Source organism: Triticum urartu, chromosome 1A (assembly GCF_056163025.1).
Source record: "Triticum urartu cultivar PI428250 chromosome 1A, HENAU_Tu73, whole genome shotgun sequence".
Lineage (NCBI taxonomy): Eukaryota > Viridiplantae > Streptophyta > Magnoliopsida > Poales > Poaceae > Triticum > Triticum urartu.
The window spans coordinates 394,077,894-394,149,982 of NC_141873.1; positions in this window are offsets into that span (position 1 = coordinate 394,077,894).

A 72,089-nucleotide genomic window follows, 5' to 3' on the forward strand; every position below is an offset into this window, starting at 1 on the left:
GAAGATAGACCCGGGGGCCATAGGTTTCACTAGTGGCTTCTCTCAAGAGCATAAGTATTACAGTGGATAAACAAATCACTGTCGAGCAATTGATAGAATTGAGCATAGTTATGAGAATATCTAGGTATGATCATGTATATAGGCATCACGTCCGCGACAAGTAGACCGAAACGACGTCTATTTTGAGTTTTGTGTTGTGAAGTTTTCAAGTTTGGGTAAAGATTTGATGGATTATGGAACAAAGAGTGGCAAGAGCCTAAGCTTGGGGATGCCCATGGCACCCCAAGGTAAAATTCAAGGACACCAAAAAGCCTAAACTTGGGGATGCGCCGGAAGGCATCCCCTCTTTCGTCTTCGTCTATCGGTAACTTTACTTGGAGCTATATTTTTATTCACCACATGGATATATCACTATATTTGGAATAGAATGGTGATTGTGGAGAAGACAAAAAAGGAGAAGATAGTCTCACATCAACTAGGCGTATCAACGGGCTATGAAGATGCCCATCAATAGATATCAATGTGAGTGCGTAGGGATTGTCATGCAACGGATGCACTAGAGCTATAAGTATATGAAAGCTCAACAAAAGAAACTAAGTGGGTGTGCATCCAACTTGCTTGCTCATGAAGACCTAGGGCATTTTGAGGAAGCCCATCACTGGAATATACAAGCAAGTTCTATAATGAAAAATTCCCACTAGTATATGAAAGTGATATCATAGGAGACTCTCTATCATGAAGATCATGGTTCTACTTTGAAGCACAAGTGTGGAAAAAAGATAGTAGCATTGTCCCTTCTCTCTTTTTCTCTCATTTTTTATTTGGGCCTTCTTCCTTTTTTTCTCTCTTTTTTTGCCTCTTTTTCTTTTTTCTTTTTTTCTGTCCGGAGTCTCATCCCGACTTGTGGGGGAATCATAGTCTCCATCATCCTTTCCTCACTGGGACAATGCTCTAATAATGATGATCACACACTTTAATTTACTTACAACTCAAGAATTACAACTCAATACTTAGAACAAAATATGACTCTATGTGAATGCCTCCGGTGGTGTACCGGGATGTGCAATGATGCATGAGTGACATGTATGAAGAATTATGAACGATGGCTTTGCCACAAATACGATGTCAACTACATGATCATGCAAGCAATATGACAATGATGAAGCGTGTCATAATAACGGAACAGTGGAAAGTTGCATGGCAATATATATCGGAATGACTATGGAAATGTCATAATAGGTAGGTATGATGTCTGTTTTGAGGAAGGTATATGGTGGGTTTATGGTACCGGCGAAAGTTGCGCGATACTAGAGAGGCTAGCAATGGTGGAAGGGTGAGAGTGCGTATAATCCATGGACTCAACATTAGTCATAAATAACTCGCATACTTATTGCAAAAATCTATTAGTTATCTAAACAAAGTATTACGCGCCTGCTCCTAGGGGGATAGATTGGTAGGAAAAGACCATCGCTCGTCCCCGACCGCCACTCATAAGGAAGACAATAAATAAATAAATCATACTCCGACTTCATCACATAACGGTTCACCATACGTGCATGCTACGGGAATCACAAACTTCAACACAAGTATTTCTCAAATTCACAACTACTCAACTAGGATGACTCTAATATCACCATCTCCATATCTCAAAACAATTATCAAGTATCAAACTTCTCATAGTATTCAATGCACTTCTATGAAAGTTTTTATATTATTCCTAAAAGCAAATTTCCATGTTGTTCTAAAGGACTCTCAAAATAATATAAGTGAAGCATGAGAGAAAAATAGTTTCTATAAAACAAATCCACCACCGTGCTCTAAAAGATATAAGTGAAGCATTAGAGCAAAAACTATATAGCTCAAAAGGTATAAGTGAAGCACATAGAGTATTCTAATAAATTTCAAATCATGCCAGTCTCTCTCAAAAGGTGTGTACAGCAAGGATGATTGTGGTAAACTAAAAATAAAAAACTCAAATCATACAAGAGATCCAAGCAAAACACATATCATGTGGTGAATAAAAATATAGCTCCAAGTAAAGTTACCGATAGACAAAGACGAAAGAGGGGATGCCTTCCGGGGCATCCCCAAGCTTAGGATTTTTGGTGTCCTTGAATTTTACCGTGGGGTGCCATGGGCATACCCAATATTAGGCTCTTGCCACTCCTTGTTCCATAATCCATCAAGACTTTACCCAAAACTTGAAAACTTCACAACACAAAACTCAAAATAGAAAATCTCGTGAGCTCCGTTAGCGAAACAAAACAAAACACCACTTCAAGGTACTGTAATGAACTCATTATTTATTTATATTGGTGTTAAACCTACTGTATTACAACAAAACACCACTTCAAGGTACTGTAATGAACTCATTATTTATTTATATTGGTGTTAAACCTACTGTATTACAACTTCTCTATGGTTTATAAACTCTTTTACTAGCCATAGATTCATCAAAATAAGCAAACAACACACGAAAAACAGAATATGTCAAAAATAGAACAGTCGGTAGTAATCTGTAGCTAACGCAAACTTCTGGAACCCCAAAAATTCTAAAATAAATTGCTGGACGTGAGGAATTTATATATTAATCATATGAAAAAAATAATTAACTAAATATCACTCTCCAAATAAAAATGGCAGCAATTCTCGTGAGCGCTAAAGTTTCTGTTTTTTACAGCAAGATCAAAAAGACTTTCCCCAAGTCTTCCCAACGGTTCTACTTGGCACAAACACTAATTAAACACAAAAAACACAACAAAAGCATATGCTATATAAATTATTTATTACTAAACAGGAGCAAAAATCAAGGAATAAAAATAAAATTGGGTTGCCTCCCAACAAGCGCTATCGTTTAACGCCCTAGCTAGGCATAAAAGCGAAGATAGATCTAGGTATTGCCATCTTTGGTTTTAGAGAGAAATAGAGCAAACTTGCTATCTATGGAATTAATCTTTCTATTTTGACAAAGTACATGTCCATTAATGGTAGAAGAAAGATTAAGAATGTTGCGGAAATTGGCATCTAGGCTAGCTTTTATCTCTTTAATAGATTCGTTTTGGTAAGAAAGCAAGAGAGATGTGATTTCAGCTTTATCATTAATGGGGTGCCCAAATATAGTTTTCATCCTCTCATAGGTATCTATAGGTATCATAAGTGGCTCTCATAATAGATTCATATGGTAATTTTATTTTCTTTCTAGGGAAGTGTTCCATGTCTTTCCTTAACGGAAATTGGAATCTAATATTCCCTTCCTTCATATCAATAATTGCACCAATCGTTCTAAGGAAAGGTCTACCAAGAATAATAGGACAAGAAGGATTGCAATCTATGTCAAGAACAATGAAATCTACGGGCACATAGTTCCTATTTGCAACAATAAGAACATCATTAATTCTTCCCATAGGTTTCTTAATAGTGGAATCCGCAAGGTTCAAGTTTAAAGAACAATCATCAAATTCACGGGATCCTAGCAAATCACATAAAGTTTTCGAAATCGTGGAAACACTAGCACCCAAATCACACAAAGCATAGCATTCATGATCTTTAATTTTAATTTTAATAGTAGGTTCCCACTCATCATAAAGTTTTCTAGGGATAGAAACTTCCAACTCAAGTTTTTCTTTATAAGATTGCATCAAAGCATCAACAATATGTTTAGTAAAAGCTTTATTTTGACTATAAGCATGAGGAGAATTTAGCACGAATTGCAACAAGGAAATACAATCTATCAAAGAGCAATTATCATAATTAATTTTCTTGAAATCTAAAATAGTGGGTTCATTGATATCTAAAGTTTTGACCTCTTCAATCCCACTTTTACAATTTTTTTGCATCGAGATCTAAAAACTCCGAATTTTTGGAACGCCTTCTAGGTAAAAGTGGCTCATCTTCAGTCCCATCATTATCAAGATTCATATTGCACAACAAAGATTTAATAGGAGATACATCAATAACTTTTAGATATTCATCTTTATTTTCATAAAAACTAGAAGAACACGCTTTCACAAAGCAATCTGTCTTAGCACGCATCCTAGTGGTTCTTTCTTTGCACTCATCAATGGAAATTCTCATGGCTTTGAGAGACTCATTGATATCATGCTTAGGTGGAATAGATCTAAGTTTCAAAGGATCAACATCAAGAGAAATTCTATCAACATTCCTAGCCAATTCATCAACCTTAAGCAATTTTTCTTCAAGCAAAGCATTGAAATTCTTTTGTGAATTCATAAACTCCTTAACACTAGTCTCAAATTCAGAGGGCATCTTATTAAAATTTACATAAGAATTGTTGTAGGAATTACCATAATTATTAGAGGAATTACCAGGAAACAACCTAGAATTAAAATTACCTCTATACGGGTTGTTACCAAAAGTATTCCTACTAACAAAATTCACATCCATAGATTCATTATTATTCTCAATCAAAGTAGACAAAGGCATATCATTAAGATCAGTAGGAGCACTCTTATTAGCAAACAATTTCATAAGTTCATCCATCTTTCCACTCAAAACATTAATATCTTCAATTGCATGCACTTTTTTTACTAGTAGATCTTTCTGTGTGCCATTGAGAATAATTAACCATAATATTATCTAGGAGTTTGGTAGCTTCTCTTATAGTGAGTTCCATAAAAGTGCCTCCCGCGGACGAATCTAAAAGATTTCTAGAAGCAAAATTCAATCCGGCATAAAAATTCTGTACAATCATCCATAAATTCAAACCATGTGTAGGGCAATTACGTATCATTAATTTCATCCTCTCCCAAGATTGTGCAACATGTTCATGATCAAGTTGCTTAAAATTCATAATATCATTTCTAAGAGAGATGATTTTAGCGGGAGGAAAAATACTTAGAGATAAAAACATCTTTGCACTTATTCCATGAATCAATACTATTTTTAGGCAAAGACAAAAACCAAGCTTTAGCACGATCTCTAAGGAAAAACGGAAATAGCTTAAGTTTAACAATATCATTATCCACATCTTTCTTCTTTTGCATATCACACAAATCAACAAAGTTGTTTAGATGGGTAGCGGCATCTTCGCTAGGAAGGCCGGCGAATTGATCTTTCATGACAAGATTCAACAAAGCAGCATTAATTTCACAAGATTCAGCATCGGTAAGAGGAGCAATCAGAGTGCTAAGAAAATCATTGTTGTTGGTATTGGCAAAGTCACACAATTTAGTATTGTATTGAGCCATCGTGATAAGCAAGCAATCCAACACACGAGCAAACAAGAAACAAGCGAAAAAGAGGCGAACGGAAAGAGAGGGCAAGAGGAAAAGAGGGCGAATAAAACGGAAAGGGTGAAGTGGGGGAGAGGAAAACAAGAGGCAAATGACAAATAATGTAATGCGAGGGATAAGAGTTGTTGGGGAACGTAGCAGAAAATCAAAATTTTCCTACGTGTCACCAAGATCTATCTATGGAGAAACCAACAACGAGGGGAGGGAGAGTGCATCTACATACCCTTGTAGATCGCTAAGCGGAAGCGTTCAAGAGAACGTGGTTGATGGAGTCGTACTCGTCGTGATCCAAATCACCGATGATCCTAGTGCCGAACGGACGGCACCTCCGCGTTCAACACACGTACAGCCCGACGATGTCTCCCATGCCTTGATCCGGCAAGGAGAGAGGGAGAGGTTGAGGAAGACTCCATCCAGCAGCAGCACAACGGCGTGGTGGTGGTGGAGGAGTGTGGCAATCCTGCAGGGCTTCGCCAAGCACCACGGGATATGAGGAGAAAGAGAGGGAGGGCTGCACCAACGAGAGAGATCAAATCGCGTGTATTGGGCATCCCCTATGCCTCATATATATAGGGGAAGGGGAGGAGGGTGCGCCCCCTCTAGGGTTCCCACCCCTAGAGGGACGGCAGCCCCAAACCCATCTATGGGTGGCAGCCACAAGGGGGGAGGAGAGGGAGGTGCAGGGAGTATGGGCCTTAGGGCCCATCTGCCTTTAGGGTTTGCCCCCTCTCCCCTTCTAGGCGCATGGGCCTTAGTGGGAGGCGCCCCAGCCCACCTAGGGGCTGGTGCCTTCTCACACTTGGCCCATGTATGCCTCTGGGGCCCATGCCCCCCCCGGTGGACCCCCGGACCCCTCCGGTGGTCCCGGTACATTACCGATAAACCCCGAAACCTTTCCGGTGACCAAAACAAGACTTCCCATATATAAATCTTTACCTCCGGACCATTCCGGAACTCCTCGTGACGTCCGGGATCTCATCCGGGACTCCGAACAACATTCGGTAACCACATACAAACTTCCTTTATAACCCTAGCGTCATCGAACCTTAAGTGTGTAGACCCTACGGGTTCGGGAGACATGCAGACATGACCGAGACGTTCTCCGGTCAATAACCAACAGCGGGATCTGGATACCCATGCTGGCTCCCACATGTTCCACGATGATCTCATCGGATGAACCACGATGTCAAGGACTTAATCAATCCCGCATACAATTCCCTTTGTCTATCGGTACGACACTTGCCCGAGATTCGATCGTCGGTATCCCGATACCTTGTTCAATCTCGTTCTCGGCAAGTCTCTTTACTCGTTCCGTAACACATCATCCCGTGATCAACTCCTTGATCACATTTTGCACATTATGATGATGTCCTACCGAGTGGGCCCAGAGATACCTCTCCGTCACACGGAGTGACAAATTCCAGTCTCGATTCGTGCCAACCCAACAGACACTTTCGGAGATACCTGTAGTGTACCTTTATAGCCACCCAGTTACGTTGTGACGTTTGGCACACCCAAAGCACTCCTACGGTATCCGGGAGTTGCACAATCTCATGGTCTAAGGAAATGATACTTGACATTAGAAAAGCTTTAGCATGCGAACTACACGATCTTGTGCTATGCTTAGGATTGGGTCTTGTCCATCACATCATTCTCCTAATGATGTGATCCGGTTATCAACGACATCCAATGTCCATGGTCAGGAAACCGTAACCATCTATTGATCAACGAGCTAGTCAACTAGAGGCTTACTAGGGACATGGTGTTGTCTATGTATCCACACATGTATCTGAGTTTCCTATCAATACAATTCTAGCATGGATAATAAATGATTATCATGAACAAGGAAATATAATAATAACTAATTTATTATTGCCTCTAGGGCATATTTCCAACAGTCTCCCACTTGCACTAGAGTCAATAATCCAGTTCACATCGCTATGTGACTAACACTCAAGGTCACATCCCCATGTGACTAACCCCCAAAGAGTTTACTAGAGTCAATAATCTAGTTCACATAACTATGTGATTAACACTCAATGAGTTCTGGGTTTGATCATGTTATGCTTGTGAGAGATGTTATAGTCAACGGGTCTGAATCTTTCAGATCCGTATGTACTTCACAAATCTCTATGTCATCTCCTAGATGCAGCTACCACGTTCTATTTGGAGCTATTCCAAATAACTGTTCTACTTGGAGCTATTCTAAATTGTTGCTCCATTATACGCATCCTGTATCTCTACTCAGAGCTATCCGGATAGGTGTTAAGCTTGCATCGACGTAACCCTTTACGACGAACTCTTTTACCACCTCCATAATCGAGAAAATTCCTTAGTCCACTAGTTACTAAGGATAACTTTGACCGCTGTCCTGTGATCCATTCTTGGATCACTCTTGTACCCCTTGACTGACTCATGGCAAGGCACACTTCAGGTGCGGTACACAGCATAGCATACTGTAGAGCCTATGTCTTAAGCATAGGGGACGACCTTCGTCCTTTCTCTCTATTCTGCCGTGGTCGAGCTTTAAGTCTTAACTTCATACCTTACAACTCAGGCAAGAACTCCTTCTTTGACTGATTCATCTTGAACACCTTCAAGATCATGTCAAGGAATGTGCTCATTTGAAAGTACCATTTAAGCGTTTTGATCTATCCTCATAGATCTTGATGCTCAATGCTCAAGTAGCTTAATCCAGGCTTTCCATTGAAAAACACTTTCCAAATAACCCTATATGCTTTCCAGAAATTCTACGTCATTTCTGATCAACAATATGTCAACAACATATACTCATCAGAAATTCTATAGTGCTCCCACTCACTTCTTTGGAAATACAAGTTTCTCATAAACTTTGTATAAACCCAAAATCTTTGATCATCTCATCAAAGCATACATTCCAACTCCGAGATGCTTACTCCAGTCCTTAGAAGGATTGCTGGAGCTTTGCATATTTATTAGCATCTTTCAGGATTGACAAAACCTTCCGGTTGTATCACATACAACCTTTCCCCAAGAAAATCATCGAGGAAACAATGTTTGACATCCTATCTGCAAGATTTCATAAATAATGCAGTAATCGCTAATATAATTCCAACAGACTCTTAGCATCGCTACGAGTGAGAAAGTCTCATCGTAGTCAACTCCTTGAACTTGTCAGAAAACATCTTAACGACAAGTCGAGCTTTCTTAATGGTGACATTTACCATCATTGTCCGTCTTCCTTTTAAATCCATCTGTACCCAACAGCCTTACGACCATCAAGTAGTTCTTCCAAAGTCTACACTTTGTTTTCATACATGGATCCTCTCTCGGATTTTATGGCCTCGAGCCATTTATCGGAATCCGGGCCCACCATCGCTTCTCCATAGCTCGTAGGTTCATTGTTGTCTAGCAACATGACTTCCAAGACAGGATTACGCACCACTCTGAAGTAGTACACATCCTTGTCATCCCACGAGGTTTGTTAGTGACTTGATCTGAAGTTTCATGATCACTATCATAAGCTTCCACTTCAATTGGTGTAGGTGCCATAGGAACAACTTCCTGTGCCCTGCCACACACTAGTCGAAGAGACGGTTCAATAACCTCATCAAGTCTCCACCATCCTCCCACTCAATTCTTTTGAGAGAAACTTTTCCTCGTGAAAGGACCCGATTCTAGAAACAATCCCTTATTGCTTTCGGATCTGAGACAGGAGGTATACCCAACTGTTTTGGGTGTCCTATGAAGATGCATTTATCCGCTTTGGGTTCGAGCTTATCAGCCTGAAACTTTTCACATAAGCGTCGCAGCCCCAAACTTTTAAGAAATGACAGCTTAGGTTTCTCTAAACCATAGTTCATATGGTGTCATCTCATCGGAATTACGTGGTGCCCTATTTAAAGTGAATGTGGTTGTCTCTAATGCCTAACCCATAAACTATCGTGGTAATTCGATAAGAGACATCATGGTATGCATCATATCCAATAGGGTGCAGTTATGATGTTCGGACACACCATCACACTATGGTGTTCCAGGCTGTATTAGTTGTGAAACAATTTCCACAATGTCTTAATTCTGTGCCAAACTCGTAATTCAGATATTCATCTCTATGATCATATCATAGATCTTTTATCCTCTTGTCACGACGATCTTTCAACTTCACCCTGAAATTACTTGAACCTTTCAATAATTCAGACTCGTGGTTCATCAAGTAAATATACTCAACATCTACTCAAATCATCTGTGAAGTAAGAACATAACGATATCCACTACATGCCTCAGCACTCATTGGACTGCACACATCAAAATGTATTACTTCCAACAAGTTGCTTTCTAGTTCCATTTTACTGAAACCGAGGCTTTCAGTCATCTTGCCCATGTGGTATGATTTGCATGTCTCAAGTGATTCAAAATCAAGTGAGTACAAAATGGTCCATTTGCATGGAGTTTCTTCATGCATATATACCAATAGACATGGTTCGCATGTCTCAAACTTTTCAAAAACGAGTGAGCCCAAAGATCCATCAACATGGAGCTTCTTCATGCGTTTTATACCGATATGACTTAAGTGGCAGTGCCACAAGTAGGTGGTACTATCATTACTATCTTTTGGCATGAACATGTGTATCACTACGATCGAGATTCAATAAACCATTCATTTCAGGTGTAAGACCATTTGAAGGTATTATTCAAATAAACAGAGTAACCATTATTCTCTTTAAATGAATAACCGTATTGCGATAGACATAATCCAATCATGTCTATGCTCAACGCAAACACCAAATAACAATTATTTAGGTTTTAATACCAATCTCGATGGTAGAGGGAGCGTGCAATGCTTGATCATATCAACCCTGGAAACACTTCCAACACATATCTTCAGCTCACCTTTAGCTAGTCTCCGTTTATTCCGTAGCCTTTTGTTTCGAGTTACTAACACTTAGCAACCGAACCGGTATCTAATACCCTGGTGCTACTAGGAGTACTAGTAAAGTACACATCAACACAATGTATATCCAATATACTTCTATCGACCTTGCCAGCCTTCTCATCTACCAAGTATCTAGGGTAATTCTGCTCCAGTGGCTGTTCCCCTTATTACAGAAGCACTCAGTCTCGGGTTTGGGTTCAACCTTGGGTTTCTTCACTAGAGCAGCAGCTGAATTGCCGTTTCATGAAGTATCCCTTTGTTCCCTTGCCCTTCTTGAAACTAGTGGTTTCACCAACCATCAACAATTGATGCTCCTTCTTGATTTCTACTTTCGCGGTGTCAAACATCGCGAATATCTCAAGGATCATCATATATGTCCCTGATATATCATAGTTCATCACGAAGCTCTAGCAGCTTGGTGGTAATGACTTCGGAGAACCATCACTATTTCATCTGGAAGATCAACTCCCACTCGATTCAAGCGATTGTTGTACTCAGACAATCTGAGCACAAGCACAACAATTGAGCTTTTCTCCTTAGTTTGCAGGCTAAGAAAATCGTCGGAGGTCTTATACCTCTTGATGTGGGCACGAGCCTGAAATCCCAATTTCAGCCCTCGAAACATCTCATATGTTTCGCGATGTTTCAAAACGTCTTCGGTGCCTCAATTCTAAACCGTTTAACTGAACTATCACGTAGTTATCAAAAAGTGTATGTCAGATGTTCGCAACATCCACAGACAACGTTCGAGGTTCAGCACACTGAGTGGTGCATTAAGGACATAAGCCTTCTATGAAGCAATGAGGACAATCCTCAGTTTACGGACCTAGTCCGCATAATTGCTACTATCAACTTTCAACTAATTTTTCTCTAGGAACATATCTAAACAGTAGAACTGAAGCGCGAGCTACGACATAATTTGCGAAGACCTTTTGACTATGTTCAGGATAATTAAGTTCATCTTATGAACTCCCACTCAGATAGACATCCCTCTAGTCATCTAGGTGATTACATGATCCGAGTCAACTAGGCCGTGTCCGATCATCACGTGAGACGGACTAGTCATCATCGGTGAACATCTTCATGTTGATCGTATCTACCATACGACTCATGCTCGACCTTTCGGTCTTCTGTGTTCCGAGGCCATGTCTGTACACATGCTAGGCTCGTCAAGTCAACCTAAGTGTTTCGCGTGTGTAAATCTGTCTTACACCCGTTGTATGTGAACGTTAGAATCTATCACACCCGATCATCATGTGGTGCTTCGAAACAACAAACTGTCGCAACGGTGCACACTTAGGGGGAACACTTTCTTGAAATTTTTAATGAGGGATCATCTTATTTACTACCGTCGTTCTAAGTAAACAAGATGTATAAACATGATAAACATCACATGCAATCAAATAATAGTGACATGATATGGCCAATATCATATAGCTCCTTTGATCTCCATCTTGGGGCTCCATGATCATCTTGTCACCGGCATGACACCATGATCTCCATCATCATGATCTCCATCATCGTGTCTCCATGAAGTTGTCACGTCATCTATTACTTCTACTACTACAGCTAACGGTTAGCAATAAAGTAAAGTAATTACATGACGTTTATGTTGACACGCAGGTCATAAATAAATTAAGACAACTCCTATGGCTCCTGCCGGTTGTCATACTCATCGACATGCAAGTCGTGATTCCTATTACAAGAACATGATCAATCTCATACATCACATATATCATTCATCACATCCTTTTGGCCATATCACATCACATAGCATACCCTGCAAAAACAAGTTAGACGTCCTCTAATTGTTGTTTGCATGTTTTACGTGGCTGCTATGGGTTTCTAGCAAGAACGTTTCTTACCTACGCAAAAACCACAACGTGATATGCCAATTGCTATTTAACCTTCATAAGGACCCTTTTCATCGAATCCGATCCGACTAAAGTGGGAGAGACAGACACCCGCCAGCCACCTAATGCAACTAGTGCATGTCAGTCGGTGGAACCGGTCTCACGTAAGCATACATGTAAGGTTGGTCCGGGCCGCTTCATCCCACGATGCCGCTGAATCAAGATAAGACTAGTAACAACAAGCATATTGAACAAAATCAACGCCCACAACTACTTTGTGTTCTACTCGTGCATAGAAACTACGCATAGACCTAGCTCATGATGCCACTGTTGGGGAACGTAGCAGAAAATCAAAATTTTCCTACGTGTCACCAAGATCTATCTATGGAGAAACTGGCAACGAGAGGAGGGAGAGTGCATCTACATACCCTTGTAGATCGCTAAGCGGAAGCGTTCAAGAGAACGGGGTTGATGGAGTCGTACTCGTCGTGATCCAAATCACCGATGATCCTAGTGCCGAACGGACGGCACCTCCGCGTTCAACACACGTACAGCCCGACGATGTCTCCCATGCCTTGATCCGGCAAGGAGAGAGGGAGAGGTTGAGGAAGACTCCATCCAGCAGCAGCACAACAGCGTGGTGGTGGTGGAGGAGTGTGGCACTCCTGCAGGGCTTCGCCAAGCACCACGGGATATGAGGAGAAAGAGAGGGAGGGCTGCACCAACGAGAGAGATCAAATCGCGTGTATTGGGCAGCCCCTATGCCTCATATATATAGGGGAAGGGGAGGAGGGTGTGCCCCCTCTAGGGTTCCCACCCCTAGAGGGGCGGCAGCCCCAAACCCATCTATGGGTGGCGGCCACAAGGGGGCACGAGAGGGAGGCGCAGGGAGTATGGGCCTTAGGGCCCATCTGCCTTTAGGGTTTGCCCTCTCTCCCCTTCTAGGCGCATGGGCCTTAGTGGGAGGTGCCCCAGCCCACCTAGGGGCTGGTGCCTTCTCACACTTGGCCCATGTATGCCTCTGGGGCCCATGGCCCCCCCGGTGGACCCCCGGACCCCTCCGGTGGTCCCGGTACATTACCGATAAACCCCGAAACCTTTCCGGTGACCAAAACAGGACTTCCCATATATAAATCTTTACCTCCGGACCATTCGGAACTCCTCGTGACGTCCGGGATCTCATCCAGGACTCCGAACAACATTAGGTAACCACATACAAACTTCCTTTATAACCCTAGCGTCATCGAACCTTAAGTGTGTAGACCCTACGGGTTCGGGAGACATGCAGAAATGACCGAGACGTTCTCCGGTCAATAACCAACAGCGGGATCTGGATACCCATGCTGGCTCCCACATGTTCCACGATGATCTCATCGGATGAACCACGATGTCAAGGACTTAATCAATCCCGCATACAATTCCCTTTGTCTATCGGTACGACACTTGCCCGAGATTCGATCGTCGGTATCCCGATACCTTGTTCAATCTCGTTACCGGCAAGTCTCTTTACTCGTTCCGTAACACATCATCTCGTGATCAACTCCTTGATCACATTGTGCACATTATGATGATGTCCTACCGAGTGGGCCCAGAGATACCTCTCCGTCACACGGAGTGACAAATCCCAGCCTCGATTCGTGCCAACCCAACAGACACTTTTGGAGATACCTGTAGTGTACCTTTATAGCCACCCAGTTACGTTGTGACGTTTGGCACACCCAAAGCACTCCTACGGTATCCGGGAGTTGCACAATCTCATGGTCTAAGGAAATGATACTTGACATTAGAAAAGCTTTAGCATGCGAACTACACGATCTTGTGCTATGCTTAGGATTGGGTCTTGTCCATCACATCATTCTCCTAATGATGTGATCCCGTTATCAACGACATCCAACGTCCATGGTCAAGAAACCGTAACCATCTATTGATCAACGAGCTAGTCAACTAGAGGCTTACTAGGGACATGGTGTTGTCTATGTATCCACACATGTATCTGAGTTTCCTATCAATACAATTCTAGCATGGATAATAAACGATTATCATGAACAAGGAAATATAATAGTGACTAATTTATTATTGCCTCTAGGGCATATTTCCAACAAGAGTTTGTGATGGGTACTTGGTATGTCTTGACTTGTGCGTAGACTCCCCAGCAACGGCGCTAGAAATGGCTCGTTGTCGCGAGTCAAATCTTGACTTGACTTGGCGCGAATCTCCCTCGCAACGGCGCCAGAAATCCTTCTTGCTACCTCTTGAGCACTGCGTTGGTTTTCCCTTGAAGAGGAAAGGGTGTGTAGTAAAGTAGCGTAAGTATTTCCCTCGGTTTTTGAGAACCAAGGTATCAATCCAATAGGAGATCACGCTCGAGTCCCACGCACCTACACAAACAAATAAGAACCTCGCAACCAACCCGATAAAGGGGTTGTCAATCCCTTCACGGTCACTTACGAGAGTGAGATCTGATAGATATGATAGGATAATATTTTTGGTATTTTTATGATAAAGAGAAATAAAGATGCAAAGTAAAATAAACGGCAATAGAAATAGCTAAGTGTTGGAAGATTAATATGATGGAAGATAGACCCGGGGGCCATAGGTTTCACTAGTGGCTTCTCTCAAGAGCATAAGTATTACGGTGGGTAAACGAATTACTGTCGAGCAATTGATAGAATTGAGCATTGTTATGAGAATATCTAGGTATGATCATGTATATAGGCATCATGTCCGTGACAAGTAGACCAAAACGATTCTGCATCTACTACTATTACTCCACACATCGACCGCTATCCAGCATGCATCTAGAGTATTAAGTTCATAAGAACGGAGTAATGCTTTAAGTAAGATGACATGATGTAGAGAGATAAACTCATGCAATATGATATAAACCCCATCTTTTTATCCTCGATGGCAACAATACAATACGTGTCGTTTCCCTTTTTGTCACTGGGATCAAGCACCGCAAGATTGAACCCAAAGCTATGCACTTCTCCCATTGCAAGAAAGATCAATCTAGTAGGCCAAACCAAACTGATAATTCGAAGAGACTTGCAAAGATAAACCAATCATACATAAAAGAATTCAGAGGAGATTCAAATATTGTTCATAGATAAACTTGATCATAAACCCACAATTCATCGGATCTCGACAAACACACCGCGAAAGAAGATTATATCGAGTAGATCTCCAAGAAGATCGATGAGAACTTTGTATTGAGATCCAAAGAGAGAGAAGAAGCCATCTAGCTAATAACTATGGATCCGAAGGTCTGAAGTAAACTACTCACACATCACGGGAGAGGCCATGGAGTTGATGTAGAGGCCCTTCGTGATCAATGCCCCCTCCGGCGGAGCTCCAGAAAAGGCCCCAAGATGGGATCTCTCGGGTACAGAAGGTTGCGGCGGTGGAATTAGGTTTTCGTGGTGCTCTTGGATGTTTGGGGGGTACGTGGATATATGTAGGAGGAAGAAGTAGGTCGGTGGAGCAACGAGGGGCCCACGAGGGTGGAGGGCGCGCCCAGGGGGATAGGCGCCCCCCTGCCTCGTGGCCTCCGTGATTGTTTCTTAACTCCCATTCCAAGTCTCCTGGATCACGTTTGTTGAGAAAATCATGTTCCCAAAGGTTTCACTCCGTTTGGACTTCGTTTGACATTCCTTTTCTGCGAAACACTGAAATAGGCAAAAAAACAGCAATTTGGGCTGAGCCTCCGGTTAATAGGTTAGTCCCAAAAATGATATAAAAGTGTAAAATAAAGCCCATTAACATCCAAAACAGATAATATAATAGCATGGAGCAATCAAAAATTATAGATACGTTGGAGACGTATCATGACTCCCTTCCCCGAGGTCGAGTCTGAGCGGGCCCCCGGGTCCCCGTCTCCCTCATACGAGGTTCAGCCCGGCACCCCGTCCGCCACCCCTGTGACGGGCTGGACATCAACCTCACCCGTCGCCTCTTCTGCCGCTGGATCTACCGCCGCTGCCGCGGCCTCCGCCGCTGGATCGGCCGCCGCTGCTGCGGCCTCCGCCGCCGCACCGGGTGCCCCTGCTGCCCCTGCCGCCGTGGCACCCGCCGACCCTGCTGCCCCGTCACTTGGCGTGACTACCCGTGCCCGAGTAGGAGTGCTTCGGCCCAGCACGTGCTACTCCGCCGACGAGTATCTATGCGCTGCTTCGACGTCGACGCCCTCACCCGTCCCCACCTCCGCTCGTGCTACCCTTCGGGATCCCCACTGGCTAGCTGCGATGCAGGATGAGTTCGACGCCTTACAGCGCAACCGCACGTGGCAGCTTGTTCCGCGACCCCCTCGTGCCAACATCATCTCTGGCAAGTGAGTGTTTCGACACAAGACTCGCCCGGATGGTTCTCTCGAGCGCTACAAGGCTCGGTGGGTGGTTCGTGGTTTTTGACAGCGCGCGGGCGTGGACTTCATCGACACCTTCGCCCTGGTTGTCAAACCGGGCACGATTCGCGCCATTCTTTAGCTGGCGGTCTCGCGCGCCTGGCCTGTGCACCAGTTGGATGTCTCCAACGCCTTCTTGCACGGCCATCTCGATGAGCAGGTGTTCTGTGAGCAGCCCACTGGTTTCGTCGACGCCGAGCACCCTGACTTCATGTGCTTGCTCTCCCGTTCTCTTTACGGGTTGAAGCAGGCGCCTCGGGCTTGGTACCAGCATATCGCAGCCTTCCTGCAGTCTCTCGGATTTCGGTCCACTCGCTCCGATGCTTCACTCTTCGTGTATCATCAGGGAGTTGACACTGCATATCTGCTGCTCTATGTTGACGACATCATCCTCGCGGCGTCCGCCCCCGACCTTCTTCAGCGGCTGACTGCTCGTCTTCGTGATGAGTTCACCCTCAAGGACTTGGGGCCCCTGCACTACTTCCTCGGCATCGAGGTGGTCCGACGGACTGACGGCTTCTTTCTGCATCAGCAGAAGTATGCCCACGAGCTCTTGGAGCGTGCCGATATGCTTAACTGCAAGCCGGCGCCCACCCCCGTCGACACGAAGGCGAAGGTCTCTGCTCTCGAGGGGTCTCTTGCGTCCGATGGAGCGTTTTATCGCTCTATTGTCGGTGCTTTACAGTACTTGACGCTGACTCGCCCCGACCTGCAGTATGCTGTCCAGCAGGTGTGCCTCCATATGCACGCCCCGTGTGACTCTCACTAGACTCTGGTGAAGCGTATTCTCCGTTACATACGCGGGACCATGTCTTTGGGACTCACCCTGACGGCCTCCGCCTCCATCGACCTCGTGGCCTACTCGGATGCCGACTGGGCTGGCTGCTCCGACACGCAACACTCTACGTCAGGCTACTGCGTCTACCTTGGGCCCTCGTTGATCTCTTGGTCTTCGAAGCGGCAGCCCACGGTCTCCCGCTCCAGTGCCGAGGCAGAGTATCGTGCCGTGGCTAATGCCGTGGCCGAGTGCTCTTGGATACGTCAACTGCTCCAGGAGTTGCTTTGTGATGTTCACAAGGCCACTCTTGTCTACTGCGATAACGTCAACGCGGTCTACCTCTCCGCCAACCCGGTGCACCATCGACGGACGAAGCATATTGAGCTCGATATTCACTTCATGCGCGTGCAGGTTGCCCTTGGTCGTGTTCGGGTTCTTCACGTGCCGACGACGCAACAGTTTGCTGATGTGATGACTAAGGGATTGCCTACTCCAGTCTTCGATGAGTTTCGGTGCAGTCTGTGTCTCCGGCGATGCTTCGACTGCCGGGGGGGGGGGGGTGTTGAGTATGTATTTTGTACTGCACGTATATTGGAGTTGTGCCCCACCTCCTAGTCTTGTATAGTTGAGGTAGAGGCCTTCCCTTATATTATGTATGCGTGCACCAGCACCCCAATCAATCATCGTATTTCATTTGTCTACATAGATGGAATAAAGTCCACCTTAACATGCAACCATGCATGGAAAAAATCACTACCACATGCAATCATGTAGTATGAGACAATATTTTATTATATTATTCTATCTATATTCAATAAACATTTCATACTATACATAAACAAATATAATAAGTCATACATATTTTAAATTTTGGTTCACATGGTATTAATCTAATTATTTATATTCCACATAATCAAATCTCAGTAAAATATATTGTAACCAATTCCCGCAACTATATGCGGGGTATCATCTAGTTAATCAAATGTCCACTGAGAAGGGAGTGAGTGGAAAAAGTGCGTTTATGATTGAGTCCAAAACACTGAGTTGGTGAGCGTGTGTGAACTCCGTACCACTTCCACATTTGTTACTGATTTGTGGGATTTGGACATTTGTTGGTGTCCGTGGACATTTGTTGACTCGTGTTATTAATTAGGTGACAATTTTTTGGGGGTCATACAGTCTGGACATTTAGAACCGATTTGATGTATCCTGTTGGAATTGCTCTAGCGCATTGTTTTTATTTCTCTGAACGCATGCATCTTTCTGATTCCTTGATCTCAAAGGAAAAAGGGTAGAGGAAGTGCTACGGTGGGAATGCTCTGTAGAAGTACTACTATAATAGTACAACAACTATCTACTACGTAGCTCCTAGCCCCTGCCTTTCGTAGGTTGGTGTAATACACTGACGGCAGTACGGCAGTGCAGAGGTACGCTTCCATTGCAGTGGCATCGTCACAAGACCAGCCAGTGTAGCTAGGTGCGGCTGTGAACCTTCTTCCGCAACTTGCTGCTTGCAGTTGGCCCCATTCATGCCACTGCAAACATGCAAGCAACAAACGTCAGTCATTTATAATTTCTCTAGGCAATAGGAGTGGTAGCTAAGGTAGCATACAAGCAATGAGTAGGTTTCAAGTTGTAGTATACAACAGTATCACTAGGCTCCGTTGCTTTTATGTAGAGGAAAAAAGACTACGTATACAGCCAATACGACAATAATATGGTGTGCCTTAACAGGGGTTGTACACATGTTTCTCATTATGCGTGCATGTGTATGACACGCTGCCGTGATGCATCACATGACATTGGGACAGCCATTTACGACACACACTGTTAGATGAAAAACTTGTCGGACATACGGTCAATCTAATCGAATTTAAGACATTATTATACTAGACTTAATTTGCATGCTATGTATGAATGATTGGTCCTATTTTCTATTCTAACTTTGATGAATATGGACCGGTTTGCATGTCTGGTTAGTTCGAATGCGGATTGAAATGTATGCGGGCAGCGCTGCATGACGGCTTTCCGCATCCGTGTCCGCGGACTGAACCCCTCTGTCCACGAAAAAATGCGGGAGAGAATTTACGGGTTGCCGTTGGAGATGCCCTAGTAAAAGAAAACATGACACGTTAGCTGACTTAGAATCCCACACTATGTGCCTTAGGGCATCTTCAACGCCGACCCGCAAATTTCCTCCTGCATTCGTCCGCGAACAGGGGGACTAGTCCGTGGACATGGATGCGGGAGGCGGCCATCCAATGAAGCCAACATATATTTCAAGCCGGGTTTCGACTTAGCGGACGAAATTCGTGTAAACCGGCTGATATTCATCAAAATTCGGAAAGAAAATAGCACACATCATCCATACATAGCATGCAAATAAGTCAGTGTCTCAAATTCGACGCCCAACAAGTTTTTCAACGGATCATGTCATCCCACACATACTGCCCCTTCAGCTTCATCCAACAGTATGTGTATGTAAATGGCCGTCCCTTTGTCCCGTGGTACATCATGACAACGTGTGTGGGCTACACAATGTGTAGAGCAATATTGGATGAATGAATGATTCAATCAACAAGTTGAGGAAGAAGAAGTAGAACTTACGATCTCCTCCTCTGCTGCGTGCAATGACCACCTTGCCTCCAGCTGAGCAACTACGTGACAAAAACATGGCGACAATGGTCTGGATGGCAATACCATCGATACGATAATGACCTTACATTGCGATCATGGATGATGTGCATGTCGTAGGGCGCAGTGTGCTTTCGTGCGTGAAATGATTCCCGCACTTGCTGCCATAATGCCCTCCCTTTGCTCCTGCCTATGAAATCCGCAGATACGGCCAACCACGCATCACACAACAACTCATCCTTCATGATCGAATACTCTTCCATCCTTCTTACTATGAAAAAATGACATTGCGTCCGGAAATAAGCTCAATGGCATTTGACGGAACACTAGGCGGGCGTGGTGGCCGCGACAGAGGTCGTCGACAGGGTGGCGGAGTGTACCTGGATACAAAGGGCTTCAGGATGGACAACGCCGTCGTAAAAGGCAAGCGGGCGTGTCGGTGCTTCTTGCAAATGTCCAGCAATGCATGTGTGGCAGCCAGAGAGGTAACGACGTCGGTGGAGGTGAAGGTTGCGAATGCAAAGCAAGGAGTAGAACCGGAGAAGTGGCGGAGTGAAAGAAAATGAGACCGGGAGGGCGAATTTAGTGGGCCTAAGGTGTTGAAGTCCAATATGGCTACTGTCCGAACTCCCGCGCCCCCTCTACTTTGTCTTCACTTTGGGATTGGCATTGGAGATGCCCTTATACTCCTAGTTTGAGGGAGTAGTGTATTTACTTTCTCTGTTCCATAACACTTGTCGTGGTTTTAGTTCAAAACCACGTCAAGTATTATATTTATGAGATGAAGGTTTAGTTCAAAACCACGTTAAGTATTATACTTATGAGATGGAGGGAGTACTAATTACTACTCCATCCTTCTTAAAATGTAAGTCATATTTGACTTTTCACTTCTTTGTCTCTTTGATGCATGACATGTCGTGGTTGTATTTATGTTGCAAAACATTTTCATGGCATATGTCTTTATACTAATTATATATGAAAAATGTACTTATTACAAATGAAGGCCATACAAAAAATAATAATCAAGCGTGCCTTCCATTCTTAAAAAAGAGTTAGTAGTGAATAAGCACTTGTTGCTAGCAAAATATTACTAGTAATGTTTAATATACCCACATAGTAGAGAGAAAAACACCAGAAGTAAAGTTTAACCCTCTTTAAGGAGCATGCTTTCATTTTACGGGCCTTTAACCTACTCTGCATGTTTTAATCTTGTGTTTGAGAGTGTCGTTTTGGCACACGGGAGCACGCGCTTCTGGTTTTTAAAATATGTTTTAGACGTATTTTAAATGTTAAAAAATTCCAAACAAAAGTTTGACGTGTACATCTCAATATTGTACATGCTCACAAAGTTATTTCGCGAAAAACCGACAAGTTATGTATCGCTTGTGAAAAGACAAAATCTGGTGTTAAAAGTGTTTTCACAAGACATCTTTTTGTCTTTTTTACACAAGTTACAAAAAATGTCGGGTTTTTCCGAAACTTTACGTGCACACATATAATTTCAAGATGTATCTGCCAAATTATTGTTTGAAATTTTTTCACACTTCAAAATATTTTTTCCGGTGGCAGGAGCGTGCGCTCACATGTGCCAAAGCAAATTTCTGCCTGTGTCCTTTGTTTTTTCATCGTCAACTACACACATCTTTGCTCGTTCCCGATGCTTGTGTCGCATCATCTTTGTGAGCTTTTTGCTAGGTCCACGGAAACCAGTCACATAACTCGAAACAACTCATTCCTTCGCTGCCAACAAAGCCGTTGGGCCCAGCCGTTTGTTGGTAGTATGCATATATACCACGATTGCGCGTGGTCATCTCATCAAATGCCCCCTTAAACGGGAACCCTTCCGCTCAACCCGACTAATCGTTTCCTGCACATCTACCGCTTTCGTGACCGTTCGATCTTTGATCGTGCGGCGCACATCAGTCTCCACATCACACAAATGTTTGCAATATCTATAAATACACTATGCTCTCTAATTTTGAAGCTCTCACACTCAATTGAGGTCTCTAATTTGAAATCAGGTCATCCGATTTTGTTCGGGTCAACAATATTCTTTTTCTCATGAAACTTTCTCGTTCACTTCGTCTAATCCACTATACTTCATAATTTTGAAGCCCCCTCATTTGACCGAGGTATTAAATATTGAATCTGGTTCATGATTTTGAATGGCACAATGACTTTCAATCATTCGACAGGAAAAAACATCAACGCCCACAATACTAAATTAGTGAAATATGGAAACTCATTTTGTGATGAATCTAGTGATAAAAATTTGATATTATGGACATTGATATATTTCTCTACAGTTTTGGTCAAACTTAAAAGAGGTTTGACATTAAAAAAACCCAATACACATTACATTTTGAAACAGATGGAGTAGAAAATTATGAAAAAAAAACAACACAAACGACACAACAAAGCGCGTCCAACTCTTCTAGTATTGACTATGTTGGAAACAACCAAGCACAATATAGAGCGTGTTGCGGACCAACCAACGAAGTGCCATGTGTGTCCCATGAACCGGTCACATACACAAATGACCCGATCAAAAACTCATCAGCGTCCCGCCTCCACAAGACAACATGTGTCCCTTGTGGGTGCCACCCATCTCCCCCTTCCCAATCTTAGGCCAACTCCAACGCACCGACTGATACGTCTTCAACACATCTATATTTTTTCATTGTTTTATCCTATTATATTATCAATCTTAGATACTTATGTGCAGTTTATATCATTTTTTTGAGAAATAACCTATAATTCAGTGCCCAGTGCTAATTTTTGTTTTCTGCACGTTCGTTTGTTTTACAGAAAATCAATACCAAACAAAGTCCAAACACGATGAAAGTTTATGATGATTTTTTGGACCAGAAGGAACCCTAAAAGTTTCGGGATGAGACCAGAAGATGTACGATAGGGCCATAAGCTCACGTGGCGAGCCCGTGGGGGGCACCACCTGAGCTTGTGGGCCCCATGTAACTTTGTTTGACCTAATTTCACTTTTATAAATTCACATAAATCCCAAAACCAACAGAGGGCCACTCGGGACAATTTTTTAGTCGCCGCAAGCTTATGTCTTCCGCGATCCTTTTTCGGTACATTGCTGGAGGGGGAATCGATCACAGAAGGCCCCTACATCAACCTTGATGCACATCCAATGATGTGTGAGTAGTTTACAATAGACATACAGGTCCACAGTGATTAGCTAGATGGCTTCTTCTCTTTTTTTGATCTTCAATACAATGTTCTCCTCGGAGTTCTATCCGATGTAATCTTCTTTTGCGGTGTATTTATTGAGATTCGATGAATTGTGGGTTTATGATTGGAATATTCATTGAAAGTAATTGAGTTTTTTCGGAATTTTATTATGCATGATTATTGTAGTTTTGTATTTCTCTCTGATCTATCGTTTGGTTTGGCCAACTAGATTGATTTATCTCTAGAGGGAGAGGTGCTTTGTAGTGGGTTAAATCTTGCAGTGTCCTCACCTCGTGACATAAAGGATAGCGAGGCATGTATTGTATTGTTGCCACTAAGGATAAAATGATGGGGTTTAATCATATTGCTTGGCTTTATTCTTTCTACATTGTGTTATCTTGCTTAAAGCATTACTCTATTCATCTTAAACTTAAGACCATAGATGCAAGCAGGAGTCGGTCAATTGGTGGAGTAATAGTAATAGATGCAAGCAGGAGCCGGTCTACTTGTTACAGACATAATGCTATATACATGATCGTTGCCATGAATATCGTCATAACTATGCAATTTTCTATCAATTGCCCAACAGTAATTTGTCTACCCACCGTATGCTATTTTTATGAGAGAGAAGACTCTAGTTAAAACTATGGCCTCCAGGTCTATTTAATCATATTACAAAACAAACAATATCTTGCTGCAATTTTACTTCTTTTATTTTACTTTGCAATTTACCTATCTACCATTACCAGATTTAATCCTTGCAATTCATGAGTACAAGGGGATTGACAACTCTCTTGTCCGCGTTGGGTGCAAGTATTTGCTCTTGTGTGTGCATGTACTGTTTACTAGGTGTTTGTATGGTTCTCCTATTGGTTCGATAATCTTGGTTCTTACTAAGGAAAATAGTATCCGCTACTATATTCCTTCACCCTTTGTCTTAGGGGAAAATCCCAACGCAGCTCACAAGTAACAGAAATAATTTCTGGCGTTGTTGCCATGAGACATCAAACACCTACAGGTTCCTACATTCACATTATCATTTACTTGTTCTACTTTTTATTTGTCTTCTCTTTTTCACCTCCCTTCACTTCTCTAAAAAAAGATAAAAAAAACTCAAAAATATTTTAGTTCGCTTATTTGCTTTCATGATTGTTTTGCTTGAATTTGCTATCATGTGTGAGTTTGAGAAAGTTAATGATGTTCCCGCCACTAGTGTGGAACCCTATGATCATCAAGCTATACTCTTAAATTTGATGAATGAAAAACTAGAAGAAGCTTTGATGAATTTGCTAATAAAGAACACTTGAGAATCTTGCCAACGATGATCCTATTAGTAAAGAAGAAATCCCTATTATGCATACAAAAATCTCCGTATAGGTAGTGGTAATATTATTGGAAAATGTGTTGTTAAATATTTCTTTACTTTGCGTGCTCGTTACCTATGACAGGAGGATCAATTCTTGCTAGATCTACTAGTCTTCCGGATGTCATATCTTCGCTTATAGTTGAATTGGATAGACAATTTGTGCACATGCATCCTTCTATAAGATGCTTATTTATAGAATTTTCCAATATTCATGATCCTTCTGTTAAGCGTTTAGCCACGACATTTTTAGTTATGAATTTTGCCACATTATGAAAGAGGCAAGAGAAATATTTGCTTACTATATAATAAATAGTGAGTGTCCTCCTATGGAACGAAAATAATGGCACCCGACTGATCTAGGGCACATCTAAGTGTCGTCGTCGTCCTTTTTCTCATCCTCGTTGGGGAGGTCGATGTACTCTGGCGCCTGTGGCACATCTCCAATGTATCTACTTTTTCAAACACTTTTGCTCTTATTTTAGCCTCTAATTTGCATGATTTGAGTGAAACTAACACGAAGTGACACTATTTTCATTGGACGAGAATTTTTAGAGACTTTTTTGGAAAATATAAAAAATACTGGAGCCAAAAAGTACCCAAGAGGGGCCAGGCGGTGGCCAGATGGATAGGTGTCACGACCACCCCCATGCCGTGCAAGGTGTCCATGTGGGGCCCCTAAGCATCCTCTTGACCTAATTCCGATGTTATAAATTCACATCCTCCTAAAAAATGGCGAGAATGTTTCATCATGTTTTACAATAGGAAGCCACCACCATCTCTTGTTCTTCGTCGAGAAGCATAATCTGAAGTCCATTCGAGGCTTTGAAAAGAGGGAATTGTCGCCTCGTCATCACTAACCCTTCCGCGTCAACAATTTCATGATGCTCACAACTATGTGTGAGTAATCCCCTTGTAGGCATACTGGAGATAGATGAGATTGGATGATATTTCTTATGTAATCATGGTAATTTGTTAGGGCTTGATCCTTAGTATCCACTATGTTCTGAGATTGATATTGCTATGAATTTGCTATTCTTAATGCTTGCCACTAGGGTCTGAGTCCCATGATTTCAGATCTTAACCTATTATGTATTCATGAATATATCTGAGTTCTTGATCATATCTACAATTTGTATGCACCTATTATTGTTGTGAACCATAGACCCCAGGGTGACGATAATTGGGATCGGTGATGACTATAATTTGAGGAGTTCATGTATTTAATATGTGTTAATGCCTTGTTTTGGTTCTCTATTAAAAGGAGCGCCTTAATTACTATTAGTTTCCAATAGGACCCCATTGCCACAGGAGGGTAGGGCAAAATATGTTATGCAAGTTCTTATTGCAAGCACGTATGACTATATACGTAATACATGCATACATATGATTGATGAATTGGAGATAGTTTGTATCGCTGCAGGTTGTGACCGTAACATACTGAATCTCATCTGAACATCCCATTGCTACTCCATGCCTATGATTTTCTACTATTGCCTTTGCTCCAGTTAATATTGCTCTACCATTACAAACTTGTTACTACTGCCGCTACTGTTATTGTTACTCTGTTATCAAATTACTGTGCTACTAATAAATTGCTACACAAAAGTGATTTCTCAAGTGTGACTGAATTAACAACTCAACTACTAAGAGCATCTCCAGTCGCGCCCTCAACAGGCCCTCCCCAGGCGTTTTTGCCGCGCCGGCGCCCAAAAATCGGCGCAGTCGCGCCCCCAGGAGCCCCTTTTTCGCCGGTTTGGGCCGAAACTGGCGCCGGCGTACCCAGGCCGAACCCGGCGCGCTGGGGGGCGCCCGAGGGCGCCGGGGCGAGGCGTTTTGGTGCGAAAGAGCCGCGGGCCAGCCGTGTCAGTGAGACGACACCTCGTCTTCCCCTAGAGCGCTTCGGTTTCCCGCGGGGAATCAATGGCAAGGCTGCCGCCGGCCAGCCTTGCCATTGATACCTCACGGGCGGCGTGACGACGCCTCCCCCCAATGCGTACACATGGCGCAGGCTATAAAACCCATTGCTCCCCCCCGCCGCTGGCCACACCAGCCCGAGCCCAAACCAGCCGCCACCGAGTCTCTGCTCTCTCCCATCCGCGCCGCCGAGCTCTGCTATCTCTCCCGTCCCCCCCTTCCCTCCCCTCTCCAACGACGGTTGAACACTTCCCCGAAGACGTCGTGGCAGCCAGCGGCTTCGGCTGCTGCTCGCTCCAGGAGTGGGAGGCATGGCTCCTGTTCGAGGCCAACATCGCGGCGCTGCCGGACATGCGCGCCGGGCCGACGGGGTGGAGGCTCAGCAACGACGGCGTCCTGCTATCTCTTGACCATGTGTTGGTTTTCCCTTGAAGAGGAAAGGGTGATGCAGCAAAGTAGCGTAAGTATTTCCCTCAGTTTTTGAGAACTAAGGTATCAATCCAGTAGGAGACTACACGCAAGTGGCCTAGTACCTGCACAAACAATTAAGAACCTTGCAACCAACGCGATAAAGGGGTTGTCAATCCCTTCACGGCCACTTGCAAAAGTGAGATCTGATAAAGATAATAAGATAAATATTTTTGATATTTTTGTTATATAAATTGGAAAGTAAAGATTGCAAAATAAAAAGTAAACTACAATTATAGATCGGAAACTTATATGATGTAAAGTAGACCCGGGGGACATAGGTTTCACTAGTGGCTTCTCTCAAGATAGCATATATTATGGTGGGTGAACAAATTACTGCCGAGCAATTGATAGAAAAGCACATAGTTATGAGAATATCTAGGCATGATCATGAATATAGGCATCACGTCCGTGTCAAGTAGACCGAAACGATTCAGCATCAACTACTATTACTCCACACATCGACCGCTATCCAGCATGCATCTAGAGTATTAAGTTCATAAGAACAGAGTAACACATTAGGCAAGATGACATGATGTAGAGGGATAAACTCAAGCAATATGATATAAACCCCATCTTTTTATCCTCGATGGCAATGATACGTCTCCAACGTATCTATAATTTTTGATTGCTCCATGCTATATTATCTACTGTTTTGGACTATATTGGGCTTTATTTTCCACTTTTATATTATTTTTGGGACTAACCTATTAACCGGAGTCCCAGTCCAGAATTGTTGTTTTTTTGCCTATTTCAGTATTTCGAACAAACGGAATATCAAACGGAGTCCAAACGGAATAAAACCTTCAGGAACGTGATTTTCTCACCGAACGTGATCCAGGAGACTTGGACCCTACTCCAAGGAGTCAAAGAGGCGGTCACGAGGGTGGGGGGCGCCCCCCCTAGGGCGCGCCCCCTGCCTCATGGGCCCCTCGATGCTCCACCGACGTACTCCTTCCTCCTATATATACCTACGTATCCCCAAACGACCAGAAACAGAGCCAAAAACCTAATTCCACCGCCGCAACTTTCTGTATCCACGAGATCCCATCTTGGGGCCTGTTCCGGAGATCCGCCGGAGAGGGCCGTCATCACGGAGGGATTCTACATCACCATAGCCTCTCCGATGAAGTGTGAGTAGTTTACCTCAGACCTTCAGGTCCATAGTTAGTAGCTAGATGACTTCTTCTCTCTTTTTGGATCTCAATACAAAGTTCTCCCCCTCTCTTGTGGAGATCTATTCGATGTAATCTTATTTTTGCGGTGTGTTTGTTGAGACCGATGAATTGTGGGTTTATGATCAAGTCTATCTATGAATAATATTTGAATCTTCTCTGAATTCTTTTATGTATGATTGGTTATCTTTACAAGTCTCTTCGAATTATCCGTTTGGTTTGGCCAACTAGATTGGTAGTTCTTGCCATGGGAGAAGTGCTTAGCTTTGGGTTCGATCTTGCGATGTCCTTTCCCAGTGACAGAAGGGGCAGCAAGGCACGTATTGCATCGTTGTCATCGAGGATAACAAGATGGGGTTTATTTCATATTGCATGAATTTATCTCTCTACATCATGTCATCTTGCTTAAGGCGTTACTTTGTTTTTAACTTAATACTCTAGATGCATGCTGGATAGCGGTCGATGAGCGGAGTAATAGTAGTAGATGCAGAATCGTTTTGGTCTACTTGTCACGGACGTGATGCCTATATACATGATCATGCCTAGATATTCTCATAACTATGCTCAATTCTGTCAATTGCTCAACAGTAATTTGTTCACCCACCGTAGAATACTTATGCTCTTGAGAGAAGCCACTAGTGAAACCTATGGCCCCCGGGTCTATTCTCATCATATCAATCTCCATCACTTTAATCTTGTTTTGCTTTTTTACTTTGCCTTTACTTTTTACTTTGCATCCTTATACCAAAAATACCAAAAATATTATATCTATCAGATCTCACTCTCGTAAGTGACCGTGAAGGGATTGACAACCCCTAATCGCGTTGGTTGCGAGTAGCTATCGTTTTGTGCAGGTACGAGGGACTTGAGCGTGGCCTCCTACTGGATTGATACCTTGGTTCTCAAAAACTGAGGGAAATACTTACGCTACTCTGCTGCATCATCCCTTCCTCTTCGGGGAAAACCAACGCAAGCTCAAGACGTAGCAAGAAGGATTTCTGGGGCCGTTGCCGGGGAGGTTCGCGTAAGTCAAGATTTGACTCCCGACAACGAGCCATTTCTGGCGCCATTGCCGGGGAGTCTACGCAAAAAGTCAACATACCAAGTACCCATCACAATCCCTATCTCTCGCATTACATTATTTGCCATTTGCCTCTCGCTTTCCTCTCCCCCACTTTACCCTTGCCGTTTTATTCGCCCTCTCTCTCTATCCTCCCTCTCTATTTGCCTCTTTTCCCTCGCCATGTCAGAACCAAAAAGAGTTGGGGGTTCTCTCCCAAGTTCTAGTGCTTTAGACAATCCTGCTATCTTATCTAAACTCATAAATCGGAATGCTATAGAACAACTTGCCGGAGTTATCAATGCGAACCTTAGTAATTTTGATGAAGATGATTCTGGAATTTTTCGTTACTTACTTGATGAATCTTTGAAAGATGCTTGGGATAGGCCGTTAAGGATTCGGGCTAGCTATGTACCCCAATATCAAATTGAGGTTTACTTAAAAAGCTTTTATGTTGGGCTACCCGCTTCGTTCAAACAAGTTTTAGATTCTATTTTCGAAGGGGGTTTCCTTGAAGGGGACCCCATAGATACCTATGAGAGGATGAAAACTATATTTGGGCACCCCATTAATGATAAAGCTGAAATCACATCTCTCTTGCTTTCTTACCAAAACGAATCTATTAAAGAGATAAAAGCTAGCCTAGATGCCAATTTCCGCAACATTCTTAATCTTTCTTCTACCATTAATGGACATGTACTTTGTCAAAATAGAAAGATTAATTCCATAGATAGCAAGTTTGCTCTATTTCTCTCTAAAACCAAAGATGGCAATACCTAGATCTATCCTCGCTTTTATGCCTAGCTAGGGGCGTTAAACGATAGCGCTTGTTGGGAGGCAACCCAATTTTATTTTTATTCCTTACTTTTTGCTCCTGCTTAGTAATAAATAAATTATTTGGCCTCTGTTTTGGTTATGTTTTTTGTGTTTAATTAGTGTTTGTGCCAAGTAGAACCGTTGGGAAGACTTGGGGAAAGTCTTGTTGAACTTGCTGTAAAAAACAGAAACTTTAGCGCTCACGAGAACTGCTGTAATTTTTATTTGAAGCATGCTATTTAGTTAATTCTTTTTGCAGATGATTAATAGATAAATTCCTCACGTACAGAAATTTATTTTAGAATTTTTGGGGTTCCAGATCTTGCGCTAGCTACAGATTACTACAGACTGTTCTGTTTTTGATAGATTCTGTTTTTCGTGTGTTGTTTGCTTATTTTGATGAATCTATGGTTAGTAAAATAGTTTATAATCCATAGAGAAGTTGGAATACAGTAGGTTTAACACCAATATAAATAAATAATGAGTTCATTACAGTACCTTGAAGTGGTCTTTTGTTTTCTTTCGCTAACGGAGCTCACGAGTTTTCTAGTTTAAGTTTTGTGTTGTGAAGTTTTCAAGTTTTGGGTGAATTCTTTTGATGGACTATGAAACAAGGAGTGGCAATAGCCTAAGATTGGGGATGCCCATGGCACCCCCTAGATAATCCAAGGACACCAAGAAGTCAAAGCTTGGGGATGCCCCGGAAGGCATCCCCTCTTTCGTCCACTTCCATCGGTAATTTACTTGGAGCTATATTTTTATTCACCAACATGATATGTGTTTTGCTTGGAGCGTCTTGTATTATTTGTGTCTTTGTGTCTTAGTATGCCACAATCATCCTTGCTGTACACACCTTTTGAGAGATCCATACATGAATTAAAATTTGATAGAATACTCTATGTGCTTCACTTATATCTTTTGAGCTAAGTAGTTTTGCTCTATGTGCTTCACTTATATCTTTTGAGCATTATAATTTTGCTCTATGTGCTTCACTTAGATCTTTTAGAGCACGATGGTGGATTTGTTTTAAAGAAACTATTGATCTCTCATGCTTCACTTAAATTATTTCGGGAGTCCCTTAATAGCATGGTAATTTGCTTAATAATAATATGCTTGGTATTCAAGATTTGTGGAACTTTCTTTTGAGTGTGTTGAATACTAAGAAAAGATTGAAGCATGATAATTGTTTTGAGATATGTAGGTGATAATATTAAAGTCATACTAGTTGAGTAGTTATGAATTTAAAGAATACTTGTGTTAAAGTTTGTGATTCCCTTAGCATGCATGTATGGTGAACCGTGATGTGATGAAGTCGGAGCATGATTTATTTATTAATTGTCTTCCTTATGAGTGGCGGTCGGGGACGAGCGATGGTCTTTTCCTACCAATCTATCCCCTAGGAGCATGCGCGTAATACTTTGCTTTGATAACTTCTAGATTTTTGCAATAAGTATATGAGTTCTTTATGACTAATGTTGAGTCCATGGATCATACGCACTCTCACCCTTCCACCTTTGCTAGCCTCTCCAATACCGCGCACCTTTCGCCGGTATCATACACCTACCATATACCTTCCTCAAAACAGCCACCATACCTACCTATTATGGCATTTCCATAGCCATTCCGAGATATATTGCCATGCAACTTTCCACCATCTAGTTCATCATGACACATTCATCATTGTCATATTGCCTAGCATCATCATGTAGTTGACATAGTATTTGTGGCAAAACCACCGTTCATAATTTTTTCATACTTGTCACTCTTGATTCATTCCATATCCCGGTACACCACCGGAGGCATCCATATAGAGTCATACTTTGTTTTAGAATCGAGTTGTAATCATTGAGTTGTAAATAAATAAAAGTGTGATGATCATCATTTAATAGAGCATTGTCCTAAAAAAAGAAAAAGAGAAAGGCCAAAGAAAAAAAGAAGGCCCCCAAAAAAGAGAAAATAAATAAAAAGGGGCAATGCTACTATCCTTTTACCACACTTGTGCTTCAAAGTAGCACCATGATCTTCATAGTAGAGAGTCTCTCATGCTATCACTTTCATATACTAGTGGGAATTTTACATTATAGAACTTGGCTTGTATATTCCAATGATGGGCTTCCTCAAATTGCCCTAGGTCTTCATGAGCAAGCAAGTTGGATGCACACCCACTTAGTTTCTTTTTGAGCTTTCATATACTTATAGCTCTAGTGCATCTGTTGCATGGCAATCCCTACTCACTCACATTGATATCTATTGATGGGCATCTCCATAGCCCGTTGATACTCCTTGTTGATGTGAGACTATCTTCCCCTCCTTTTTGTCTTCTCCACAACCACCATTCTATTCCACCTATAGTGCTATATCCATGGCTCACGCTCGTGTATTGCGTGAAGATTGAAAAAGTTTTGAAAAAGTTAGAGTATGAAACAATTGCTTGGCTTGTCATCGGGGTTGTGCATGATTTAAATACTTTGTGTGGTGAAGATAGAGCATAGCCAGACTATATGATTTTGTAGGGATAACTTTCTTTGGCCATGTTATTTTGAGAAGACATAATTGCTTTGTTAGTATGCTTGAAGTATTATTATTTTTATGTCAATATAAACTTTTATCTTGAATCTTACGAATCTGAATATTCATATCACAATTAAGAAGATTTGCATTGAAATTATGCCAAGTAGCACTCTGCAACAAAAAAATCTCTTTTTATCATTTACCTACTCGAGGACGAGTAGGAATTAAGCTTGGGGATGCTGTAACACCCCGGATATGATTTTCCCAATATGTACTCCAACTCTTGCCATTTCCGGCGTTAAGTTAATTTATTTTCTCGGGTTCGGGTCTTTGTCTCCGTGTGTTGTTGTCGTTGTCATGCATATCATATCATATCATCATGTGCATTGCATTTGCATATGTGTTCATCTCATGCATTCGAGCATTTTCCCCGTTGTCCGTTTTGCATTTCGGCGCTTCGTTCTCCTCCGGTGGTCATTTCTACCTTTATTTCGTGTGTGGGGATTAAACATTTCCGGATTGGACCGAGACTTGCCAAGTGGCCTTGGTTTACTACCGCTAGACAGCTTGTCAAGTTTCGTACCATTTGGACTTCGTTTGATGCTCCAACGGTTAACCGAGGGACCGAAAAGGCCTCGTGTGTGTTGCAGCCCAACACCCCTCCATGTTGGCCCAAAACCCACCAAAACCCTCTCCATCATCTAGAGCGTTCGATCACGATCGCGTGGCCGAAAACCGCACCTCATTTGGACTCTCCTAGCTCCCTCTACCTATAAATATGTGATCCCCTCCGAAAATTCCGCAGTCCAAACCCTAGCCCCCGCTCCTCTCCACCGCCGGACAAAGCCGCCGCCGCTCGCGTCCAACCCGGTTGCGCCATGTGTCCCCGCCGGATCCTCTCTCTCCTCCAGCCCGCGAAGCCCGCACCGGGCCCCCGCGAGCCCGTCCCACCGCCGCCACCGCACGGGCGCCACCGCCCGCGGTCGCCCGACCGCACCGACGCCGCGCCCGCCGCCTGCTGTCTCGCCGGCGACCGCCGCCCGCTGTCTCGCCGGCGACCGCCGCCCGCACCGCCGCCGCGCCCGCCGCCCGCTGTCTCGCCGACGACCGCCGCCCGCACCGCGCCGGCGACCGCCGCTCCGCCATGCGCCCTGCCTTCCTCCTCCGACGCCGGCCGGCCTCGTCCCCGACTCCGGCCTCTTCCTCTCCGGCGACGCCCCGCGAAGCTCCGGCAGGCTACATTGCTTCTGCGGTGAATCTCGTAGTCCGTGCCCCAGATCTGGATCTGAGATCCGTTTCGGGTTGACTTTCTCCCGAAACCCTAGTTCATGTTGCCCTGTTCATCATGCTATAACTTTGCATCCGTAGCTCCGTTTTGGGCATATAGCATATCAAAATGTTCGTCTCAGAGAGTACATCACTTCATCTCATTGCATCATTTTCATTTGAGTTCATCTTGATGCCCGAAATGCTGATAGAAGAGTGCTACTTGAGATAATTGTCAGATCTGCTGCTCCATTTAGACTTTTGTCATTTTTGCCATGATTATTGTGTGCATGATATGCCCATGAGCTCTACATGTGTTTTGTTATATGTTTTGCCATCTATCCAGGGGTGCAACCCATGTATTTTTGTGATGTGTGTGGTGACTAGCACGAGCTTGCAAAGTGATGCATTCGTTAATGCTGATTTCAGGGACTTAGCATTTCCACTAAGTCCTTGATCTGTTTATTTCATATTGCCATATGTTCATGTTGTTTCCTAGTGATCCGTGCCTCTTTTGAGGATGATCAGTAAGGATGTTTTGTTAATCTTGTAGTGCTCTATCCATCCATGTCTTTGTTTGTAATTCTGGAGCACCCTAGCTTGAGTCAATCGAGCTCTACTTTTGTCATTTCGTGAATCTGGGCAGATTGTCTACTTGTTAGCGATTTTGCCGAGGATGTTGTAGATGATCCGTGCATGCTATGGTATTGAAATTGCCATGTCTAGCTTGTATTTTGTGTATTCTTGATGGGTGTATGCTTAGTTTTCCATGACTTGCTCTGTAATGAGTGCATCGAGCTCGTAAACATTCCTACTTGATATCTGTTTCAGCATGCTCCAGTTTTCAGTAAGTCTGAGAACTAATTATGTTTTTGCCATGTTCACATGCTTGCAAATGTATTTTCTGATCCCTTTTGGCTCAAGGTCACTAGGTGACTTTTGTTAAGATCTTTGAGTAGCTCCATGCCATGCTTTTGTTAAGCTCTTTGAGGTCTTGTAGCATATAGTTTTCATGCTCCGAAGAGCGCTATCTGATCTGAAATTCCAGACAAGTGTTAAGTTCACTAAGTCTGAAATCTGTTTGTCAAATGCATTTTTGCCATGCTTGTTTGAACCTGTTAATGGATGAATTGGCCGTAGCTCAGTGCTAGACTTTTGTTAAGCATCATGAATGCATCCCTGCCATGTATTTTTATGCCATGTTTGGGTGATGTAGCATGTTTATCTTGTTGCATTTAGATGGCTACTTTCTGTAAATCGCAAAACGTGGTCATATTTGAATTGCTTGCCATTTCCAAACCGTAACTCCGATTCCGGCATTCTTTATATCGTTTTCAAGAGATTTCATCTCATCTTTCCAATGGCACACTTGGATTTCCAAGTTGAGGCCAGGTTCATGCATCCCTTGTCAAATCTTGCATATGCATCACATATTGCATCCCGCATAGCATATCATCTTTGCATCATGTTGTTTGAGCTTTGCACATGGTTGATTGTGTTCCGTTTGCTTGTTTGTCTTGTTTGGGTAGAGCCGGGAGACGAGTTCGCTAATGAGGATCCCGTTGAGTTTGCTTTCGAGGATCCAGTCAACTTTGACAACTTTGCAGGCAAGATGATCATATCCTCGAAATCACTACTATCTTTGCTTTGCTAGATGCTCGCTCTTTTGCTATGCCTATGCTACGATGCCTACCACTTGCTTATCATGCCTCCCAAATTGCCATGTTCAACCTCTAACCTACCATGTCCTAGCAAACCGTTGATTGGCTATGTTACCGCTTTGCTCAGCCCCTCTTATAGCGTTGCTAGTTGCAGGTGAAGATTGGAGACCGTTCCTTGTTGGAACATTATTTTACTTGTTGGGATACCATTATATTTCCTTGTTATCTTAATGCATCTATATACTTGGTAAAGGGTGGAAGGCTCGGCCTCTCGCCTAGTGTTTTGTTCCACTCTTGCCGCCCTAGTTTCCGTCATATCGGTGTTATGTTCCCGGATTTTGCGTTCCTTACGCGATTGGGTTATAATGGGAACCCCTTGATAGTTCGCCTTGAATAAAGCTTTTCCAGCAATGCCCAACCTTGGTTTTACCATTTGCCACCTAGCCTTTTTTTCCCTTGGGTTTCCGGAGCCCGAGGGTCATCTTATTTAAACCCCCCCGGGCCAGTGCTCCTCTCAGTGTTGGTCCGACCGAGTAGACTGCGGGGCCACCTCGGGGCAACTTGAGGGTTGGTTTTACTCGTAGGATGTCTCATCTGAGTGTGCCCTGAGAACGGGATATGTGCAGATCCTATCGGGATTTGTCGGCACATTCGGGCGGTGTTGCTGGATTGTTTTAACCTGTCGAAGTGTCTTGTAGAACCGAGATACCGAGTCTGATCGGAACATCTCGGGAGGAGGTCTATTCCTTCGTTGACCGTGAGAGCTTGTCATGGGCTAAGTTGGGACTCCCCTGTAGGGATTTAAACTTTCGAAAGCCGTTCCCGCGTTATGGGCAGATGGGAATTTGTTAATGTCCGGTTGTAGATAACTTGAACCTTAACTTAATTAAAATGAATCAATAGTGTGAGTTACCGTGATGGTCTCTTCTCGGCGGAGTCCGGGAAGTGAACACGGTGTTGGAGTAATGCCTGCGCAGGTTGTCCTCTAGTTTCTCGCTCGCGCTTTGCCTCCTCTTCTCGCTCTCTTTTACGAACAGAATAGCCACCATATTTGCTAGTCGCTTGCTGCAGCTCCACATATTTACCTTGCCTTTCCTATTAAGCTTAAATAGTCTTGATCGCGAGGGTGCGAGATTGCTGAGTCCCTGTGGCTCACAGATTACTTCCAAACCAGATGCAGGGCCTGATGTTTCCGCTCCAGATGACGCGCTTGAGCTCAAGTGGGAGTTCGACGAGGACTCTCAACGATACTACGTGTCTTTCCCTGATGATCAGTAGTGGTGCCCAGTTGGGGGTGATCGGGACCGTGTCGCATGTTGGGTTATCTTTTACTTTGGCACCGTAGTCGGGCCATGAGTGTTTGAATGTTGTAATGCTATTCATGTACTTGATTGACGTGGCGAGTGTAAGCCAACTATGTATCTCCCCTTTATTATTTATCTTACATGGGATGTTGTGATGATTGCCTAACTTGCGACATTGCTTTCAATGCGGTTATGTCTCTAAGTCGTGCCTCGACACGTGGGAGCTATAGCCGCATCGAGGGCATTACAGGTTGGTAATCAGAGCCTTCCCCGACCTTAGGAGCCCCATTGCTTGATCATTTTAGCAGCCGAGTTGTGTCTAGAAAAAAATGTTTTGAGTCATTTAGGAATTATATATCGGAGAGTTTAGGAATTCTTTTTACTTCCCAGTCTCCTCATCGCTCTGGTAAGGCATCCTAACGTAGAGTTTTGACTCTTCTCTTCTCAAATTTCACTAAAAAAAAATTAGGATCACGCGGGTATCTTGGAATCGTTCCGATGGTTTTATGACGAGAACATTGTCTTGGTGCCTCCTGTCAGGGGTTTTGTGGAAGTGTCCCGGGGAGTTGAGCTCTGAGGTGTTGTCGTCATAATTTTATCGTTGCAGTTCTGGAATACCTGAGTTTAGTACACCGACATCGAAAATCTCTTTCATGCAGTTCGTTGGTGAGATAACCTCGACGCCACCCAGTACTGGGGCGGGAGTTCGGGAGTATCGCCATAACTTGTATAACAGATGCTTTTCGAAGGTTGAGGTAGATGGTTTCCGAAGTTTTTCTCGGTTATGTGTTGAAGGATGGATATAGCTGGATGTAGGATTTGCTAGATTTGGGTGAGATATTATGCTTCCCCTGTATCCCCAACACCTGATTGCATAACCGGAAAGGTTCGGGAGTTTCATAGGTGGGAATTCTTGTAGCTCTAGTTCTTCTTCCACGGATATTTGGTTTGAGATTGGGATTTCTTACCGAGTATTCGTTCTTGATCCGTACCTTGTTGATTTATTTCTCTACCTGAATTCTAAGTGGCTTCTCAATTTATGGATATGTGACCATTTCAAGAGGAATGCATTCGTTCATTTTGTTCGGATGTGAAGACTTTATGTTGCAATTTTCATTCCATTGGATTCAGCTTCATGTTATCTGTCTATGTGCTAACGGTGATCAACCTCTTCAGGATGGCTCCCGCTAAGAGCACCAATCAGAATCAGAATCAAGATCCGCCACCACCTCAACCTCCTCCGGAGGCATGGCAAGCTGTGATGGCCGCAACCAATGCAAACACACAATTGATCATGCAAATTCTTCAAGAGCGCAATCAAGGCAACCAAGGGAACCATGGCAACAATCAGAATCATTTTGCTACACTCAACCAGTTCCTTGCTAACGGGCCAAAAACTTTCAGCAATTGTGTTGAGGCAACTGATGCTGACGATTGGCTCGTGGATCTGTGCAAGCATTTCGAGTGCAGTAACGTCAGGCCTGAGGACTTTGTCAAGTTCGCTTCCTTCCAACTCAAAGATCAAGCTGCAGAATGGTTTCAGCAGTACAAGGACTCCAGAGGTGGACGTGTGATCACTTGGGATGAATTCCGTCAAGACTTCAAAGCTCATCATATTCCTCAGAGCATGGTTGAAAGCAAGCGTGAGGAATTCCACAACCTGAAGCAAGGCTCTTTGTCTGCCTATGACTACAACAAGTTGTTTCAGAAGCTCGCCCACTTTGCCAAGCAGGACGTCCCTGATGAGAAGAGCATGATATACCAGTTCGGGGGTGGTCTCAGAGAAGAAATTCAGCTAGCTCTTGTTCTCTTTGAGCCCTTGAGGTACGATGAGTTCTACAACATGGCATTGAAGCAAGAGGCTGCTCAACTGAGGTGTGATGCTTCCAAGAAGCGAGTCAGAGATGTTACTCCTTCTTCCTCTACTCAAGTGGCCAAGCAGCAGAAGTATTGGCTTCCTCCTCCTCCGTTCCGTCAGCCATATCAGCAGAAGAGCAAAGGTGGCAGTGGATCTTCCCACCCACCCAACCCTGGCTTTCAGAACAAGACTTCGTCTCAAGCTCCAAGATCGAGTGCTCCGTATCACCGTCCGCTTTCAGAGGTCACGTGCAACAAGTGCCAACAGAAGGGTCACTATGCCAACAAGCGTTTCAACCAGAGGTGCCTTCCTCCTCCTCCTCCTGTGAGATCGGCAAGTACAACTGTGGTCAAGCATAACCCCAAGCACGCCAAGGTCAACTTGATGAATGCAGCTCAGGCAGAGGACTTGTCAGATGTCATCATGGGTAACCTTCCTGTGAACGATGTTCCTGCAAAAGTACTTTTTGATACTGGTGCATCGCATTCTTTCTTGTCATGCCCTTTTGCATCGAAGCACAATGTTGATACGGAGATCATGCCCAAAGTCATGCAAGTTGTTTCTCCCGGCAAGCTTTTGACTTCTAGTTTGGTTGCTCCCGATATCTCTATCACGTTGGGCGATTACAAGTTTCTTTCTTCTCCGGTGGTTCTTGGTAACTCGGATATTGATCTTATTCTCGGGATGGATTGGCTTTCTAAGCACAAGGCACATCTTGACTGTGCAGCCAGGCAGATTCAATTGACTCATTCGTCTGAGGATGTAATTGTCTTTGCCGCTCGTGACGATACCATCCGTCTGTTTTCTCTCAATGAGAAGGGTGAACTGGATGCTATCTCACAAATTCCAGTCGTTTGCGAATATCAAGACGTCTTTCCAGAAGAGCTTCCAGGAATGCCTCCGCACCGGCCAGTTGAATTCGTTATTGATCTTGAGCCCGGCACGGAACCTGTGTGCAAGCATCCTTACAAGCTCGGACCTGAAGAGTTGAAGGAGCTGAAGAAGCAACTCGATGTTCAAGAGAGAATGGGTCTCATCCGACCTAGTTCTTCTCCGTGGGGTTGTGGTGTTCTTTTTGTGAAGAAGAAGGATGGAATGGACCGACTTTGTGTTGACTACCATCCATTGAACAAGAAGACCATCAAGAACAAGTACCCACTTCCCAACATCAACGAGCTGTTCGAACAACTCAAAGGTGCCCAAGTATTCTCCAAGCTTGATCTCCGTATGGGTTATCATCAGATTCGAATCCGTGAGCAAGATATTCCCAAGACGGCCTTCAGGACAAGCTATGGTTCATATGAATACACTGTCATGTCTTTTGGCCTCGTCAACGCTTCTCCGACGTTCTCTCGCATGATGAACTTCATCTTCAATGCCTACACCAATGACTTCGTTCTGGTCTATCTCGACGACATTCTGGTTTTCTCGAAGAACAAGGAAGATCATGCCAAGCACTTGCGTTTGGTGCTCGATAAGCTCAGGGAACACCAGTTCTATGCCAAGTTCTCCAAGTGCGAATTTTGGCTCGATGGGGTTCTTTATCTTGGTCATATCATCTCTGCCAAGGGCATTGCGGTGAATCCTGAGAAGGTGTCTGCAATTGTGAATTGGCAACCTCCTCAGAACGTGAAGCAACTCCGTAGCTTCCTCGGTCTCGCAAGCTACTGCCGAAGATTCATTGAAAACTTTTCCAAGATCGCGAAGCCTCTCTCAAATCTTCTCCAGAAGCACGTCAAGTACGTTTGGTCTCCGGAGTGTGACATTGCTTTCAACACTTTGAAAGAGAAATTGGTCACTGCTCCAGTTCTGTCTCCGCCTGATGAATCCAAGCCGTACGAGGTCTTTTGTGATGCCTCTCTCCAAGGTCTTGGCGCAGTGTTGATGCAAGAGAAGAAAGTTGTTGCTTATACCTCTCGCCAGTTGAAGCCCAACGAGAAGAACTACCCCACTCATGATCTCGAGTTGGCGGCAGTTGTGCATGCTCTCTTGACTTGGAGACATCTCTTATTGGGAAGAAAAGTGGACATCTTCACTGACCACAAGAGTCTCAAGTACATCTTCACTCAGCCTAATCTCAACCTCAGGCAGACTCGATGGGTCAAAATGATTCAAGAGTATAATCCGAGTATCGAGTATACTCCAGGCAAGGCCAATGTGATTGCTGACGCTTTGAGCAGGAAGGCTTACTGCAACAGTCTTATTCTCAAGCCTTATCAACCCGAGCTTGGTGAAGCTTTCCGCAAACTTAATCTGCAAGTTGTTCCTCAAGGTTTCCTCGCCAACCTTCAAGTCTCTCCTACCTTGGAAGACCAGATTCGCCAAAACCAGCTTCTTGATGCTATGGTGAAAAGGTGAAGATTGGGATTGCCAAGAGTCAACCCAAGTACAAGTGCTACCGCCTTGATGACAAAGATACTCTCTTCTTCGAGGATCGTATTGTTGTGCCCAAAGGTGAACTTCGTAAAGTGATCACGAACGAGGCTCACAATTCTCTCCTCTCCATCCACCCTGGGAGCACGAAGATGTATCAGGACCTCAAGAAGGCTTATTGGTGGACTCGGATGAAGCGCGAGATCGCTCAGTTTGTGAATGAATGTGATGTCTGCAGAAGAGTGAAGGCAGAACACCAAAGGCCAGCTGGTCTCCTCCAACCTCTTGCCATTCCAGAATGGAAGTTTGACCACATTGAGATGGACTTCGTGACTGGGTTTCGAAAGTCCAAGCGTGGCAATGATGCTATATTCGTTGTCATCGACAAACTCACCAAAGTGGCTCACTTTCTGCCTATCAAAGAGTCAATCACTGCAGCTCAATTGGCGGAACTCTATACCTCTCGGATTGTCTCTCTGCACGGTATTCCACAAGTGATCTCTTCATACCGTGGCAGCATCTTTACCTCCAAGTTTTGGGATTCTTTTCAGAAGGCCATGGGCACCAACATCCGCTTCAGTATAGCTTTCCATCCTCAAACTAGCGGTCAAGTCAAGCGTGTCAATCAGATTCTTGAAGATATGCTCAGGGCTTGTGTGATCTCCTTCGGCATCAAGTGGGAGGATTGTCTTCCATATGCTGAATTCTCCGACAACAACAGTTTTCAAGCAAGTTCGGGCAAGGCCCCATTTGATATTCTGTATGGCAGGAAGTGCCGTACCCCTCTCAACTGGTCTGAAACCAGTGAACGTCAGCTTTTGGGTAATGACTTAATCACAGAGGCAGAGGAAATGTGCAAAGTCATTCGAGATAACCTCAAAGCAGCCCAATCCCGCCAGAAGAGCTACTATGATAGTAAGCACCGTGATTTGGCTTTCGAGATCGGAGATCATGTTTACCTCCGCGTCTCTCCTATGAAAGGTACTCGCCGCTTCGGTATCAAAGGGAAGCTTGCCCCTAAATACGTGGGACCTTTCAAGATTGTCAGCAAGAGAGGCGATCTCGCCTAACAACTCGAGCTTCCTTCAAACTTTGCAAATGTTCATGACGTGTTCCATGTCTCTCAGCTCCGAAAGTGCTTCAAGACTCCTGACCGCACCGTCAACTTCGAGAACATTGAGCTCCAAGAAGATTTCTCTTATCGCGAGCACCCCGTTGCTATTCTTGAAGAGACTGAACGCAAGACTCGCAACAAGTCAATCAAATTCCTCAAAGTCAAGTGGTCACACCATTCCGACCGTGAAGCTACCTGGGAACGCGAGGATCACCTCCATTCCGAGTACCCGGCGTTCTTTCAGTCCTAGATCTCGGGATGAGATCCTTTCGTAGTGGTGGAGTGTTGTAACACCCCGGATATGATTTTCCCAATATGTACTCCAACTCTTGCCGTTTCCGGCGTTAAGTTAATTTATTTTCTCGGGTTCGGGTCTTTGTCTCCGTGTGTTGTTGTCGTTGTCATGCATCTCATATCATGTCATCATGTGCATTGCATTTGCATACGTGTTCATCTCATGCATTCGAGCATTTTCCCCGTTGTCCATTTTGCATTCCGGCGCTTCGTTCTCCTCCGGTGGTCATTTCTACCTTTCTTTCATGTGTGGGGATTAAACATTTCCGGATTGGACCGAGACTTGCCAAGCGGCCTTGGTTTACTACCGGTAGACCGCCTGTCAAGTTTCGTACCATTTGGACTTCGTTTGATGCTCCAACGGTTAACCGAGGGACCGAAAAGGCCTCGTGTGTGTTGCAGCCCAACACCCCTCCATGTTGGCCCAAAACCCACCAAAACCCTCTCCATCATCTAGAGCGTTCGATCACGATCGCGTGGCCGAAAACCGCACCTCATTTGGACTCTCCTAGCTCCCTCTACCTATAAATATGTGATCCCCTCCAAAAATTCCGCAGTCCAAACCCTAGCCCCCGCTCCTCTCCACCGCCGGACACGTCCGGTTCGGCCGGACAAAGCCGCCGCCGCCGCCCGCATCCAACCCGGTTGCGCCACATGTCCCCGCCGGATCCTCTCTCTCCTCCAGCCCGCGAAGCCCGCACCGGGCCCCCGCGAGCCCGTCCCACCGTCGCCACCGCACGGGCGCCACCGCCCGCGGTCGCCCGACCGCACCGACGCCGCGCCCGCCGCCCGCTGTCTCGCCGGCGACCGCCGCCCGCACCGACGCCGCACCCGCCGCCCGCTGTCTCGCCGGCGACCGCCGCCCGCACCGCACCGGCGACCGCCGCTCCGCCGTGCGCCCCGCCTTCCTCCTCTGACGCCGGCCGGCCTCGTCCCCGACTCCGGCCTCTTCCTCTTCGGCGACGCCCCGCGAAGCTCCGGCCGGCTACAGTGCTTCTGCGGCGAATCTCGTAGTCCGTGCCCCAGATCTGGATCTGAGATCCGTTTCGGGTTGACTTTCTCCCGAAACCCTAGTTCATGTTGCCCTGTTCATCGTGCTATAACTTTGCATCCGTAGCTCCGTTTTGGGCATATAGCATATCAGAATGTTCGTCTCAGAGAGTACATCACTTCATCTCATTGCATCATTTTCATTTGAGTTCATCTTGATGCTCGAAATGCTGATAGAAGAGTGCTACTTGAGATAATTGTCAGATCTGTTGCTCCATTTAGACTTGTCATTTTTGCCATGATTATTGTGTGCATGATATGCCCATGAGCTCTACATGTGTTTTTTATATGTTTTGCCATCTATCCAGGGGTGCAACCCATGTATTTTTGTGATGTGTGTGGTGACTAGCACGAGCTTGCAAAGTGATGCATTCGTTAATGCTGATTTCAGGGACTTAGCATTTCCACTAAGTCCTTGATCTGTTTATTTCATATTGCCATATGTTCATGTTGTTTCCTAGTGATCCGTGCCTCTTTTGAGGATGATCAGTAAGGATGTTTTGTTAATCTTGTAGTGCTCTATCCATCCATGTCTTTGTTTGCAATTATGGAGCACCCTAGCTTGAGTCAATCGAGCTCTACTTTTGTCATTTCGTGAATCTGGGCAGATTGTCTACTTGTTAGCGATTTTGCCGAGGATGTTGTAGATGATCCGTGCATGCTATGGTATTGAAATTGCCATGTCTATCTTTTATTTTGTGTATTCTTGATGGGTGTATGATTAGTTTTCCATGACTTGTTCTATAGTGAGTGCATCGAGCTCGTAAACATGCCTACTTGATATCTGTTTCAGCATGCTCCAGTTTTCACTAAGTCTGAGAACTGATTATGTTTTTTGCTATGTTCACATGCTTGCAAATGTATTTTCTGATCCCTTTTGGCTCAAGGTCACTAAGTGACTTTTGTTAAGCTCTTTGAGTAGATCCATGCCATGCTTTTGTTAAGATCTTTGAGGTCCTGTAGCATATAGTTTTCATGCTCCGAAGAGCGCTATCTGATCTGAAATTCCAGACAAGTGTTAAGTTCACTAAGTCTGAAATCTGTTTGTCAAATGCATTTTTTCCATGCTTGTTTGAACCTGTTAATGGATGAATTGGCCGTATCTCAGTGCTAGACTTTTGTTAAGAATCATGAATGCATCCGTGCCATGTATTTTTATGCCATGTTTGGGTGCTGTAGCATGTTCGTCTTGTTGCATTTAGATGGCTACTTGCTGTAAATCGCAGAACGTGGTCATATTTAAATTGCTTGCCATTTCCAAACCGTAACTCCGATTCCGGCGTTCTTTATATCGTTTTCAAGCGATTTAATCTCATCTTTTCAGTGGCACACTTGGATTTCCAAGTTGAGTCCAGGTTCATGCATCCCTTGTCAAATCTTGCATATGCATCACATATTGCATCCCGCATAGCATATCATCTTTGCATCATGTTGTTTGAGCTTTGCACGTGGTTGATTGTGTTCCGTTTGCTTGTTTGTCTTGTTTGGGTAGATCCGGGAGACGAGTTCGCTAAGGAGGGGCCCGTTGAGTTTGCTTTTGAGGATCCAGTCAACTCTGACAACTTTGCAGGCAAGATGATCATACCCTCGAAATCACTACTATATTTGCTTTGCTAGATGCTCGCTCTTTTCCTATGCCTATGCTACGATGTCTACCACTTTCTTATCATGCCTCCCAAATTGCCATGTTCAACCTCTAACCCACCATGTCCTAGCAAACCGTTGATTGGCTATGTTACCGCTTTGCTCAACCCCTCTTATAGCGTTGCTAGTTGCAGGTGAAGATTGGAGACCGTTCCTTGTTGGAACATTATTTTACTTGCTGGGATACCATTATATTGCCTTGTTATATTAATGCATCTATATACTTGGTAAAGGGTGGAAGGCTCGGCCTCTCGCCTAGTGTTTTGTTCCACTCTTGCCGCCCTAGTTTCCGTCATATCGGTGTTATGTTCCCGGATTTTGCGTTCCTTACGCCGTTGGGTTATAATGGGAACCCCTTGATAGTTCGCCTTGAATAAAGCTTTTCCAGCAATGCCCAACCTTGGTTTTACCATTTGCCACCTAGCCTTTTTCCCTTGGGTTTCCGGAGCCCGAGGGTCATCTTATTTAAACCCCTCGGGCCAGTGCTCCTCTATGTGTTGGTCCGACCGAGTAGACTGCGGGGCCACCTCGGGGCAACTTGAGGGTTGGTTTTACTCGTAGGATGTCTCATATGAGTGTGCCTTGAGAACGAGATATGTGCAGCTCCTATCGGGATTTGTCGGCACATTCGGGCGGTGTTGCTGGATTTGTTTTAACCTGTCGAAGTGTCTTGTAGAACCGAGATACCGAGTCTGATTGGAACGTCTCGGGAGGAGGTCTATTCCTTCGTTGACCGTGAGAGCTTGTCATGGGCTAAGTTGGGACTCCCCTGCAGGGATTTGAACTTTCGAAAGCCGTGCCCGCGGTTATGGGCAGATGGGAATTTGTTAATGTCCGGTTGTAGATAACTTGAACCTTAACTTAATTAAAATGAATCAACAGTGTGAGTTACCGTGATGGTCTCTTCTCGGCGGAGTCCGGAAGGTGAACACGGGTTTTGGAGTAATGCCTGCGCAGGTTGTCCTCTAGTTTCTCGCTCGCGCTTTGCCTCCTCTTCTTGCTCTCTTTTGTGAACAGAATAGCCACCATATTTGCTAGTCGCTTGCTGCAGCTTCACATATTTACCTTGCCTTTCCTATTAAGCTTAAATAGTCTTGATCGCGAGGGTGCGAGATTGCTGAGTCCCTGTGGCTCACAGATTACTTCCAAACCAGATGCAGGGCCTGATGTTTCCGCTCCAGATGACGCGCTTGAGCTCAAGTGGGAGTTCGACGAGGACTCTCAACGATACTACGTGTCTTTTCCTGATGATCAGTAGTGGTGCCCAGTTGGGGGTGATCGGGACCGTGTCGCATGTTGGGTTATCTTTTACTTTGGCGCCGTAGTCGGGCCATGAGTGTTTGAATGTTGTAATGCTATTCATGTACTTGATTGACGTGGCGAGTGTAAGCCAACTATGTATCTCCCCTTTATTATTTATCTTACATGGGATGTTGTGATGATTGCCTAACTTGCGACATTGCTTTCAATGCGGTTATGGCTCTAAGTCGTGCCTCGACACGTGGGAGCTATAGCCGCATCGAGGGCATTACAGATGCCTGATACGTCTCCAACATATCTATAATTTTTGATTGCTCCATGCTATATTATCTACTATTTTGGACTATATTGGGCTTTATTTTCCACTTTTATATTATTTTTGGGACTAACCTATTAACCGGAGGCCCAGCCCAGAATTGTTGTTTTTTTGCCTATTTCAGTATTTCGAACAAACGGAATATAAAACGGAGTCCAAACGGAATAAAACCTTAGGGAATGTGATTTTCTCACCGAACGTGATCCAGGAGACTTGGACCTTACTCCAAGGAGTCAAAGAGGCAGTCACGAGGGTGGGGGGCGCGCCCCCTGCCTCGTGGGCCCCTCGATGCTCCACCGACGTACTCCTTCCTCCTATATATACCTATGTACCCCCAAACGATCAGAAACGGAGCCAAAAACCTAATTACACCGCCACAACTTTCTGTATCCACGAGATCCCATCTTGGGGCCTGTTCCGGAGCTCCGCCAGAGAGGGCCGTCATCACGGAGGGCTTCTACATCACCATAGCCTCTCCGATGAAGTGTGAGTAGTTTACCTCAGGCCTTCGGGTCCATAGTTAGTAGCTAGATGACTTCTTCTCTCTTTTTGGATCTCAATACAAAGTTCTCCCCCTCTCTTGTGGAGATCTATTCGATGTAATCTTGTTTTTGCGGTGTGTTTGTTGAGACCGATGAATTGTGGGTTTATGATCAAGTCTATCTATGAATAATATTTGAATCTTCTCTGAATTCTTTTATGTATGATTGGTTGTCTTTGCAAGTCTCTTCGAATTATCCATTTGGTTTGGCCAACTAGATTGGTAGTTCTTGCCATGGGAGAAGTGCTTAGCTTTGGGTTCGATCTTGCGATGTCCTTTCCCAGTGACAGAAGGGGCAGCAAGGCACGTATTGCATCGTTGTCATCGAGGATAACAAGATGGGGTTTATTTCATATTGCATGAATTTATCTCTCTACATCATGTCATCTTGCTTAAGGCGTTACTCTGTTTTTAACTTAATACTCTAGATGCATGCTGGATAGCGGTCGATGAGTGGAGTAATAGTAGTAGATGCAGAATCATTTTGGTCTACTTGTCACGGACGTGATGCCTATATACATGATCATGCCTAGATATTCTCATAACTATGCTCAATTCTGTCAATTGCTCAACAGTAATTTGTTCACCTACCGTAGAATACTTATGCTCTTGAGAGAAGCCACTAGTGAAACCTATGGCCCCCGGGTCTATTCTCATCATATCAATCTCCATCACTTTAATCTTGTTTTTACTTTTTTACTTTGCCTTTACTTTTTACTTTGCATCCTTATACCAAAAATACCAAAAATATTATATCTATCAGATCTCACTCTCGTAAGTGACCGTGAAGGGATTGACAACCCCTAATCGCGTTGGTTGCGAGTAGCTATCGTTTTGTGCAGGTACGAGGGACTTGAGCGTGGCCTCCTACTGGATTGATACCTTGGTTCTCAAAAACTGAGGGAAATACTTACGCTACTCTGCTGCATCATCCCTTCCTCTTCGGGGAAAACCAACGCAAGCTCAAGACGTAGCAGGCAACAATACAATACGTGTCGGTTCCCTTTCTGTCACTGTGATTGAGCACCGCAAGATTGAACCCAAAGCTAAGCACTTCTCCCATTGCAAGAAGGACCAATCTAGTGGGCCAAACTAATCCGATAATTTGAAGAGACCTAAAAATATATCAAATCATGAATATAAGAATTCGGAGAAGAATCAAATATTGTTCATAGATAAACTTGATCATAAACCCACAATTCATCGGATCTCAGCAAACACACCGCAAAAAGTATTACATCGAATAGATCTCCAAGAACATCGAGGAGAACTTTGTATTGAGAACCAAAGAGAGAGAAGAAGCCATCTAGCTAATAACTATTGACTCGAAGGTCTGTGGTAAACTACTCACATATCATCGGAGAGGCTATGGTGTTGATGTAGAATCCCTCCGTGATCGAATCCCCCTCCGGCAGATCGCCGAAAAAGGTCCCCAGATGGGATCTCACGGGTACAGAAGGTTGCGGCGGTGGAAAAGTGGTTTCATGGCTCCCATGGATGTTTTCAGGGTATAAGAGTATATATAGGCGAAAGAAGTAGGTCGGTGGAGCTCCATGGGGCCCACGAGGGGGCGCGCCTACCCCCTGGGCGCGTCGCCCTACCTCGTGGCTGCCTCGTTGCTTCCTTGACCTCCACTCCAAGTCTCCTGGATTGCGTTTGTTCCAAAAAGGATCCTGGCGAAGGTTTCGTTCCGTTTGGATTCCATTTGATATTCCTTTTCTGTGAAACACTGAAATAGGCAAAAAACAACAATTTGCACTAGGCCTTCGGTTAATAGGTTAGTCCCAAAAATAATATAAAAGTGCATAATAAAGCCCATTAAACATCCAAAACAGATAATATAATAGCATGGAACAATCAAAAATTATAGATACGTTGGAAGCATCCCCAAACTTAATTCCTGCTCGTCCTCGAGTAGGTAAATGATAAAAACAGAATTTTTGATGTGGAATGCTACCTAACATAATTTTCAATGTAATTATCTTTATTGCGACATGAATGTTTAGATCCAAAATATTCTAGACAGAAGTTTAATATGAGCATAAAAAAATAATACTTCAAGCATGCTAACCAAGCAATTATGTCTTATCAAAATAACATAGCCAAAGAAAGCTTATCCCTACAAAATCTTATTGTTTGGCCATGCTTCATTTTCGTCACACAAAATGCTCTCATCATGCACAACCCCGATGACAAGCCAAGCAATTGTTTACTTAGCCTTTTCAAACTCTTTCAACTTTCACACAATATATGAGCGCGAGCCATGGACTTAGCACTATGGGTGGAATAGAATATGATGATGGAGGTTGTGTGAGAATACAAAAAAGGAGAAAGTCTCACATTGACGTGGCTAATCAATGGGCTATGGAGATGCCCATCAATTGATGTCAATGCATGGAGTAGGGATTACCATGCAATAGATGCACTAGAGCTATAAATATATGAAAGCTCAACAAAAGAAACTAAGTGGGTGTGCATCCAACTTGCTTGCTCATGAAGACCTAGGGCATTTTGAGGAAGCCCATCATTGGAATATACAAGCCAAGTTCTATATTGAAAAATTCCCACTAGTATATGAAAGTGACAATATAGGAGACTCTCTATCATGAAGATCGTGGTGCTACTTTGCAGCACAAGTGTGGAAAAAGGATAGTAAGATTGCCCCTTCTCTCTTTTTCTCTCATTTGTTGGGCCTTTTCTCTTTTTTATGGCCTCTTTTTTTGTTCGTCCAGAATCTCATCACGACTTGTGGGGGAATCATAGTCTCCATCATCCTTTCCTCACATGGGCAATGCTCTAATAATGAAAATCATCACACTTTTATTTACTTACAACTCAAGAATTACAACTCGATACTTAGAACAAAATATGACTCTATGTGAATGCCTCCGGCGGTGTACCGGGATGTGCAATAAATCAAGAGTGACATGTATGAAAGAATTATGAAAGTGGATTTGCGACAAATACGATGTCAACTTCATGATCATGCAAAGCAATATGACAATGATGGAGCGTGTCATAATAAACGGAACGGTGGAAAGTTGCATGGCAATATATCTCGAAATGGCTATGGAAAGGCCATAATAGGTAGGTATGGTGGCTGTTTTGAGGAATATATAAGGAGTATTATGTGTGATATAGCATATCATATCACGGGATTTGGATACACCGGCGAAGTTTGCACCAACTCTCGAGGTGAGAAAGGGCAATGCACGGTACCGAATAGGCTAGCAATGATGGAAGGGTGAGAGTGCATATAATCCATGGACTCACCATTAGTCATAAAGAACTCACATACTTATTGCAAAAATCTACAAGTCATCAAAACCAAGCACTACGCACATGCTCCTAGGGGGATAGATTGGTAGGAAAAGACCATCGCTCGTCCCCGTCCGCCACTCATAAGGAAAGCAATCAAAGAACACCCCATGCTTCAAATTTGTCACACAACTTTACCATACGTGCATGCTACGGGACTTGCCAAATTCAACACAAGTATTTCTCAATTCCACAATTACTCAACTGGCACAACTCTAATATTACCACCTTTATATCTCAAAACATCTATCAAGTATCAAACTTCTCATAGTTTCTAATGCATTCTATATGTAAGTTTTTGTTATACCCATCTTGGATGCCTATCATATTAGGACTAATTTTATAGCCAAAGCAAATTACCATGTTGTTCTAAAAGACTCTCAAAATAATTTAACTGAAGCATGAGAGATCAATAATTTCTATAAAGTAAAACCACCACCGTGCACTAAAAAGCTATAAGTGAAGCACTAGAGCAAAATTATCTAGCTCAAAAGATATAAGTGAAGCACATAGAGTATTCTAATAAATTCTGATTCATGTGTGTATCTCCAAAAGGTGTGTACAGAAAGGATGATTGTGGTAAACTAAAAAGCAAAGACTCAAATCATACAAGATGCTCCAAGCAAAACACATATCATGTGGTGAATAAAAATATAGCCTTAAGTAAAGTTACCGATAGATGAAGACGAAAGAGGGGATGCCTTCTGGGGCATCCCCAAGCTTAGGCTTTTGGTTGTTATTGAATTTTACCTTGGGGTGCCTTGGGCATCCCCAATCTTAGGCTCTTGCCACTCCTTATTCCAAAATCCATCAAATCTTTACCCAAAAACTTGAAAACTTCACAACACAAAACTCAACAGAAAATCTCATAAGTTCCGTTAGTATAAGAAAACAAACCACCACTTTAAGGTACTGTAATGAACCCATTACTTATTTATATTGGTGTTAAACCTACTGTATTCCAACTTCTCTATGGTTCATACCCCCCGATACTAGCCATAGATTCATCAAAATAAGCAAACAACACACGAAAAACAGAATCTATCAAAAACAGAACAGTCTGTAGTAATCTGTAGGTTTCGAGTACTTATGTAACTCCAAAAACCATGAAAAATTAGGAAGTCCTAAATAATTTTTATATTGATCTACTGCAGTTGGAATTGGTATTTTATCACTCTTTGGTAAAAAATGAAAATTATTATCGTGAGCACATACTTTCTATTTTTTTCAGCAAGATCAAACAACAATCATCCAAGAAGATCCTAAAGGCTTTACTTGGCACAAATACTAATTAAAACATAAAAAACACAATCATAACAGAGGATAGATGATTTATTTATTACTAAACAGGAACAAAAAGCACGGAACAAAAATAAAATTGGGTTGCCTCCCAACAAGTGCTATCGTTTAACGCCCCTAGCTAGGCATAAAGCAAGGATAAATCCAAGTATTGCCATGATAATGATAAGGTAAATCACGAAAAATCATCTCATACTCCCTACGTTCAACAACAAGTTTTCTTTGTGGCAAGCAAAATTAATCAAAAGGGCTAAATTTAATGGGACACAAGTCCTCAAGATCAAGCTCGGGAGGTATTGGTTCCTCCTTTGGCCCCTCATATTGCACAACCAATTCATCATTATAATCATTCTTTTGGCAAAAAGTCATGAGCCTTTGTTCAAGGGGAAAACCTAACCCATTGTTGTGGATAGCAAAATTATCATTAAGTTTAGAAATCTTGTCAACTAAAACATCGGTAGGAACCTTTTTTCTAAGGTTTTCATTAAAAGCAACATGATATAAAGATCGTAAGCACATTATGTCTTCTTGATAGAAAATGATTGATTCTATGTGAGGATGGCCGGCATCCACCCTATAATGCGCAAAAATTTCATTGGCCTCTTTTATTATAAATCTGAACTCATGAGCTAAAAAGATGGTAGCTGCACGCTTAACAGAAGAATACTCAATATTGGAAAATTCTAGAAAAATCCTCTGTATGCAAGGATGCATGTGGATAAATTGTCTTTCAAGTTCAACCACGAGCAAGGATATAGCATCCGCAAGACTACTAGTTTTATGAAGAATAGACCCACTCATGGTGGGCAAAGCACCAACGCAAGTAAAGAAATCTTGAATAACTCCTTTTCCAATAATATTACCACTACCAATCCAAAACTTTTTAGTGTGTAAAATAGTAGGTTCTTCATGAGGATAATCAAAAGCATCAACGTTTCCCCTATCGTTACTACTATCCTTTTCAATGATAACCTCCCAAGTTTTAGGCATGATGGCAATAGACCACAATAAGAACGAACACACAAAAAGCAAGCGGAAAGAGACAAACGGAAAAAGGGTGAATAAAACAGCAAAGGTGAAGTGAAGGAGAGGAAAATGAGAGGCAAATGGCAAATAATGTACAAATGGCAAATAATGTAATGCGAGGGATAAGAGTTTGTGATGGGTACTTGGTATGTCTTGACTTGAGCGTAGATCTCCCCAGCAACGGCGCCAGAAATCCTTCTTGCTACCTCTTGAGAATGCGTTGGTTTTCCTTTGAAGAGGAAAGGGTGATGCAACAAAGTAGCGTAAGTATTTCCCTCAGTTTTTGAGAACCAAGGTATCAATCCAGTAGGAGACCACACGCAAGTCGCCTAGTACCTGCACAAACAATTAAGAACCTTGCAACTAACGCGATAAAGGGGTTGTCAATCCCTTCACGGCCACTTGCAAAAGTGAGATCTGATAAAGATAATAAGATAAATATTTTTGGTATTTTTGTTGTATAAATTGGAAAGTAAAGATTGCAAAATAAATAGTAAACTAGAATTATAGATCGGAAACTTATATGATGTAAAGTAGACCCGGGGGCCATAGGTTTCACTAGGGGAAAATTTTGTTTTTGCCACTCTAGATTTTGTCAATTTTCCTTATGCCACTCTAGATTTTGACATTTCAGTTCTGCCACTCTTAGCTTTTGACAATTATCACAATTGCCATTCCATGGCAAAACCAAAATAAATTAGAGTGGCAATTGTGATACATTGTCAAAAGCTAGAGTGGCAAAAGTGAAATAAAATTAATTTGCAAGTGCCACATAATGGCAATTGTGATATTTTTCAAAAGCTAAGAGTGGCAATACTAAAATGTCAACATTTAGAGTGGCATAAGGAAAATTGTCAAAATCTAGAGTGGCAAAAACAAATTTTCTAGTGGCTTCTTGACGACCCACAAGTATAGGGGATCTATCGTAGTTCTTTCGATATGTAAGAGTGTCGAACACAACGAGGAGCAGAAGGAAATGATACGTGGTTCTAGCAAGGTATTCTCTACAAGTATTGAAATAAGTCGTAACAGATAGTTTTGTGATAGGATAATTTATAACGAGCAACAAGTAACAAAAGTAAATAAAGTGCAGCAAGGTGGGCCAATCCTTTTGTAGCAAAGGAGAAGCCTGGACAAACTCTTATATGATTTAAAGCGCTCCCGAGGACACATGGGAATATCGTCAAGCTAGGTTTCATCACATTCATATGATTCACGTTTGGTACTTTGATAATTTGGTATGTGGGTGGACCGGTGCTTGGGTGCTGCCCTTACTTGGACAAACATCCCACTTATGATTAACCTCTATTGCAAGCATCCGCAACTACAACAAAAGTATTAAGGTAAACCTAACCATAGCATGAAACATATGGATCCAAATCAGCCCCTTACGAAGCAACGCATAAACTAGGGTTTAAGCTTCTGTCACTCTAGCAACCCATCATCTACTTATTACTTCCCAATGCCTTCCTCTAGGCCGAAACAATGGTGAAGTGTCATGTAGTCAACGTTCACATAACACCACTAGAGGAGAGACAACATACATCTCATCAAAATATCGAACGAATACCAAATTCACATGACTACTAATAGCAAGACTTCTCCCATGTCCTCAGGAACAAAAGTAACTACTCACAAAGCATAAACATGTTCATAATCAGAGGGGTATTAATATGCACATAGGATCTGAACATATGACCTTCCACCAATTAAACCAACTAGCATCAACTACAAGTAATTAACACTACTAGCAACCTACTAGCACCAATCCCGGACTTGGAGACAAGAATTGGATACAAGAGATGAACTAGGGTTTTGAGATGAGATGGTGCTGATGAAGATGTTGATGGAGATTGCCCTCTCCCGATGAGAGGAGCGTTGGTGATGACGATGGAGATGATTTCCCCCTCCGGGAGGGAAGTTTCCCCGGCAGAACAGCTCCGCCAAAGCCCTAGATTGGTTCCGCCAAGGTTCCGCCTCGTGGCGGCGGAGTTTCGTCCGAGAAGATGGCTTATGATTTTTTCCCATCGAAAGACTCCATATAGTAGAAGATGGCCACCGGAGGACCACCAGGGGGCCCACGAGGTAGGGGGGCGCGCCCCCACCCTCGTGGGCAGGGTGTGGCTCCCCTAGTGAGTTTCTTCCGCTGAGTATTTTTTATATATTTGGAAAACATCTTCCGTGAAGTTTCAGGACTTTGGAGCTGTGCAGAATAGGTCTCTAATATTTGCTCCTTTTCCAGCCCAGACTCCCAGCTGCCGGCATTCTCCCTCTTTATGTAAACCTTGTAAAATAAGAGAGAATAGGCATAAGTATTGTGACATAATGTGTAATAACAACCCATAATGCAATAAATATTGATATAAAAGCATGATGCAAAATGGACGTGTCAACTCCCCCAAGCTTAGACGTCGCTTGTCCTCAAGCGAAAAGCCGAAATCGAAAAATATGTCCACATGTTTAGATATAGAGGTGTCGATAAAATAAAATACAGACATGAGGGCATCATGATCATTCTTAGAACAACAACTTATATAATTTTTTTTGTCATATAATCTCTAATGCTAGAGTAATAATTCAATCACAATATCAAGTATGAATCGTAAACTTCATTGAAAACTAACAAACTACAATCTCAGTCAATGAAGCAATTGCAATTTATCATAACATAGGAAAGAGTCAATGTATAAGAGCTTTTTAGCAAGTCCACATACTCAACTATCATATAATCTTTCACAATTGCTGTCACTCACGCAATACTTATGGGTATGGAGTTTTAATCGGACACAGAGAAAGATATGGGCTTATAGTTTTGCCTCCCAACGTTTTACCTCAAGGGTAATGTCAACAGTAATAGTTCATGAAAACTCACGTCCAATTAGCCATATATACTAGGATCTTTTCAACATATTGTGCTTGCCAAAGGATAAAGTGTAAAAAGGAAGGGTGAAAATGACCATGACTCTTATGCAATGTAGGAGATAAAAGTAAAAGATAGGCCCTTCGCAGAGGGAAGCAGAGGTTGTCATGCGCTTTTATGGTTGGATGCACAAAATCTTAACGCGAAAGAATGTCACTTTATATTGCCACTTGTGATATGGACCTTTATTATGCAGTCTGTCGCTTTTATTACTTCCATATCACACGATTGTATAAAGCTTATTTCCTCCACACCAATCAATCATACATATTTAGAGAGCAATTTTTATTGCTTGCACCGATGACAACTTACTTGATGGATCTTACTCAATCCATAGGTAGATATGGTGTACTCTTTATGGCAAGACTGGTTTAAGGGTATTTGGAAGCACAAGTAGTATCTCTACTTGGTGCAATGAATTTGGCTAGCATGAGGGGGAAAGGCAAGCTCATCATGTTGGAAGATCCAAGACAATATAATTTATCTCAGATGTAAGAAAACATAACCCATTACGTTGTCTTCCTTGTCCAATGTCAACTCTTTAGCATGTCATATTTTAATGAGTGCTCACAATCATAAAAGATGTCCAAGATAGTATATCTATATGTGAAGACCTCTCTTTCTTTATTACTTCCTATTAATTGCAACGATGACCAAAACTGTGTTTGTCAACCCTCAACAACTTTTATTCATCATACTCTTTCTATGTGAGCTCATTACTCTCCATAAGATTCACATGATCTCTTTGTTTCTTTTTATTTCTTTCTCTTTTCTTTTATTCACTTAGGATCATGGCAAAATAATCAAGCCCTTGACTCAACACTAATCTTTATTATAGCTCATGGACTCGATTACATAGAAGGATAATAAAGCAAAACTCACGACTTGATCATACTAGGAACTTTTATTCTACTAGATCAAGATATTACCAAAAGGATCGAACTACGAAAAACAGTAAAGATAAAAGTGATGGTGATACGATACCGGGGCACTCCCCCAAGCTTGGCAGTTGCCAAGTGGAGTGCCCATACCAGATACTCAATTCTTCTTTGTTGATGGAGATGGTGGTGATGTTGTTGATGGCGTAGGCTTGTCATCCTTCTTCCAAGGCATAGGCTCACCATCATAGAAACATGACCGAGTCTCCAGGATCCTGAAATCTGCAGCCAAACTCATCCTTTTGAATCTACATTCATACTCACAGTTTTGGTTTTGTAGGTCATAAATTTGAGCTTGAAGGTGCTCAGTTTTCCCGTGAAGCTTGAAGATGGTCTCCCCGATGTTGTCGGCATCCACCTTGTGTTTGTTGGTGAATTCTGCGATCATCATGTGGTTGGAGTTGAGTCCACGCTCCACCATCCCCTGACACTTGAAAACTTGTTGCTCCATTGCTTCGAGCCTCGTCTCCACGCTTCCAGTCCCCTTCGGTCCCTCAGCATCACGGATGTGCAGCAACCCATCACACATCTCAATGGTTTGAGGGTGTCGCTGCACCTCCGTGAGGTAAGGTTTGATGACCTTCTCAAAGAACTTGTCCTTGGGAGAACTTGGAGACGCCATGATAATCTAGATCTGTCAGAAAAACAGCTCGAAACAAAGACAGGAGATTTTTGCGTGATACGGGAGTCAAAAGCCCCGGGATATTATATAATGAATTTTTACCGACCAAAATACGTGTCGTGTACGAAAACGGAGTCCGGAGAGCACATGAGGTAACCACGAGGTAGGGGGGGCGCGCCCAGTAGGGTAGGGCACGCCCTCCACCCTCGTGGAGCCCTCGTGTCCTTCCGGACTGCTGCTTATTTTTGTATTTTTCTAAATATTCCAAAACGGAGAAATATTGCCTTAAAACTGTTTTGGAGTCGGTTTACTTACCGTACCACATACCTATTCCTTTTCGGAGTCTGAAACGTTCCGGAAAGTGTCCCTTATGTATTCCTCCGGGGTTACGGTTTCAATAACATTGGTTTCAACATTTATGGGATTACCTGAGATATAATGTTTGCTTCTATGACCGTTAACCACCTTCAGGTTTGTGCCTTCGAAGTTGTTGATTTTTATGGCACCGGAACGGTAGACCTCCTCGATAACGTAGGGACCTTCCCATTTAGAGAGATGTTTTCCTGCAAAAAATCTTAAATGAGAGTTGTATAGCAATACATAATCACCTACATTAAACTCACGCTTTTGTATCCTTTTGTCATGCCATCTTTTAACTTTTTCTTTAAACAACTTGGCATTTTCGTAGGCTTGGGTTCTCCATTCATCAAGTGAGCTAATATCAAATAACCTCTTTTCACCGGCAAGTTCAAAATCATAATTAAGTTCTTTAATAGCCCAATAAGCCTTGTGTTCTAGTTTGAGAGGTAAGTGACATGATTTTCCATAGACCATTTTATACGGAGTCATACCCATAGGATTTTTATATGCAGTTCTATAGGCCCATAATGCATCATCAAGTTTCTTGGACCAATTCTTTCTAGACCTATTAACAGTGTTTTGCAAAATTAATTTGAGTTCTCTATTACTCAATTCTACTTGACCACTAGACTAAGGGTGATAAGGAGATGCAATTCTATGATTAACATCATATTTAGCAAGCATCTTACGGAAAGCACCACGAATAAAATGTGAACCACCATCAGTCATTAAATATCTAGGGACTCCAAATCTTGGAAAAATAACTTCTTTAAGCATTTTAATAGAAGTTTATGATCAGCACTACTAGTTGGAATAGCTTCTACCCACTTAGTAACGTAATCAACAACAACTAAAATATGTGTATATCCATTAGAAGAAGGAAATGGTCCCATATAGTCAAAGCCCCAAACATCAAATGGTTCAATAACAAGTGAATAATTCATAGGCATTTCTTGACGTCTACTAATATTACCAATTCTTTGACATTCATCACAAGATAGGACAAACTTACAGGCATCCTTGAAGAGAGTAGGCCAATAAAAACCAGATTGCAGTACCTTATGTGCACTTCTATCTCCAGCATGGTGTCCTCCATAAGCTTCGGAGTGACACTTGCATAGGATCTGTTCCTGTTCATGCTCAGGTACACAACGTCTAATAACACCACCCACTCCTTTATAAAGATGTGGGTCATCCCAAAAGTAATGCCTCAAATCATGGAAGAACTTTTTCTTTTGCTGGTATGTGAAACTAGGTGGTATAAACTTAGCAACAATGTAATTAGCATAATTAGCATACCATGGAGCAGTATGAGAAGCATTTATGACATTTAATTGCTCATCAGGAAAGCTATCATCAATAGGTAGTGGGTCATCAAGCACATTTTCTAACCTAGACAAGTTGTCTGCAACGAGGTTCTCAGCTCCTTTTCTATCAACAATATGCAAATCAAATTCTTGTAGCAAGAGAACCCATCTAATAAGTATAGGTTTAGCATCTTTCTTTTCCATAAGATATTTAATAGCAGCATGATCCGTGTGAATAGTTACTTTAGAATCAACAATATAAGGTCTAAACTTATCACAAGCAAATACAACTGCGAAGAATTCCTTTTCAGTGGTAGCATAATTTCTTTGAGCATTGTCAAGGGTTTTACTAGCATATTGAATAACATTTAGTTTCTTATCAACTCTTTGTCCTAAAACAGCACCTACAACATAATCACTAGCATCACACATAATTTCAAAGGGTAAATTCCAATCAGGTGGCTGGACAATAGGTGCAGAGATCAATGCTTTCTTAAGTATTTCAAATGCTTCTACACAATCATCATCAAAAACAAATGGTATATCTTTTTGTAATAAATTAGTTAGAGGCCGAGAAATTTTGGAGAAGTCCTTAATGAACCTCCTATAAAAACCGGCATGACCAAGAAACTTCTTATACCTTTGATGTCCTTGGGACATGGCATCTTTTCAATAGCATCAACCTTGGCTTTATCAACTTCAATACCTCTTTCAGAAACTTTATGCCCCAAGACAATACCTTCATTAACCATAAAGTGGCACTTTTCCCAGTTCAAAACAAGATTAGTTTCTTCACATCTCTGCAAAACTCGATCAAGGTTGCCCAAGCAATCATCAAAAGAAGATCCATAGATGGAAAAGTCGTCCATGAAAACCTCACAAATCTTTTCACAAAAGTCAGAGAATATAGCCATCATGCATCTTTGAAAGGTAGCAGGTGCATTACATAAACCAAAAGGCATACGTCTATAAGCAAAAGTACCAAAAGGGCATGTAAAAGTAGTCTTTGATTGATCTTTGGCTGACACAGGTATTTGAGAGAAACCAGAATAACCATCTAGAAAGAAAAAATATGTATGTTTGGAAAATCTTTCTAGCATTTGATCGATAAAAGGTAAGGGGTAATGATCTTTTTTAGTAGCCTTATTTAATTTGCGGAAATCAATTACCATCCTATAACCTATAATAATTCTTTGAGGAATCAATTCATATTTATCATTAGGAACAAAAGCTATCAAATATAATGGGACAAAAGCTATCTTGTGGGGAACCAAGAACAAGAAAATCAGCAGGATATTTAGTTTTCCCACACAAGACTTCAACATCTCTAACAATTCCCATCAGTGAAATAATATCTCTATTGGCAAGTTTAATTGTGACATCAATATCTTCCATCTCAGCAGGTGCAATATCATGCATAACTTCTTGGTATAAGGAATAAGGTATTGCACTAGCACTAGCACCCATATCACATAAGCCATGATAACAATGATCTCCTATTTTAACAGAAATAACAGGCATGCCTACCACATGTCTAGGTTTATCTTTATCACGGGGTTTAGCAATTCTAGCAGTTTCATTACAGAAATAAATAACATGCCCATCAATATTATCAGACAATAGATCTTTAACAATAGCAATATTAGGTTCAACTTTAACTTGCTCAGGAGGTGTATATGTTTTAATATTGGTTTTACGAACCACAGTTGAAGATTTAGCATGATCCTTTATCCTAACAGGGAAAGGTGGTTTCTCAACATAAGAAGTAGGAACAACAGGATCATTGTAAGTGATAGTCTTTTCTTCAACTTTAATAGGTGCAGCTACTTTTACTTCTATGGGAGGATGACATTTAAACCACTTCTCCTTGGGGAGATCAACATAGGTAGCAAAAGATTCACAGAAAGAAGCTACTATCTCAGAGTCAAGTCCATATTTAGTGCTAAATTTACGAAAAATATCGGTATCCATAAAAGATTTAACACAATCAAAACTAGGTGTCATACCTGACTCCTTACCATTGTCGAGGTCCCAATCTTCAGAGTTGCGTTTAATTCTTTCCAATAAATCCCATTTGAATCCAATAGTCTTCATCATAAAAGAGCCAACACAAGAAGTATCAAGCATGGTGCGATTGTTACCAGAAAGCCGAGCATAAAATTTTTGAATAATCATTTCTCTTGAGAGCTCATGATTGGGGCATGAATATAACATTGATTTAAGCCTCCCCCAAGCTTGAGCGATGCTTTCTCCTTCGCGAGGCCAAAAATTATATATATAATTGCGATCACGATGAACAAGATGCATAGGATAAAACTTCTGATGAAATTCCAATTTCAATCGTTTGTAATTCCAAGACCTCATATCATCACATAGCCTATACCATGTCGATGCATGTCCCCTCAAAGATAAAGGGAATACCTTCTTCTTAACAACATCTTCGGGTACACCTGCAAGCTTAAATAATCCACAAACTTCATCCACATATATCAAATGTTCATCAGGATGTTTTGTTCCATCTCCTAAAAAAGGATTAGCTAGCAGTTTTTCTATCATACCCGCGGGAACTTCAAAGCAAGCATTTTCATTTTCATTTTCATTTTCAATAGGTTCAGTAGGTTGAGGAGAAACTCTTTGCTCTACTGGTCGGGTGAAGATACCACGAACAAGCCCCTCAGAGGATTACATTGCATGGTAATAAGTGACAGTAAATTTCAGCACACTATATAAATTTTTCCTTACCAAATTCCACCTACCAAAGGCGCTTCACTCCCCGGCAACGGCACGAAAAAATAGTCTTGATGACCCACAAGTATAAGGGATCTATCGTAGTCCTTTCGATAAGTAAGAGTGTCGAACCCAACGAGGAGCAGAAAGAAATGATAAGCGGTTTCCAGCAAGGTATTCTCTGCAAGTACTGAAATAAGTAGTAACAGATAGTTTTGTGATAGGATAATTTGTAACGAGCAACAAGTAAAAAAAGTAAATAAAGTGCAGCAAGGTGGACCAATCCTTTTGTAGCAAAGGACAAGCCTGGACAAACTCTTATATGATTTAAAGCGCTCCCGAGGACACATGGGAATATCGTCAAGCTAGGTTTCATCACGTTCATATGATTCACGTTTCGTACTTTGATAATTTGGTATGTGGGTGGACCGGTGCTTGGGTGCTGTCCTTACTTGGAAAAACATCCCACTTAGGATTAACCTCTATTTCATTCATCCGCAACTACAACAAAAGTATTAAGGTAAACCTAACCATAGCATGAAACATATGGATCCAAATCAGCCCCTTACGAAGCAACGCATAAACTAGGGTTTAAGCTTCTGTCACTCTAGCAACCCATCATCTACTTATTACTTCCCAATGCCTTACTCTAGGCCCAAACAATGGTAAAATGTCATGTAGTCGACGTTCACATAACACTACTAGATGAGAGACAACATACATCTCATCAAAATATCGAACGAATACCAAATTCACATGACTACTAATAGCAAGACTTCTCCCATGTCCTCAGGAACAAAAGTAACTACTCACAAAGCATAAACATGTTCATAATCAGAGGGGTATTAATATGCATATAGGATCTGAACATATGATCTTCCACCAATTAAACCAACTAGCATCAACTACAAGGAGTAATTAACACTACTAGCAACCTACTAGCACCAATCCCGGACTTGGAGACAAGAATTGGATACAAGAGATGAACTAGGGTTTTGAGATGAGATGGTGCTGATGAAGATGTTGATGGAGATTGCCCTCTCCCGATGAGAGGAGCGTTGGTGATGACGATGGTGATGATTTCCCCCTCCGGGAGGGAAGTTTCCCCGGCAGAACAGCTCCGCCAGAGCCCTAGATTGGTTTCGCCAAGGTTCCGCCTCGTGGCGGCGGAGTTTCGTCCGAGAAGATGGCTTATGATTTTTTCCCATCGAAAGACTCCATATAGCAGAAGATGGCCATCGGAGGGCCACCAGGGGGCCCATGAGGTAGGGGGCGCGCCTAGGGGGGTAGGGCGCGCCCCCACCCTCATGGGAAGGGTGTGGCCCCCCTGGTGAGTTTCTTCCACTGAGTATTTTTTATATATTTGGAAAACATCTTCCGTGAAGTTTCAGGACTTTTGGAGCTGTGCAGAATAGGTCTCTAATATTTGCTCCTTTTCCAGCCCAGAATCCCAGCTACCGGCATTCTCCCTCTTTATGTAAACCTTGTAAAATAAGAGAGAATAGGCATAAGTATTGTGACATAATGTGTAATAATAGCCCATAATGCAATAAATATTGATATAAAAGCATGATGCAAAATGGACGTATCACTTCTCTCAAGATAGCATATATTACGGTGGGTGAACAAATTACTACCGAGCAATTGATAGAAAAGCGCATAGTTATGAGAATATCTAGGCATGATCATGAACATAGGCATCACATCCGTGTCAAGTAGACCGAAACGATTCTGCATCTACTACTATTACTCCACACATCGACCGCTATGCAGCATGCATCTAGAGTATTAAGTTCATAAGAACAGTGTAACGCATTAGGCAAGATGACATGATGTAGAGGGATAAACTCAAGCAATATGATATAAACCCCATCTTTTTATCCTTGATGGCAACCATACAATACGTGTCGGTTCCGTTTCTGTCACTATGATTGAGCACCGCAAGATTGAACCCAAAGCTAAGCACTTCTCCCATTGCAAGAAGGACCAATCTAGTGGGCCAAACTAATCCGATAATTCATAAACCCACAATTCATCGGATCTCAGCAAACACACCGCAAAAAGTATTACATCGAATAGATTTCCAAGAACATCGAGGAGAACTTTGTATTGAGAACCAAAGAGAGAGAAGAAGCCATCTAGCTAATAACTATTGACTCGAAGGTCTGTGGTAAACTACTCACATATCATCGGAGAGGCTATGGTGTTGATGTACAAGCCCTCCATGATCGAATCCCCCTCTGGCAGATCGCCGGAAAAGGTCCCCAGATGGGATCTCATGGGTACAGAAGGTTGCGGTGGTGGAAAAGTGGTTTCGTGGCTCCCCTGGATGTTTTCAGGGTATAAGAGTATATATAGGCGAAAGAAGTAGGCCAGGGAGCTTCGTGGGGCCCACAAGTGTGGGGGGTGCGCCGCCCTAACTCGTGGCTGCCTCGTTGCTTCTTTGACCTTCCCTCCAAGTCTCATGGATTGCGTTTGTTCCAAAAAAGATCCTCGCGAAGGTGTCGTTCCATTTGGATTCTGTTTGATATTCCTTTTCTGCGAAACACTAAAATAGGCAAAAAAAACAACAATTTGCACTGGGCCTTCGGTTAATAGGTTAGTCCCAAAAATAAGATAACAGTGCAATAATAAAGCCCATTAAACATCCAAAACAAATAATATAATAACATGTAACAATCAAAAATTATAGATACGTTGGAGACGTATCACGTCCCCATCCCCCCGGTGCCCGACGTCGACGCGCGCCCCGGCATCTTCGTTGCCGAGGTCGACAGCGTGCGGTCGTCCCTGACGGAGGAGCAGCGCGCCCTCCCCCAGTATGCCGCCGACAACCACGCGGCGTGGGCGGACTACTTCCAGCGACGGCAGGCACAACGGCTGGCGTCCACGAACGGGGCGCCGGTGGTGGGCGGCGTCAAGAACAGCGACGGCCGCCGCGTCTGGTGGGGCGTCCCGGGCCGCACGCTCTACGAGGTGCTGGCGTACCTCGAGGGTGGCAATGACCCGCCGCTGGCATACCCTGCCGCGGCGGCCAGCCCTCCCCCCCCCGTCGGAGTGCCGGGGCATGGGCGCCCAGGAGGTTCGGCTCCTCCTCTTCTTCCTCGTCCTCCCACTCCTCCTCCCACTCTTCCGGCTCGCCGGCGCTGTTCGGCGTCAAGGCCGAGCTTGTCGCGGAGGCGCCGCTCAGCCGACGCTGCCTCAGCGCCGACATCGTCATCAACGAGGGTGGCAGGCACGCCCCCTCCTCGGCTCCTCCACGCTTCGTCAAGCCAAAGACGGAGCCGGGGCTCGTCGCCGTCAAGACGGAGCCGGGGCTCCCCGTCGTGAAGATGGAGCCTGGGCTCGCCGGCGGCGTCAAGGTCTCAAGGAGGAGGAGCTCGACGATGCGGCGGCCCTGAAGTGGGCGCGCGATGACTGGGCGCAACTGGAGCTGGAGCGCCAATGCCTCGCCTACGAGCGCTTCGAAGCTCGGCTCCATGGCCGGGAGGAGGGAGGCGTGGTCGTCCTCGACGATAGTGACGACGATGTGCCGCCACCACCGGTCCACCATGGAGACGCCGGGCAGGGGGTCCAGCAGGGGCGGCCGTGCCATCAAGAAGGAGCAGGCCGCCGCCGCCGACGAGGACGGCGGCGACGTAGGCGACTTCGCCGCGCTCAGCGACTTCTTCGCGCCATAGTTGATTTTTTAAAATAACTTTATGTAACGCCGAACATGTCCAATATTTATGTCAAGTTTGCCGAATTTAGCCGAACTTTGTCGAATTTGGTTTTTTCAAAATATAAAACCCGCGTTTGGGGGCGACCCTGGGGCGAGCGGCTGGGAACCCGCTCGCCCCCGTGCCGATTTTAGCGCGGCTCACCCCCAGGGGGCGCGTAAACTCGCCTCCTGGGGGGCCAATGGCTGGAGATGCTCTAAGACTTATAAATACCTTTTGACTACCCTTATGTCAAATCAATAAATTTGGATGAAATACTACTCTCCAAGACTGTTGCGATCTCCTATACTCGTGGGCCATTAGTCTGCGCCCAGGGAAAGGCTTGCTGGTAGGCAACCAGAGTAGCCACCGCTTGCTTGGCTGCATCAGATGCCGGCTGCTATGCACGCTCTGCCTCCTAAGCTAGCTCGCGCCGCTCCTCCTCCTTGTTGCGGTCTACATGCATCAGCCTCTCCTATTCTGCCCACTCCCTGGCTAGCGCCCGCACCTTCCACTGCAGGACGTGCTGGCGTTCCTCCTCCACCGAGCCCACCCAAATAGGTGGGCAATAGACATAGATGGACACGGTGGCCATCCACTAGTAGGTGTGTTGCATGCTAGGCACTGATAGTTGTGGCGACGGGATGACGGCCTCCAAGCTTGGCACGGGTGGTGGCGACGGTTGTATGAAGGCCTCCACACCAGCCCCTATGCGAGGTTAGGTCACGGTGCCTCCTCCTATGCCCTGTACTCCTCATACTACCACTAGTTGGCCTTCTCCAGGGCGGCCAAGTCAGCGGCTTCCTCCTCTTTCTTCACGAGTAACATTGGTGGTGGAGCAGCCACTGTAGCCGGTGGACCCAAGCCCTGCCAGTGGCGATCCTCATGTTTGATCACGAATCATGCGTTCCAATAGGAGGAGTCCTTGGCGTAGTCCGTGTGGGTGCATAGTTCAGGATCTTAGGTAGAACGAAGGAGGTGGACCTCCCCCGTCTGCGCGTGGGCCGACTATGGCATTGGTGGCACCGGCCTGTCGGGGTAGAGATGCAATTGTGCGATAGGTTGACATCCAGCCATAGCCCCGACACATGCTTCTCCAAGTGGTAGATGCATTGGTTGACTGGGTGGTAAAGCCGCAGGCGCGGGCGTCGAGGTTGGTGTGGCCTCGGAAGCGGCAGTGACTGTGCGATGGTGAAGTTCACTGGACGCCTACCTGATGACGACGACGACGCCTCCTGGTCATGCTTGTCCTGGCCGGGCTTGCCGCTGCGGGTGAAAAAACCCATTGACGGCTAGGGTTGCTAGCTATCAGGTGAATGGGGGCAAGCGTAGATGGAAGTGTGGGGAAGAAGAACTGGACTGCACCGGGCGAGCCTCCCTGCATCGTAGAAAATAGGACCTCCCACGGACACCAACACGTGGGCCCAGGCACACGCACGTGCTTTTATTATGATGGGTTGTGATAGATGGACAGTCAAAGGACGGACCGGTGCGGGACAGCTAGCGGCCGCGTGGCGTTTGCCTCATGTCCGCGTGGACGCAATTTTGGGCCAGAAATGCACGCAAAGGGACGATGGGCGGACGCATTTTGTGGTTGGGTCGGCACGTTAGGCCATCACTTCTGTCTGTTTCGACCCAAATAGACATGCGCGGACCAAATGCGTCGATGCATTGGAGTTGACCTTATATCTTCACCAACCTCTCTTCTCCACTCCTTTACCATCATCAACCTTATCTCTTGATCGTGTTGGCTAACGAATAGGAGAGCAACGAGCTACCTTGGCAACGACCATCACTACTGCAAAACAAGCTAGTAGTGGAGGACACATAAGTTCTACTCGTGTCGGGCTTTGATGTGGAGGGCGCTCACCACTGATCTTCCACCACTGCTAACATGGCATAAACGATGGGTGTGTCGTCTGCCACTGGTAATATTTGTATTGGTGGCGCGCTTTTTAAACGTCCGCCATTAAATAGTCCGCCGAGGTAAATTTAACAATAAACCTGCCGCGGCAGCATTGTGCACATAATGCATTGATATCCATATAAGAAATAGGTTACAATATTACATTGATACTGATAAGAAATTGCAATACACTACATTGATACCCATCGTTACGTGCATCCATCTTTCTACCTTATCCACTAGCAGTTAGTATCGATCATGATTAAACATCACATAATTTAGCCCTGGAATATGTTCATCATTCCTAGGCAATACATACTAGTCTAAAACGCGGTCTATAGTCCATAGATATTATGACTCTAATGGTCATTAACAATTACTAGATAATCCCCTCCTTCCAGAATAAATGTGAAGAATAAAAAACCCCTACACCTCCATGGTTGAGCACAGAGATCCACCGATCTCCAATTTTCAGGCCCCGGCCCTTCAAAATTCGCCTCCATCCATTAGCCAGGACGCTTCCATCTGGTAGGCCTCCAGTTGAGTAGGTGTCTTTGAAATTGGTCTTATCATGGCAGATAAATGCCATCTCACCATGGCCATCCATCACCTTAGGCACAACACATCTTGGAAGCTTATGTTTCAAGAACACATCACAAGCACTTCAATTAATTTACAAAGAATGTATCAAAAGGATAAAACTAGATATAATTCTTACAAGGTATTTTTTTTTATGAATGTTGGTCCTATTAAAGGCATGGGCTAGTGGCACATATGGTGCATCATTTTTTCCAGCACTGTAAGTGTCCATAAGCCACGTAATACCATCAACAAAGGCGATGAGGTACCTCTTCTTATGCCAAGTAAGGATGGTGCCAATAGTTTAATAAGTAGGAATGCCCGATGTGTAAGCTCTTCAGATACACTTCAGCGTCTCAAGGTCGAAGTCGGGAAGATTTGTTGAACTAGCTTTCAAGACTGACGACTGAAGAGGAAGAGCAGTTCGGAAGAACCAAGGAGCATCCCTGACTTGCCCGGTTCATGGGTTACTGATGGTGTCTTTGATTAGGGATCACTCACCACATCGTCTCCCGGCAAGGAGGGCTGGGCCGAACCGCCATGGTGGTTCGCTATCAGGCCATCTCCAGGAGGCCCATGACAATCTATAAGGAAAATCAGGAAGCCTTTATGTCCAAGACAAGGAATCCTTATCCATGGAGGACTCCTCCCAATCGAAGTAAATCGAATAGGACTCTGGTAATCCTAAGCCTCCGGTAACTTATATAAATCCAAGGCTAGGCTAGTCGATAGAAAAATCTCAATACATCTTAGAGATGAGACACAAGAGACAATCTCGTGGTAGATCACTTTACTTTGTACACCATCCCAAATCAATACAAAGAAAAGTAGGACGTAGGGTGTTATCTCTTCGAGAGAGCCTAAACCTAGATAAAACCTCGTGCCCTTGTTTCCATCATTTCCTAGACTACCAGCTCGGGATCCCCTACCCGAGATTCCCAGAATCGACTCCCTCGACACTCCAAGTTAGTTTGACAAATATTTAATTCATGGTCGTTTAACACTTCTTGCAGCCATGCATAAAGGCCGGTTGTTTGCTCTTCATTGTGTGCATCCTTTCCTTCATCCTTATGCGGATTTATACAAAAATTTACTTCTTCCAAGGCAGAAGCAATCTGATATTCTTCATTGGTGACTAGTGGGTCATGGCAGAAAAATATTAGGTAGAAAGTATGAATAGGTTGCAACTTCATATAAATCATTTCGAATGGATCATCTTGAATCTTCATATCTATAATATGACGTAGGATCTCATAGAAACCTACAAGTAGTACAAATTGTAATACCACCAATCTAGCATTATTTAATTTATTATTATAATTTACTAGTACGGGTCGATATTGCACTCACATTGATATCTCAGGTGCTCCTTAGATTCACAATCTATGCATGATACTGTATATGAAGCAAATATAAGGGATGCAATTTTATTCATAAATTTTATCAATTTTTTTAAAGTTGCTTCATCGGTAGCCGCAAACGGTTTACTCGTGTCTCATCCCCTCGATTACAGATTCCATATGTTTCTGAGTAGACATCTCAAAAGACATGTTAAACATATTTTCTTTTTTCTTTTTTGGGTTAAGAAAAATCATAAGATTGTTAGCAACAAACAGAAATAAAATATGTTTGAATGGGAATGTAATGACCAAGCGCTATGCTCCCCAACGACGGCACCATAAGAAAAGGAAGGCACAAATATCCCCACAATTGCGTTGTCACTTATGTAACTACGCTCACATCCAAACCAGAGTTTGGAAATAGCTCACTAAAGTCGGTTACTAGGGAAATGACTAAAACATGGAACTAGACTAAGTACTAGAATGAATGGAAAATAAATACTAAACTAAATAGAGAAAAATGACTAGGAATTAATGTGATGTTTTATATGAATTCGCTAGCGTTTTGGTACAGCCTTGGCTCTGCCACATAACGGAGTTAAGCTTTTCGACTACCCGCATATGCGGCTAAGTTAGTGCTTGCATTATAGCATATGACAATCTACAAATGGTGGCAGTCGCTCACATAACATTGTACCTCAAGCAGCACCATGTTGAGACAACTCAATAATCCTACTCCCCGTCTCTACCAGCGGCGGCTAGCAGGAAGACATTAAGGTCACGGGGACCGGACCAAAGGGAATAACTTCTAGGGACAACCATGGCTCTTAGAATAATTGTGTAGCCAGGGGAGTTGGATGTCTTCAACTACGCCGATGGATCAGACCTCAAACCACTAATTACCACAAAGGTAAATAAAACCCGTAGAAGACACATAAATAAATAACGCATATCAAGTAACCGCTTACTAGCCGACTGACCCATGGCAAAAAATTAGTCAAATAACAACACATATAAAGAGGGTTTAAGAGTTGTTACAACACATCACAAAGAACGTTATGGGGGAAGAAGAAGGGGTGTTGGCGAAGACGACGATGGTGATGATGATGGTGCAGCGGCGACGGGCCATGGTTGCACCCTCCGATGGCGTTCCTCTGGTGGCGGCAGCTTGTTGGGAATCGTTGCATGGAAAACAAAAAAATTTCTACGCACATGCAATGATCTATCCATGGAGATGCATAGCGACGAGGGAGAGAGTGTGTCTATGTACCCTCATAGGCCGTAAGTGGAAGCGTTTCTCACCGCGGTTGATGTAGTCGAACTTCTTCGCGCTTGAACCGATCAAATACCGAACGCACGGCGCCTCCGCATTCTGCACACGTTCAACTCAGTAATGTTCCTCTCCTTCTTGGTCCAACAAGACTCTGAGGTAGTAGATGAGTTCCGTCAGCACGGCGATGTGGTGACAGTGATGGTGAAGTGATCCTCGCAGGACTTTGCCTAAGCACTACGAAAATATGACCGAGGGTGTAAACGGTGAAGAGGGGCGCCGCACACGGCTAAACAATTGTCTGGGCGGTGCTAGGCGTCCCCCTCTTCATATATATAGGTGGGAGGGAGAGGGGAGAGGCCAAGGGGTGCCGCAAGTAGGTTTGACTCCTACTTGGGCTCCTGCGCTTGGCCGCGCCCCCTTGCCATGTTTGTCAGAGGGGGAAGGAAAGAGGGAGGGAGAGGGAAGGAAGGGGGAATCCTATTCCACTCTTTCCTTTCCCTTCCCCTCTTTCCTTCTCCTCCTACGCAGCCCATATGGGGGCGCACCAGCCCCTTGTGGCTGGTGCATTTCCCCTCTTGGACCATAAGGCCCATATCTTTTGCCGGGGGTTCCCGGAACCCCTTCCGGTGACCCGATAAGTACCCGGTACCCCCTGAAACACTTCTGGTGTCCGAATACCATCGTCCTATATATCAATATTTACCTCTCGATCATTTCGAGGCTCCTTGTCATGTCCGTGATCTCATCCGGGTCTTCGAACAACATTCGGTCACCAAATCACATAACTCATATAATACTATATCATCCAAGAACGTTAAGCGTGCGGACCCTACGGGTTCGAGAACTATGTAGACATGACTAAGACACCTCTCCAGTCAATAACCAATAGCAGAACCTTGATGCCCATATTGGCTCCTACATATTCTACGAAGATCATTATCGGTCGAACCGTTATGACAACATACATAATTCCCTTTGTCCATCGGTATGTTACTTGCCCGAGATTCGATCATCGGTATCTTTATACGTAGTTCAATCTTGTTACCAGCAAGTCTCTTTACTTGTTCCGTAATACATCACATTGTGGCTAACTCCTTAGTCATTTTCTTGCAAGCTTATGATGTGTATTACCGAGAGCCCAAAGATACCTCTCAGATACTCGTAGTGACAAATCCTAATCTCGATCTATGCCAACCCAACAAACACCTTCGGAGATACCTGTAGAGCATCTTTATGATCACCTAGTTACGTTGTGACGTTTGATAGCACACAAGGCATTCCTCCGGTATCCCGGAGTTGCATAATCTCATAGTCGAAGGAATATGTATTTGACATGAAGAAAGCAATAGCAATAAACTGAACGATCAATACGCTAAGCTAATAGATGGGTCTTGTCCATTGATAACCCACAAGTATAGGGGATCGCAATAGTTTTCGATAAGTAAGAGTGTCGAACCCAACGAGGAGCTAAAGGTAGAACAAATATTCCCTCAAGTTCTATCGACCACCGATACAACTCTACGCACGCTTGACGTTCGCTTTACCTAGAACAAGTATGAAACTAGAAGTACTTTGTAGGTGTTGTTGGATACGTTTGCAAGATAATAAAGCGTACGCAAATAAAAAGTAGGGGCTGTTTAGATAAAGAAACAATAAAGAAAATATAGCGAGTGTGGAAAAGTGGCGGCAGGAGTTGCGAAATTGCCCCTAAGAAATTGACTACTTTACTAGACCGATAGCAAGTATTATGTGGGAGAGGCCA